Source organism: Bos indicus, chromosome 16 (assembly GCF_029378745.1).
Source record: "Bos indicus isolate NIAB-ARS_2022 breed Sahiwal x Tharparkar chromosome 16, NIAB-ARS_B.indTharparkar_mat_pri_1.0, whole genome shotgun sequence".
NCBI lineage: Eukaryota > Metazoa > Chordata > Mammalia > Artiodactyla > Bovidae > Bos > Bos indicus.
Genome location: NC_091775.1, coordinates 76251776 through 76323111, shown reverse-complemented (window position 1 = coordinate 76323111; position 71336 = coordinate 76251776). Strand labels below are relative to the sequence as shown.

General features: G+C 48.3%; 1 protein-coding gene across 1 annotated transcript; it reads right to left on the bottom strand.

Annotated features, from left to right (window-relative positions):
- Positions 1 to 28002: 28002 nt before the first annotated feature.
- CD34 (CD34 molecule) lies at positions 28003 to 51121 on the bottom strand. Its single transcript, XM_019976540.2, has 8 exons — positions 50963 to 51121; positions 40895 to 41080; positions 40030 to 40289; positions 38937 to 39017; positions 30820 to 30958; positions 30534 to 30586; positions 30077 to 30241; positions 28003 to 29423 (listed from the first exon to the last, which is right to left on the bottom strand). Exons 1-8 carry the CDS (start codon positions 51039 to 51041, stop codon positions 29238 to 29240), a joined length of 1149 nt encoding a protein of 382 aa, XP_019832099.1. The 5' UTR covers positions 51042 to 51121; the 3' UTR covers positions 28003 to 29237.
- Positions 51122 to 71336: the final 20215 nt, after the last annotated feature.

Here is a 71336-nt window from a genome sequence, read left to right as displayed (position 1 = left end):
TACAGCGGGTATATAATGCCACAAGTCAGGAGAGGGCCACAAAGAGAATCAGAAGGTGGAGAGGAGAAGCCCCGGGCCTTCTAACACTGAGAAGTCAAGGAGCAGAGATGCTGAAAGGGACGGCAGATAAGACAGGTGGAAAACCTGAAACACGGTCCCTGGAAGCCAAGCGAAAAAAGAGCTGCAAGGAAAAGGGTACGAGCAGCTGGGTCAACACTGCTGGAGCTGCTGATGCCAGGATGAAGACCGAGAAGGGACCACCGCACGTAGTAGCACGGAGGTCGCCACTGGCCGAGGCCAGAGCACTGTGGCCCAGAGTGGTTCGGACAAGCCTGACCGGGGAGATGAGAGAAGGGGAGAGAAGGAAGCAAGGACTGAAACTGTTTGGGGCAGTAGCTGGAAGAGATGGGTGGGGTCAAAGAAGCATTTTTTTTTTTTTTTTTTTAAGATGGGAAAAATAGCAGCATATCAAAACGATCCCGTTAAGAGAGGAGAAACAGTGATGCCAGGAGGAGACGGAGGTGCTGAAAGAGCGTCCTGAATACGTCTCAGGATGAAATTCAGAGCAAAGAAGAGCGGCTGCCCTCAGATAGAACTGTAAGTAGTTCACGCGGGAACACAAGGCACCCAATCATTTTCACTTTTTATTTTATAAGGTGTATGATGTATTATTAGCACAGCCTTGCTGTATATAAACATGCACACACACACAACACATAAGGAAATTTGCTTAAAAGTTTTAACCAATACCAGGGGACAATCAAAATAAAGATTAACTAGAAGGAAATAAAACCGTATCACCAAAGGCTACACTAGATAGCCTTCAGAAATACATATCTTGGCATATTCATATAATCGGTATTATCTTAAGCGTACAATAAAAGATCTAGAGAAGGTGAAAGTCTTTGTATCTGAGAATACATTAATTTTATGAACTAAGATTTTTTTTTAAAGGCGCAGATGCTATAATTCAGGAACTGCAATATACCTGTATTTGAACTTGAAAACTGCAACAAGAATCATGAAAGTGAAAGTGAAGTCGTTCAGTCGTGTCCAGCTCTTTTCGATCCCATGGACTATAGCCCACCAGGCTTCTATGTCCATGGGATTTTCCAGGCAAGAGTACAGGAGTGGGTTGCCATTTCCTTCTCCAGGGGGTCTTCCTGACCCAGGGATTGAATCCAGGTCTCCCACATTGCAGGCAGACGCTTTAGCCTCTGAGCCAACAGGGAAGCCTAAATCATGAATCATGGGCCATTCTCAAAATCAAAAGTCACAGTGTCCCAAAAAATCTGATTATTTGTCCACAGAGAATTGCAAATCAGTGAAAGGTCTTATTAGCAAGACAGGCCTGAACAGTGCTACTGAGACAACATAGCCACCCAGTACTGGGCTGCTCGACAGAGAACAGGAGGTCGAGAAAGTAGGGCTGATTAGGCAGGTGGCCTAATTGTTAAGGGCCAGAGCCGCAAGGTCCCCAGAAATCCAGAGGCACAGAAACATCCAACCTGCTCCAGGAATAGGCCCGCACCACAGTGTGTGCTGAGCCCCCTGACCGCTCCGAGCACCTTCCACATGTTTCCACTCACCCCTCTACAAGCCACCAGCCAAGCCAGCGCTCCGCATTCACTGGCTCAGCGACAAAGGCTCAGGCCCAACAGCGTCTTGCGGACCCATGCAGAGTCAGTTGGTGACACTGTCGGAATCCCCAGGCACCGCCACGGAACGGGGACCTGATGCAGCCGCCACACCCGGGGACACCACTGATCAACCACGTGTGAGGACCACATGAGAGCACCAACACCAAGCCCGGGGACGCGGTGGATCCCTCGGACCAGCAGGGACGCCTGCGGCCACCCAGTTCAGCCGGCTGGACGGGGTCGGGGACAGCCAGCAGGCCCTCAACAGCACCCACGTGGTCAGACTAGAAGCTCCTCGAGAGCAAAGCCGGCCTGTCTGTTCACCGCAGCGTGCCGGCTACGGTGTCTGGCACCGAGCAGACTCGCGAGAAATACTTATCAAAGAAAGGAAAAAATGACTAGTTACATTACACCACAAAGACAAGAGGAATAATGAAGGATGCTCAAAAATCACCAAACGGTTCACAAAACTCAGGAGAGCTGTTAACGGTAGCCGACTGGAGATGGGGCAGGGCAGCTAAGTAAATCTGAACCGCAGAATTGCACAGCACTGAGCTTTCCCGAAAGAGCATCCTCTTTCCTAACAGAGACGCTGAGATCGATCGTGAACGACATGAAACATGGGGACCTTGTGTGCAGCTTGATTCAGACAAAATACCAACTGTGTTTAAAAAAAAAAAACCAAAACTGAGACAAGCAAGGGAAATGTAACTGAATGGATAATCGGTGACGTTAAGAATGACTGCTTTTGCTGGGAGTGATACTACGGGAGTTATGTTTTTTAAAATAATACTTTTTAAAAGATTCATCATGCAGTACTTATGGATGAAATGTGGTATCTTGGATCTGCTGTAAAATCTTCCAAAAGGGGAGTGAGGGATAAGGTTGATGAACGTACAAATGAAGCAGACAGGGCCATGTGTTGATTACAGGATAAAATGGAGTGACAGAACACCAAAATCACTTATGCTCTCCTTACCTTCGCAGATACATGAAAACTTCCATAGTAACTATAACCTCAAACTGCACTTACTTTCCCTGTGCCTGCCCAGTGCAGAGAAACGTGGTATTCTGGGTCATATCTGGTTATGGTCGTATCATTGGGAGGAGGCCCGCCGGTCAGATCGGACGGCCACTGCCAGCATCTTCCCCTGGGACTTACCTGCTTCGGCTCCGTGTCCGCCCTGGGTCCGCGATGCCTCCAGGCTCCCTCCCATTCTGGTTTCTCCTCTCCTGACTCCATCCTACCTTCCCTGCCACCGGCTGGTTCTTTTTTCTTCCTTAGCCCCCCGGCTTTACCCGGTCACATGGGGATGGTGACCCACCTCTTTGTCCCAGGTCATTTTCCTCCTTCCTCACAGTCCAAAGGTCAAAGGTCAAAGGTCCCTCCTTCCCAACAGGGTCAACCCGTCTGTGTCCTTTCTCCTTAATGGCACCCACACAACCAGTCTGTCCGGTTATCATTAAAGACTCCATCTTTGCCCAGGTTTGTCACACGGACTGCTGTGAGCTCCTGTGTTGCTCCACTTACCTCCTCAGGTCCCTCCTGCTTTCCAGGACGGACACCAACAGGGCTGGGTGAGTCAGTTACAGGGCCGTGGGAGCCTGCGCAGATGGGTCAGCCAGTTTCAGGGGTGTGCACGGCCACCAAGTGCCGAGCGCAGTACCCCACACTGGGCCACTGCAGTGAACGCAACAGACACAAATGTGCTCGCCTAAAGCTTATGATCTGGGGCAGTTCAGTTCAGTCACTCAGTAGTGTCTGACTCTTTGTGACCCCCTGGACTGCAACACGCCAGGCCTCCCGTCACCAAGTCCGGGAGTTTACTCAAACTCATGTCCATTGAGTCAGTGATGCCATCCAACCATCTCATCCTCTGTCGTCCCCTTCTCCTCCCGCCTTTGATCTTTCCCAGCATCAGGGTCTTTTCAAATGATCTGGGGCAGGTCCTATTAAAATTGGTTCAACTGCCCACATACCTTCCAGACTATTCTGTGAATCCTCTAGATATCTGTATCCCCACCAAGCTTTGCACAATGCCCAACCCAGAACAGATCCTTAATAAATCTGTAGCAAATGAATGTTCCTCCAAGTCAGTGCACTTGTCTGAACATTTGTGGAAACCCGCGTAGTATGGGTTCACCCTGGACTGAAAGGTATTTAAAAAGAATTTTTGATAAAGACCTTTTCTCTTTTTTCTTCAATGAGAAGAAAATGTTCCTGGGGCCTCTGGGGGAAATGTGTGTAGAGGAGGTGAGAAGTAAGACTTCTAGAGCCAGGCTTACCATTGCCGGCTAAAAGCAGCTCTGGGTGTGCTTAGCTTCTGTCTTCTTTGCTATTCTGGGTCGTCGGCTCCTGCCTCCCCTGGCCAGCCTCCTCCCTTCCAGCTGCAAAGGGAATAAACCTCAGTCACCACCCGCCTGCCCCCCTCCTGCACGGCTCTGCACACACCGTTTCCTCTCGCCACCAAAGTGTCTCACTTCTACCTCAGCCCTGAGAAGAAGCGACCCGACTGCCCTGCGGCTGCTGTTTTGTAAAAGGAAGAATTTGAAATTCATCCTGTTCCTTGCCAGGAGTTCCCCTGAGACTCCAGTTTGAGGACTGAGTCAAAAAAAGGTGGAAACCGGGACCTGAGAGGACCCAGTACGGTTGGCAGCAAGAATCCCGAGTGCTGGGATTCCAGCCTCAAGCCACCCAGGCTCACACTCCACCAACCCCAGGCGGCGGGGCCAGGCTCCGGCAGACAGACCCCGCTGGGCTGCAGACCCTCTCTGCAGACGCATCTCCAGGGCCTCCGGCCAAAAGGGCACAGTGAGGCCAGAAGCGGCAAGGCAAAGGTATCAAGAGAAACACGCCGCGGGACGCGTCAGAACCTACGAGCCTCTTCTTCTCCTCCCAGACACCAGTTGGTCCACTGTCCTCTGCAGGGGCCTGAGAAATGAGTGGGGAGGTAGCTTGTCACGCCAGGGCCTCAAGCCATCCCTGACAAGGAATTCAGGCCTCTGGGCTCAAAGAAGTGTATGTGCTGGGGGATGCTGGGGGCTGGGGAAAGAAAGGCTTCAGGAAAAGGGATCCAAACAGAAGGGGCTTCCAGACACGGGAGCACTATCTTGGGGCTGACTGTAAGAACCTACTACATCAACTGCTGCCTCATCCTCTCATGGGATCACCAAGGAAGGCCCAAGGCACAATCTTCAAGAACCCCAGGAATCTGGCCATTGTAAGCACCCTCAGTGGTGACCCAAGCACTTTTCTGGTGTTCTAGGACAGGGGTGAACACTTTTTTTTCCTGCAGGGCAAGGCAGTAAAGACTTAGGCTTGCAGGTCACACAGCCTCTGTTGCGACAACTCGGCTGTACCAACGCAGCGTGGAAACAGCCATAGACAGACAGTGGGCCTATGTGCCAATCAAACTTTATTTACAAAAGCAGGCATCAGCCCACGGGCCACAGCTGGCCCAGTCCTGGTCACTGGGGAAAAACTATCCTTCTAGTATTTCCACGCTCCCAAGAAGAACAGGGGCAACCCGCTACTTGCAGGGCTCCTACCCACCCTGGAGACAGGGACCTGCTCTAGGGACCAAGGCTCCATTTCTCCCATGCCCCCTCCCACAGGGCACCAAAGAAATCTGGGCTGTTGGTTTCAAACACCTGGTCTTCAACAGAAACCTGGGCAAACGCAGGGAAAAAACTGGACGTCCTATCTGAAGTCTTCAGAGCTGGAAGAAACTAGACCCTTAGACTAGGCCTATAGCCTGCAAAAGGAAGTGATGTGCTCATGATCATGCTGCCAGCAAAGGCCTCTGTCGAGCCCTCTTATTCCTGCAGTGGTGACTGGAAATGAGCCAGAAAGAACAGCCTTGCTGGTGGGGGCCGAAGGCATATGGCGCATCTCTGTAGCACAGGGCAGGGCCTCTCAGGAATTTATAAGCGGATGGTAGAGCAAAGGTCAAGGAGAGAGCTCGGAGAGGTGAGCATACGTGTCTATCTTTCCAGGACATATCCTTCTGGACATAGTTACCAGGGAGAGGAAAACTCAAACAGAAACCTGAACTTCAAAAAAGGGTGTGGTCTGGTAGGAGACGTGGGCGTTCATTAGCAGAAATCTGGTCCAGCAGTCTGGGCGGGCCCTAGTAAGAAACAAGTGCCAGGCTCAGAGCCTCACCCAGCCCGAGGCCCATGTCCCGGGCCCTGGGATCTCTCTCTCCACACCTTCTCAGCAGCCTCACGCCTTCAAAGCTCCATAATAATATGGTTTCCTCCAACTCTCTTCCCAGAACGGATTTCCACCGCAAATTCTCTCTGCCTGACCATAAATATTTCTGCTCAGACACCCTGCTGTTGTCTTGGGCAGTGTGTCCAAAGGCAAATCAAACATGACTCCCCCAAGCAAGTCTGAACCTTGATTTTGCTACTTCTGTCAACCACGAAGGCTCAAAATATCAGCATCTTCTCTTGCCCGTGTCCTGTGCCCAAGCCAAGAGGGCTCTGCGAACTACCTCTTCCTCCACTTTCTCGCAGGCCCCACCTTAATCTATCACTTCCAGTCTGGAATATTGCCAGTCTCCTGCCTGGAGCCCCAGAGTCCAGGCTTGTAACCACGCCAGCTGATCCCCCCCGTATGCGTATCCCACCCTCATCTACCATGATGTCTTCGAGGTCCAATCCTACCTGTGTCTTCCGAGTTCCCAGAATCTTACCTCACACGGGAGGCCCAAAAAAAGCCCTGAATGAATGAGTCCGAGCTTTCCTCGGGAGCCACGGCCACACCAGAAACCTCAGGGCCTTCCCATTTCCTACCACCATTGCGCACCCAGACCGCCACACTCTCCAGGCCTTCCATCATCGCCCCCATCCTCCTGCCCCCAGCTCCTACCATCCCAGGCACGAGCTCCATCCAGCTAATCAATGCCTGACCCTCCTCGTGTGCCAGTCATTCCTGCATCCACATCTCTGCCCACGCGCTCTGCTCACCCTGCCCTGCAATGACGTCCATGCCCTTCCCCCTCCATCCAGTCCAACTCCTCCGCAACTGCCAATTATTGAGCTCTGGGGGAGATGGGGAACACAGGAAAGGGAAAGATGACCAAAAATGGGGAAGGAGGGGGCCTGATATGAACACACTGGGGTCTCTGATCCCTGGAGCCATCACTCTTCCGATAGGTTGCACACGATTAGAGAAGGAAGAGGCGGGAGGAGGAGCCAGATTTTTCCACTGAACGAAAGGCATGATTTTCATCACTGCTTCTGTTGCCCTGGTAACCAGGGACAGCCCAGTGGAGAGTACGGTGAAAGAACACCATGTTTATCTTTGCCGTCTGATCCACTTCCCTGTACACCCTTCCCTGACCATCCTCTAGCCCCAAGGCCGGCTCCAAATTTCTTAGAAGGCCACCATCATCCCATCCTTCCAGTCACTCTTGCTCAAAACCTCAATTTTTCGCTCTCTTTATCCAACCCTATGTACTGTATATTCTTCCACTGCAACATTCTGGGGGGTCATCTCACCATACCCATCTGCCATGCCAAGGGATCCCAGGAACAAAAAAGTGGCCTCAGGGCGCAAGAATGGAACCCACTCCACCAGAAGGTCCACGGGGCAAGGGGGACATGGAAGGGACAAGAACGGGAGGAAGGCCATCCGGCCAACCCCGCTGGGTCAGCTCCAGACAGTTGGAATGGGCTCTCCCGGGTCGCTTCCTACAGCCGGGATGAGCAGAGGGAGCCAGGGTGAGCATGAGGGTGTCAGTCCGCCCACGAGCTTCCACAGATGCGGACTCCCACACGGACACAGCGGCTGTGTGACCCGAGAGCGGAGACGCAGCGCTCGCCCCGGGAGATTATATAAGCGTTATATAACATGGTGGCACCAATCAGCACGGCGACGCTGCAGCTGTCAAGTGCCAGGGACGGGCCGAGAGCAGAACCAAACCCAAGGGGCTGGAGGCACAGCCCTCTGGCCGCCGATGCCAGAGCAAGGCCGGGCGCTGGCCGCCGCAGCCCTGTCTCTACATGCTCCTTCCACCCCAGAGGACACAGAGGGAGACTTGCCTGGCTCCGCGTTCTTCTTCCCACGCCGGGCAGCAGGGAGGTGCGGCTGCACCCTTGCACCCTGGCCCCAGGCAGCCTCTGTCCAGCTGCCCTTCTCCCCGGGGAGCGGCCAGGGGGCCCCAGGCAGGGGAGGCGCGGGGGCCAGCCGCCCCCTCCTCTCTGTCCCTGCACCACAATGTATGTGGGGAACCGGCGCTGCAGCGGCTCCGGGATTGGCTGGGCCAGCCTTCCCTCTGCCTTGTCATTTGCCGTTCCTCTAAAAAACAAAACAAACCGAAAGGGAAAGAGGAAAGAAGAAAAAAAAATTAAGCATATTTGGCAAATGCCGAATCCCAAATTTTGGTCTACGGCTACAGACAAAGCTGGAAGGGGGTGGGTGGGGGTCGGTTCTAAGGACATTACCTGCTTTCCCTGCAGCTCCCACCTCCCACCATCTCCTGGCCCATCCACCACCTAGGAACTTAGTCTGCAGGCCTGGAGACTGCCGTTCCCCTCCGGACACCACCCCCACCCCCACGTCCTTCTCCCAGCCCCCATCTCCGGAGCTGTCCCCGTGGCTGAAGCTTCCAGGAGGATGAGAGGGCATGGCCACCCGCCACCCCCACCCCCAGCCGCTGCAGAGCGCTCAGTGCATGCGGCTCCCAGACATGCAGCGGGGAGCCCGGCCGCTGCCGCAGCCAGTTCCGGGCAGTTCTGGGCCAGGTCTTCATCCAACTCCTCTACCTGCACCGCCACACCCACTTCATTAATTTGGGGGGCGGCGGGCACCGAACAGGGACATTTGCCCAGTGGCATCTCTGGCTGCGCCTGCCTCTCCCGAGCCTAAAGCCTTCCCACCTCCTCCTCCACACGCACCTCCGCGCCCCCCGCCCACACCGCGAAGAAGGGGCGAGAAAGAAATACGCATTAAGATCACAAGCCTTCCCGCACCATCGCTCGCCCCCTCAACCACCTGTCTCTGCGCTCTCCTCCCCCACGGCCTTCCTCAACTCCGGGGCGCCCCCCCGCTGCAGCAGAGGGGGGCACCACGCCCACTGCGGAGCCCAGAAGCGGAAGGTGAGAAGTGGGCAGGGGCTCCCGGGCCGGGCCCCTGGGTGGGTGCGGGGGCTGATCATTTGCCTCCCCCGCCCTGCTGGCCCCGGGACCCCGGAGCCCGGGGTGGGGGGGTGCCGGCCAGGGCAGAAGCCGGCCCCAGTCTGCTCCCACCCACGCGGCCAGGGCAGCTGCGGCTGGAGGCCGGCGCCGCAGCGGGGGTGGGGGCGACCCGATCGCGGTAGGCCCGGAGCATCGCCCCCCCAGGGCCGGGAGGGGAGCCCCCCAGCCTTGCCCGGGGCTTTGGAGACTGGCCGCAGGCCTGGCCGCCGCGCCGCTCCCACCCGATCGGCGGCCCGGCTCTTACCTCCAGCGGCCGCCCCCTCCCCGCCAGGGTCTGCACAGCCGCCTCGCCGCGCCCCGTGCACCCCGCGGCAGGCGCGAGCTGCGCAGCGGCTCCGCATTCGGGCCGGGCGGCGGCCGCCGCTGCCCGGGCGTGAGCGAGCCCGGCCCGCCCGCGCGCCCGCGCTTCCCACGCTCCGCGCGCCGCTCCGCGCCGCCCAGCGGCCGCCGCCGGCACCACAACCCCGCGGCCAGAGGGGGCTGCCGCAGCCCGGCGGGCCGCCGGCCCAGAACGCGGCTGTGGGTTCACACGGGGCTGGGGACCCCGCAGGCCGACCTCTCCGGCTCCAGCTTCAGCGCAGAGCGGCTCCTGCCCACCGCGTCTCCCAAGGAGGTCCCAGAGCCTCTGCGTGAGTCCCTGATTCTCCCGTCTGGCGCTCTGACCTTGCCTCCCTTATTGACCTCAAGGCGGTGGAGGCCGGTGAGCGTGGGGACCACTCGTAGAATGGAGGTGGGGCCGGGGGCAAGGGTGGGCAAAGGGAGAGAAGCCCGTGTGAGCTACCTTTTTTCCAGGGCCTTCTTGGGCCTGTCTAGAGATCCAAAGGGTGCACTGGACAGTTCTTGAAGGAGGTTTCTTTTTTGAAAACAACAGACATATGTAGATGCTTCGGTTCAGTTCAGTTCAGTCGCTCAGTCGTGTCTGACTCTTTGCGACCCCATGGACTGCCGCACGCCAGGCCTCCCTGTCCATCATCAACTCTCGGAGCTTACTCAAACTCATGTCCATCGAGCCATCCAACCACCTCATCCTCTGTCGTCCCCTTCTCCTCCTGCCCTCAATCTTTCCCAGCATCAGAATCTTTCCCAATGAGTCGGTTCTTCGCATCAGGTGGCCAAAGTATTGGAGCTTCAGCTTCAGCGTCAGTCCTTCCAGTGAATATTCAGGACTGATTTCCTTTAGATGCCTCAGACCCACCTGTGAAATAAAACCTTTTCTCTACTCTAGACCCTTCAGAGAATTGAAGGAGGGCTGTGGACCCTCTCTCCAGAAAAGTGCACACTCATCCCTAAACGTAATTTTTGCACCATCAGGGAATTCTCAGACTTGTCAGAGCTCCCTGTACCCCAGCTTAAGGTACCCTAAGACAGCAGGAGATGGGGCTGGTGACTGCCTGTGCCTGCTGCCATCTTTGCTAATGCTTTTTCTTCCCTCAGGAATACCTGCCTACTGCAATCCCACATTTATGCCTGTAGACATTCCACCTCTCCTTTACAACCGGCTTGAATACCACTTCCTCCCTGGTTTTCCCATTCAGAAGTGTCTACGACCACGGCCTCCTGGCAACATGTTCTCTATGCCGTTTATGACTATTAATCCTATTCATGTGGACCTGTAGTTACTTTTGTGATTAGTTGTCTTTTCACATCTTCTAGGTTATAAACTCTTATGGTTTCTCCCTCTGCATCTATGAAGGTGCTTTATACGGTATGCCCTTGACAGTGAAAAGTGAAAGTAAAGTCGCTCAGTCATGTTCGACTCTTTGCGGCCCCGTGGACTGTAGCCCACCAGGCTCCTCTGTCCATGGGATTCTCCAGGCAAGAATACTGGAGTGGGTTTCCATTTCCTTCTCCAGGGGAAGCTTCCCAACCCAGGGATCAAACCAAGGTCTCCCGCATTGCAGGCAGACAAGTTTAACCTCTGAACCACCAGGGAAGCAATAATCAAAGGGAAGCGGGGTTGAGGGAACAGGAGGTCTGCTGGAGACCCAGGGAAACCAATGCCTTTGCTCCAGAAGAACCAGATGCCCCTCATACCAGATGCTTCACCACCAACACACGTCCACACCTTGGCTGCTGGCAAGTAGAATTCTCAAGTTTGTTGTTGTTCAGTCACTCAGTCGTGTCTGACTCTTCGAAACCCTGTGGACTGCAGCACGCCAGGCTTCCCTGTCTTTCACCATCTCCCAGAGCTTGCTCAAACTTATGTCCATTGAGTCAGTGATGCCATCCAACCGTCTCATCCTCTGTCATCCCCTTCTCCTCCTGCCTTCAATCTTTCCCAGCATCAGGGTCTCTTCTAATGAGTTGGTTCTTGGCATCTGGTGGCCAAAGTATTGGAGCTTCAGCTTTAGCATCATTCCTTCCAATGAATATTCAGGGTTGATTTCCTTAAGATTAACTGGTTTGATTTCCTTGCAGTCCAAGGGACTCTCAGGAGTCTTCTCCAGCAACACAGTTCAAAAGCATCAGTTCTTAAGTGCTCAGCCTTCTCTATGGTCCAACTGTCACATCCGTACATAACTGGAACCATAGTTTTCACTACTATGGACCTTTGTTGGCGAAATAATGTCTCTGCTTTTTAATATGCTGTTTAGGTTGGTCATAGCTTTTCTTCCAAGGAGCAAGCATCTTTTAATTTCATGTCAGCAGTCACCATTCACAGTGATTTCGGAGCCCCCAAAATAAAGTCTGTCACTGTTTCCATTGTTTCACCATCTATTTGCCATGAAGTGATGGGACTGGATGCCATGATTTTCATTTTCTGAATGTTGAGTTTTAAGCCAGCTTTTTTACTCTCCTCTTTCACCTTCGTCAAGAGGCTCTTTAGTTCCTCTTTGCTTTCTTCCATATGGGTGGTGTCATCTGCATATCTGAGGTTATTGATATTGATCCATTGTGCCTTTTATTCCTTTTTCTTGGGGATGGTTTTGATCACTGCCTCCTGTACAATGTTATGAACCTCCATCCATAGTTCTTCAGGCGTTCTCAAGTTAGCAGGATCTTTTCATCCACTGCTTCTCCTCTGGGCAAGACAGACATAATTTACAGGTCCCTGGGTGAATTTGGGGTCCAGGCTCATGCAGGATACACCTGACAAATAGCAGATATTCTGCCCCAAATGCCCCCTTGTCAAATAAGGGAAATCTTCACTCACCAGTTGCACAGGCCAGATACAAGCTGGCATCATGCTTGACTCCTTCCCCTACCTTCCCTCCCTGCATTCATGTCCCCCATCAGTCACCATGCCCGCGGTCCGTTTCAGAGATTGCCCTTCTCTCCATCTCCATGGCCCCGTCTCAAGCTCAGACCACCATTATTTCTTGCTTCAGTTCCTGCGTCTGTCTCCATCCTAGCTGGCCTACCTGCCTCCAGTCTCACCAGCTCAGATCCAGTCTCCACATCCCAGCGAGAAGATCTTCCAAAAATATCATCTACTTCCCTGCTGAAAGCACTCAGGCAGCTCTACATTTATTAAGGACGAGGTCCAAAGTCCTTCCTTCACCCAGCTCTCTCAGCCTCCAGGCTCTGGCCCTTGCTAACCCTCTGGCCTCCTTTCTCTCTGCTTCTCTCTCCCCCTTTGTGCTTCACTTGTACCAGATATCAAGCTCTTTCCCACATTGAGGTGAGAACCCCCTCCCCTGGTTTGTGAGGCTACGTCCTACTGATTAGGGCGTCCCAGGCGGCGCCAGTGCTAAAGAACCTGTCTGCCAATGCAGGAGGTGTAAGAGACGCGGGTTTGGTCCCTGGGTGGGGAAGGTTGCAGAGAGTCGGGCACGAGTGAAGCACTTGAGCACGCACGCGTGTCCTCCTCATTCTTCCAAGTTTCCCTTCTGTGTCTGTCTCCACCTATGTCACCTTGTCCTCCGCACCTGGAAACATTCGTCACAGAGACTGTTCCTCACTTAGCCGACACCCACTCTCTCTGCCACGCCGGGAGCGCTGCAGTAGAGTACTCAATGCTGGGCACGGTACCTGGTGCCAGATAGGAGCACAGATGTTTACTGCTTACCTGGTGAATGAAAGCTGGGAACGGGACACCCAGCCCAGACGGGGGACTCTGGGACGGACACCTTGGGGCTGCAGGGCCTAAGAGTCAGGTGTGGTGGGGCCAGGCCCGCTGCTTTTGAATAATCACACCACTCACTGTTTACCAATGAGTTTCAATCTTTTTGAGTCTTGGATTTTTTTCTCAATTGAAAAATGGAGATAATAATGCTCTGGGTTGCTCTGAGGGTTGCCAGGTATCTATGTAGAAGCCCTTTGTAATTTTAAAGTTCTCTATGTAATAGTAATACTGGATTACTTTGCTTAATCCTCTCAGTACCATTTTGACAGAGGCGACTGACATTTCCCATTTTGCATATGAGGAAGCTGACGGTGGACAATGGAAATAACTTGCCTGAGGGCACCAGCTGGTTACCAGGAACAGAAACCTGTCCCTGGGTTCCAAGTCCAGGCTGTCTCCACCACCTTACCACTGCCCCTCCCTTCTAACATGCTGACATTCTGAGTGTCCTACAGCTAACGTATGGCCACTTAACCGTTTCCAGAAGGGGTTTTTTGGGGGGTGGGGCCCAGGTTAGGGGGAGGTGTGATGAGTTGTTGGCCAAACATGGATTATATAACTACAGGTATCCAGCAGAATTGGGTTCAGGAGGAGTTGACCTTGGAGCTGACCCTAGACCCCCTATCTCTGCCCTTTCTCCCGCCCTCGAGGGGTAGCCTCAACTGACCATTCCCTTTTATTACATAGTTGGGCCCCCCTGCAGGACCTAAAGTTCCCAGAAGCTGGTGAGCTTCTCCTGCCTCCATATTTTCAATTTTGTATGTTAGCAACTATTTACTGAGCTCATCTGAGTGCTTTGTCACTGCCTGTGGAGTCCTGGACAAACGACTAACCCTCTCCAAGCGACAGTTTCCCCATTTTTCAAAATAGGATGGCTAATCGTCTGTCAGGAGAAGGCAATGGCACCCCACTCCAGTACTCTTGCCTGGAAAATCCCATGGATGGAGGAGCCTGGTAGGCTGCAGTCCATGGGGTCGCTGAGGGTCATACACGACTGAGTGACTTCACTTTCACTTTTTACTCTCATGCATTGGAGAAGGAAATGGCAACGCACTCCAGTGTTCTTCCTGGAGAATCCCAGGGACTGGGGAGCCTGGTGGGCTGCCGTCTATGGGGTCGCACAGAGTTGGACACGACTGAAGTGACTTAGCGGTACCAATGGTCTGTCACATGCCTGATTTGAGGGTTACAATAAGACGGTGTCCTCACCCCTGCTGGTGGGCTGTTGCTGATGGAGACCCCTGCCTCCAGCCCCCTCTCTGTGTCTGCTCACCTCCATTCCAGTGCATGGGCGTGTGTGTTCGGTAACCAGGGGAGGGCAGAGGGCGGCGGAGGGGCTGGAAAGGACAGGAAAGGAGTCCGAAGGCCGCCGTGCTCCCAGGAGCATGGAGAGGGCTGCGGGACGCAGAGTCTATCTGAGCTGCTCAAGGATGACTTGTAAGTTCTTGTGCCCTTTGAGTTTGCTTGACACGGTCAGCCACTGCAGCGATGAGAGGCTTCTCTTAGCTCTTGGTGGGCAGGGGGCATGGACCACTGAGAGCCAGAACAGAAGGGGAAGCGCTGAGTGGCTGCTGTGGTGCCCACAGCTGTAAGGGCTTATAGGAGGCGCCTTTCTGGGGACTTCCAGAAATCCGCTGGGCTCCCCTGGTGGCGCAGCGGTAAAGAATCCGCCTGCCGATGCAGGAGACACAAGAGATATGGGTTCAATCCCTGGGTGGGGAAGATCCCCTGGAAGAGGGAATGGCAAGCCCCTCCAGTATTTTTGTCTGGAGAAGCCCCGTGGACAGAGGGTCACAAAGAGTCGGACATGACTGAGCAGCTGACTACACAAAAGCAACTCTAGGGCACTCTAAGAATGCCGCCGAAGTCATCGAAACATGGTTACAGACATAGAGAACAGAGGTGGTGCCTGGCGCGTAGTAGGAACTCGGCGTGTGTGAGTTCCCTAAGAAGCTCACGCGTCAGCGTCAGGGCAGAGCCCCTGCTCCGGAGCCTTCTGATAACGCTGCCTGCCTTTGCCCTAAGCATGTTTGTTTCTCACTGTGTCCGGTGCCCCAGGGAACACCCAGTGGATCTGCCCTTCACAGATCCCTGTGTGTGGTGATGGTGGTTTTTCTCTTTCAAGATGAAATCATTTTTTTTTCCCCTTTCTGTTCAACAAAGACAACAGCCTTTTGGTTTTTGATAAACGTTCCCTTCATGCTAGCAGGTGGATTTGCCCTGGGCACTAAGCGCTGTGCTTTTAACACACACGCAGGCCCAGCTGTTTGAATCTGCTGCGCACTCCAGTCTTTCTTACTTCTCTTATCTTCTGCCCCCGGGGTTTGAGTTTTCTCTGCCTTGGCAGGCTGATAACATGTGGAAGGAGGAGAACAGTTTTAATTAATAGACTAATTAAGTGGTACAAGCCTTTAATGGCTGATTATAGGAAAGTCGTTCCCCACCCCCCCCAAGTGATTGATTGATTTATTGTTCTTGTGCTGCATTATGGCAAAATAGTCAGCTTCTCATTATCTTTTGGTTGGTTCCGTGGGTCTTTTCCTTCTCTCCCTCTTCATGTGTCCGTTTGCTAACGGTGGGCACAGGCAGGATGGGAAACCTTAAACCAGGGGATGAGCAGAAGCAAGGATCAGAGTGCTGCTGCTACCCGCGTCTTGACAGCGACAGTTAGAAGGGGGAGGGGAGGTAGGAGGGAAAAGATGGCAAGAAAATCCTAGCCATAATTGTAAGCTTATCTCCCCAAGACCCTTCACTCATGATCCCTCCCCCTCGTAGGCCATCACTCACACGCGTCGGGGGCATTCAAAACCGGCGCAGTGTGGAGTTTTAAAGAATGCACTGAAATCCAACTGCCTGAGTTCAAACCTTGACCCTCCCACTGACTAGCTATGTGGTCTGGGCAAGTCCCTTAACCTCACTGTGCCTCAGCCTGCTCGTTTATAAAGTAAGAATATAATCCTAGGTTCCTCCCTAGGACTGGGCATCTTTAGTGGCTCAGATAGTAAAGTATCCACCTACAATTGCAGGATACCTGGGTTTGATCCCTGGGTCGGGAAGATTATCTGGAGAAGGAAATGGCTATCCACTCTAGTATTTTTGCCTGGAAAATTCCATGGACAGAGGAGCCTGGCAGGTTACTGTTCATGGGGTCAAAAAGAGTCAGACACGACTGAGCGACTAACACTTCCAACTTTCCCTAGGATTGTCATGAGAATTAAGTGAAACAAGCCAAGTAAAGCACTTAGCACATACTAAGCCCAAGCAGATGAGCTATGACCATCACTACTGTCTGAAGTTATTTAAATTGACTGCTACACAGAAGGGAGTTGATAAATGTTTGTAGAATAAATGAATGACTACATCATAATTTTCAAGTAGATTGTGAGTCCTTGAAGGTCAAAAGGGTGAAGAAAAGAGGAAACTGCCCATTAAATCATAATAAGAAGCTACCTGTAGTGAGTGCTGATCACGGGTTGGGCTCTGAGCTAATTGGTTTCTGTACATTCTCTCATTTAATCCTGACGTAATGTGATTTTTGCCAGCCTTCTTAGAACATGTTTTCCTTAAACAGCCCCAGCCCCCGGACCAAATTTTGTGGGCAGTCCATGTCCTCCCCAAGATTTCCAAGGATTCTTAGGGGATGGGCTGACATTTTCATGATCCTGGTTTCTTATGAATTCCTGCTCAAGCTGAATTCAAGGTTATTTCCCTGCATCCTCTTAGTCTCAGAGCAAGTCGAACTCTTCCCTTCCTTCCGTCCGGAAAGCCCCCAGAGCACAGGGCCATTTTGAGTGGAAGACTTTTACTGAAGGTCAAGAGGCAAGACAGGAAGTTGTAGCACCACCTAGAGCAAGCAGAAGCTGCAATTCACCACAGTAAAGCTCCGCACCCCCCTCGCCCCTGTGCCTTCTCCGTTGGCTGTTTTGCTACCCAGAGCCCTGCTGCAGCCATTTTTCCTTCCTCAGAGCCTTCTCCTCCATGTCTCTACTGTTCTCCACCTTGCCCTGAAAACATCAGCTTCCTGTTACTTAATCACACAAATAGATTTAGCTCTTTGAACAAAGGTCTCCAGTCCAGGCTGTTCTCAGTCCTGGGTCAGAGGAGCTAAGGAGATGGCGGGGTATAGAGCGGCTCAGCTGCTTGTCTCCGCCACGAAAGTTTACCGGAGTGTCCTCCTCAACAAATGAGCCACTGAGATGAGATGGCCTGAGATGGCCTCTGAGATGACTCCTGCCCCACTTAGAGTGAAGAAATATGGCAGTCCTATTTCTGCGTATTTTTTTCTTCCTGTTATACTTGTGGTCATGTTGCAGGAAGGGGAACCCCTTCTAGGACCCGAGAGTGGGCTTCTAACACTCAGAGACAGACTGTCCGAGACACATGCTGACAAAGCAAGAGACGCTACTGGGAAGGGGAGCCGGGGCGGAGAGTGGGAGGTGAGGGACCCAGGAGGACCGCTCTGCCACGTGGCTCACAGTCTTGGGTTTTAGGAGGTAAGGGACCCAGGAGGACCTCTCCGCCACGTGGCTCACAGTCTTGGGTTTTATGGTTGTGGGGTTAGTTTCCAGGTTGCCTCTGGCTAATCATTCTGACTCGGCCCTTCCTAGTGGTGTGTACATGGCTCAGCCAAGATGGACTCCAGCAAAGAGGATTCTGGGAGACTGGTAGGACATATGGACTGTCGTCTCCTTTTGACCTTTCCCAAATTCTTCCGGTTGGTGGTGGCTTGTTAGGTAATACCATGTTCCTTTCCGGGACCTGCTGTCAAAATAACTCATGCAAATAAATGGTTACGGGCCAGAGTGGGTGGTGTCAGTGTTTCCCCTAACAATCATGGTAGGAGGTAGATAATATTATCTCCATTTTTTTCCAGATGAGGAATCTGGAAGTGAAAGATGTTAAAAAAAAAAAGTGACCCACCCAAAGTCACACAGCTCATTCAGAGCTGGACTCCCAGGGCGGGCCTGTCTGATTCCAAAGCCAGGGAGGCAGATCACGACACCGTGTGGTCACTTAATGCAGCTCAAGCTGGTCTGAGGTGGTTCTACTTCTATGGTAAAACTTTCTCAGGAAATCTTTCTGTGAGGAAGGCAATGTGGGTCATAGGAAGGTGAATTGATTGACTGAAGACCCAAGCCATTAAAACAGATTTAGAGCTAGAAATAGCTACATATCTATAGCTTCATGTATGAGACCCAAGAGTTGTTGCTATTAATCACTGCTGAATGATTACTCTGATTGCTTCAATTTTGTTGATGCTGCAGTTGCTGAATCTGCTGTGCTTTATTCAACCTTGGGTAGGGCCTCTTCTCCAGGAAGATAAAGAAGGTTTTCTTCTGCTTATGGAGTTCTGGCTTCATATGTAAAACATCACTTTGGGAACCCCTTCTCATCTGTGAAGGCTGGCCGGTAGCTGCGGCTCTTATAAAGAGCTCAATAAATAGCTATGGAATGAATGAAAGAAAGGCTCTTCACTCTCTTTAATTTGTCAGTTCTCTTCCCAAGGCAGGAGTTAGGCAGAAACAGACAAAGGAGCATCCATCCCAGCTGGGCAGCTGGCAGGAGCACCAAAATTGTTCTGATTCAAGAACATCACTGGAAATGGGATGAGGCTACAGAATTTATCTGCTCTTTTCCCAGAAAGAGTCACGAATGCAGTTAGAATTCTTTAACAAGCTTCTGGGGCAGAGGTGTCCAGATTTTACCACATAGTAGCAATGTGACCCTGGATTTCTCATCCCTAAAATGGGGGTTTGTTACTTATCATAAGGGTTTTTTCCCCTCAATTAAGTGTGATAATGGAAACATTCTAGCTTTTATCCTTACTTACTCTTCAGTCTACTCTAATCTGGTTTCTGCCCTCCCACACCCCACTGATTGCTTTCACTGAGGTTACCGATCACCCCTTTGTTGAAAATTGCACTTCTCCATTGCTTGGTGGCATTTGACACTGAATAACAGAACTTTCTCCATGAAATAATCTCTTCCCTGGTTCCTTATGACCCCAGGGCCTCCTTATGCAAAGGGTTACCAGCTAGAGTGGGCAGTGTCAGCCTTGACATTTGCATGTCTGCTTGACCATCCTTTTAAGTCTCCATTTGAGGCATCCTTATTATTTGTTGCTGCATAATAAATTACCCCCAAATTTAGCAGCTTAGAACAGCATCGTTTCTGAGGGTTAGGAATTTGGGAGCAGTTTAACTGAGCTGTTTTGACTTGGGCTTTCTCTTGATATGCAGTCTCACTCATTATTCATTCATGAAGATTCTCTTCAGCTCTTCAAGCCCCCTTGCATGGCTCTGGGCAGGAGGCCTCAGTTCTGCACATGTGGGCCTCTGCACAGGACTGCTGGTGACTGGGAGGCGGCTTCCCCAGGAGATCTCAGGGGTGCTGTCCCATCACTTCCGCCCTTGTCACACTGCCCGACCCTGGTACAACGTCAGGGAGGACCACACACCAGTATGAAGATCAGAGACAGCACTGGGGGCCAGCCTGGATGCTGGCTACCATGGCAGCCTTCTTGGCTGACCCTGAAAAGTCAGTGCTCCCCAGAGTTCCATCCCGACACCCGCCTCCTCTCAATCTCCACACACACCCTTGACAGCATGGAACTCCCCTTCAGCTACATCTAAATTTTAAGGTCATCCAAGTCTGCGTCTCTAGCCAAGTTCCCTCTCAGAACCTTCAGCTTGTACACTCTCTGCCTGTGTGCATGCTCAGTCTTGTCTGACTCTGCGACCCCATGGACGATAACCCGCCAGGCTCCTCTGTCCATGGGATTCTCTAGGCAAGGATACCGGAGTGGGCTGCCATTCCCTTCTCCAGGGGATCTTCCTGACCCAGGGATCGCACCCGCGTCTCCTGCGCCTCCTGCATTGCAGGCTGACTCTTAACCCGCTGAGTCACTGACGAAGCCCATCTTACACTCTCTGTTGGAGCCAAAGGCACCTCAGAGTCCACAGATCTGGGCTGAACTCATCCTCAGCCCACGAGCTCGTTTCTCCTCCTGTGTTTCCGTCTCAAGAATGACAGTGTCCATTCCATTGTCCTACAAGAAACAGAAAACCATTTGTCGCTGCCTTTTCCCCTTTCTCTCATATCCAACCACCATGTTAAGGCTATTTGTTTTCTCATTGTTTTTCCCATCTTTTGTTTTGAAAAATGTCAAAATATAGCAAGAGTTAAAAGACCAGTAGAACGATCCCCTATTGACTGGATTACTTCTAGGTTCACAGTTGCTGATATTTCGTGTCGCATTTGCTTTCTCTCCCTGCTTCTCTTCCCTTAGGTTTATGTCTTTTCGTAGTAATATTCAGATGCTATTTGCCATTCTCTCACAGATATACAGTGTGTGTATGTGTGTGTGTGTTTGAAGTTTCTATGTAAATACAGTGGATTTGAAAGTAAGTTACAGGGAAAGAATCTGAAAAAGAGTGGGTGTATGTGGGTATATTCTTCGTTGCATACCTGAAACTAACACAACATTGTAAATCAACTAGACTCCAAAATAAACATTAAAAATAAATAAAATTTATTGATAGATGATAAAGAAAGAAAGTTTCAGATATTATGACACTTCATCCCTAAAGAGTTCTGCATCTGTTTCCTAAAATGTTTAGCCTTCCCAGGGGCTCAGTGGTAAGGAATCCACCTGTAATATATGAGATGCAGGTTTGATCCCTGGGTCGAACCCTGAAGTGGGAAATGGCAAGCCACTCTGGTATTCTTGCCTGGAAAATCCAATGGACAGAGGAGCCTGGTGGGCTACAGTCCACCAGGGGATACAAGGGAGTTGGACACGACCAAGTGAATAAACAACAAAACAGCTCCTAAGAACCATGATGCTCTTCCCCTATGTAACCACAATGCCATTATCATTCCTGAGACCACCTTCCCCGCTCTGCCTCCTTCAGGCCGTGCGCTTTCCTTATCATCACCAGCACAGCCATCTCCTAACTAGGTCCTCCTCTGATCATCCATGCCCCAGGCTTCTGCCAGGGTGAGCTTTCCAAAATACACATCTGATTATGTCACTTCCCTTCTCGGGACCTGTCAGTAGCTCTATATTACTTTCAAAATAAAGGCAGACTTCACAAGGCATATAAGCTTTCATCATGTAGATTCATTTACAGCCGTCTCACCCAGCACTAGAAATGTAACATGAGCTACATAAGTAACTATTCATAGAAAATTTGCTTATTTTTGGCCCTGCCAGGTCTTCACAGCTGTGTGGAGGCTTCAGTAGTAGCAGCTCTCGGGCCCCAGAGCTCGGGCTCAGCAGTCACGGTGCTGGGCTTAGTCACCCTGGGGCATGTGGAATCTTCCCTGACCAGGGATCACACCTGTGTCCCCGGCATTGGCAGGTGGGTTCTTCACCGCTGGACCAGAAGAGAAGTCTGGTAACTTTACATTTTAAATGTAGCCACATTTTTAAAAGTTCTTAAAAAACAGGTGAAATGAATTTTAAAAATACGTTTTATATAATCCGATATGTTCAAAATCTTATCATAGCAGCATAAGCCCAACATAAGAACTATTAATGAGATGTCTTACTTTTTCTCCTGTCTTCAAAATCTGACCTTTATTTCATATGTACAGCATATCTCAATTCAGATGCTCACTTTCCAAGGGTAAATGAAAAATGAATTCTTACCAAAATAACAAGATTATATTTAACAAAAAAATTTATGTTGTTCCAGCTGACTTAATTAAAATTAAATAAAATGGGAAGCTCTGTTCTTCCTTCACACTGGCCACATCTCAGGTGTTTAGTAGCCACAGGGGCTAGTGGATCCTGAAAAAGGGAATTCCTGAGCAGCAGTTCTCAAAGTGTGATCCAGGGTCTCCCTGGGGGTCCTCAAGACCTTTCCAAAGGGCTCACTAAGGTCAAAATTATTTTCATGACAATTAAATGCTATTTGCCTTCTTTCACTTTTTTTTCTCCCATCAGTATAGCACAGCGGAGTGTTCCAGAGGCCACATAACATGTAATGTGACCACAGATTGAACATAGAAACATTTAAGAGAATCAGCAGTTTGTATTAAGCAGATAGTGAAGAAATTTACCAAATTGCGAAACAAGACTTCTTCTCTCCTGACTTGCTTTTGTCTTGGAAAGTATAATTATTTTCCATTAAAATGTGTATATTTATATACTCAATGAGATGATTATTTTTAAATGAATTAATGAAAAGATTGAAATGTTCTCGGTTTTACTTTCTGATACAGTAATTATCGATGGCGAGAACTCTCACTTCTCTATGGTGTCAGAGGGCTTTGAGAAGAGCTGGCCTCCAGCAGCCTGGCTCTCCAGCTTCATCGCTAGTGATTTCCTCTCCTCTCTCATACTTTTCACATGAACATCCAGCTCCAGACAAGATGAAGCAGATCCACTTTCTCCCTCTTCCTCTGGTTAAGTGCTTCCTAAAATCCCGAACATCACAGATACAACAAACATCTGAAAGGCAAAGCAAAGGCTAGGGACCCCAGGACTCAAGGAGTGACATGGCACCGAGGTGGTATCAACAGAGCCCGAGATGGGTTGCTGAACTTCTGCTCTGGTCCAGCAATAACGAGAAGCCTGCCACCCCTCAAGTGTCGACGGCTGCATGGAGACCCTGGACTTTTACCCCCACCTGGCGGTAACCAGGAGGTCACCCTCCACCCTGCCCCACCCTGCCTGGCAGAGCAGTAGGAAAGGGGCCCTGCTGAAACAGATCAGTCTCAGAACACAATACCTGAAGTGTCCAAGATGCAATTTAAAATCACTCATGATGCCAGGAACCAGGAAAATTTCAACTTGAATGAGAAGAGATAATTAGCAGATGCCAACACGGAGATGACAGAGATGTTGGAATTATCTGACAAGGATTTAAAAACAACCATCATCAACATGCTTCACTGAGCAATGGTAACATTGCTCAATAACTTAAAGGAACGAATAGCAAGTCTCAGCGCAGAAATAAAAGGTGGAAAGAAGGCTCATATCCTTTACTTGGGCCTTAAAAGCGCCACTCGTGTTTCCGGGATGACCACCCTCACCTCGTGCCTGGGCCAAGGCGTCTGCCTCTTCTTAGAACACCCATCTCTCCTTTTTAAATCCTGCTTGTCCCGGGGGTCAGCTGAGATGTCACCTCCTCTGCGAAGCCTTCTTTGACTTCCATGCCCCTTCCTCCTGAAAGCTCCCCACGCCATAGCACTCACACTCAACTCCAATTATTCTGTCCTCTCTCCCTCCACACCTACCCAGTGTAAAAACTTGCCAGAGAGACTGTGTCTTATCCCAGGTGCCTGGTATAGCACCTGGCTTAAGCACTCAGAAAACTGTTGAATAAATGAATAAATCTGTGAATAAATGGAAACTCTGCCGTGACTCTCTCTTTTATTGAATACATCTAATTAATGCCTGTGGTCAGGCATTAAATGCCGCACACAAACTGTGATACACATCTTTTTGGTATTTGGCTTCCCTTCATAGCTCCTACTCCTCTGCCACACTGGAAAACAGTGCTTTGTTTTCCTGGAACTTCAAAACACTTATTATTTGTCACATACAATGGTTAATTTCTTTCTTTAAAAAAATTTTTTTTATTGGAGTAAAGTTGATTTACAATGTTGTTTCAGATATACAGCCAGATGAATCAGTTATACATATATATATCTCCACTCTTTTTTAAAAGATTCTTTTCCCACATAGGTCGTTACAGAGTGTTGAGTAGCGTTCCCTATTGAATAGGTCCCTAGTGAGGACCTGGTGGGCTTCCCTGGTGGTTCAGATGGTAAAGAATCTGCCTGCAGTGTGGAAGACTCAGATTCGATCCTTGGTTTGGGAAGATCCCCTGGAGAAGGAATGGTTACCCACTCCAGTATTCTTGCCTGGAAAATTCCATGGGCAGAGGAGCCTGTCAGGCTACACAGTCCATGGGGTTGCAGAGAGTCGTACACGGCTGAGTGACTAACACTTTCACTTCATTGTACACGAACTTGCTAGTCATCTATTTCATACAGGTGGCACTGGCCACCCCCCGCTCCAGTGCTCTTGCCTGGAAAATCCCATGGACGGAGGAGCCTGGTGGGCTGCAGTCCATGGGGTCCCTAAGAGTCGGACACGGCTGAGCGACTTCACTTTCACTTTTCACTTTCATGCATTGGAGAAGGAAATGGCGACCCACTCCAGTGTTCTTGCCTGGAGAATCCAGGGACGGGGGAGCCTGGTGGGCTGCCATCTATGGAGTCGCACAGAGTCAGATACGACTGAAGGGACTTAGCAGCAGCAGTGTGTATATGTCAATCCCAGTCTCCCAATTTATCCCTCCCCGCTTCTTTCCCCTCTGGTAACCGTAAGATTGAAAACACAGTATTTTGTTTTGTTTTTCCTTTTTTGGCAGCACCATGGGCCTGGTGAGATACTAGTCCCCCACCCAGGGGTAGACTCCGCAGACTCTGCAGTGGTCAAGCAGAGTCTTAACCCCTGGACTGCCAGGGAAGGCCCAGAGGACAGTGTTCTGAAAGGACCTTTTACCTCCCTATATTCCCGTCGCCACATACACGTATGTATGCGTTTCTAGCAGCCTCAGACATTCCCAGCCATTTTTACAGCCCCACTCAGACATTGCCTGGCCGTGCCCAGCCAGCCCCTACTCTCCCCTGCTGGAAGGGGTCCCACCCGCCTCTGGGTATACGGCACTTCATCGAATCTTTTCTCACTTACTTCTCCCTCTCTGCCGTACGTTTATTTTGGCTTCGCTGGGTCTTCATTGCTACCCGCGGACTTCGTTGAGGGGCAGCAGGCAGGGCCCCACTCCTTGTTATGGTGCCAGGGCTTGTCGTTGCGGTGGCTTCTCTAGTTTCCAAGCCCAGGGCTTCAGTAGTTGGGGCCTGTGGGCTCAGCAGCTGAGGCTCACGGACTCTAGAGCCCGGCTTAGCAGTTTGGGCACCTGGGCTTAGTTGCCCCGTGGCATGAGGAATCTTCCTGGGTCCGGGATTGAAGCCATGTCCCCCGGCACTGGCAGGCGGATTCTCAATCACCGGACTGCCAGGGAAGTTCTGCTTTGTTTTTATGTGCTTGTTTGAATGCACTTGTATTCACCCAAGATTTACAACTCTGTGGGTTTGGGACTCCCTGGCAGTCCAGCTGTTAAGACTCCATGCTTCCACAGCAGGCGGGGGCGTGGGATTGATCCCGGGTGGGGGACTAAGATCCCACCAGTAGGCGGCACCGCACAGCCAAGAAAGATCCGTGAGTTCAAACTCACGTCTTGTTCATCTTTGCCTCTGCCACGGAGTCCCTAGCATAGCCCCTTGTTACTCTCAGGGAGTTTCCATTTCTTTTTCTGAGATCATGGTACCTACGTCATAGGGGTTCTGTGGCTACTGAACCAAAAATACACTATTTAAATTTTGATACAGCATCTCAATTTTGATACAGTCGGTATTCAATAAATGTGAGCCATGATTATTGTTATTATCATTTGAAGGAATAAATGATGGAGCAAGTCCTACCTACTCTACCTTCAGAATGTCCTTTTGAATTCTACTTCGTCTCCCTACCGCCTCTATTATTGCCCTGCTCCCAGCTGTGACCACTCTTGATCCCATCTCTGCAGTCCAATGGGCCCCAACCTTTCCGGTTTTGCGGAAGACAGTTTTTCCACAGGCTGAGGAAGAGGAATGGTTTGGGGATGCTTCAAGCATGTCTCCTTTATTGGGCAGTTTATTTCTATATATAAGTGTTCTGCATTATTATAAAGCGTTTTCAAGGGAAAAACCAGGGGGCCACTCTGCCACCAGCACATATATCCAGACTTTGGATACAGGCTTCTTTTTTTCCATGAAATGAAAATCTAGCAGAAGATACATCTAGGTACATTTTTCCACAGTGAACTATGTAACAGTCCAGGGTTAATTCTCCAGGGCTGACTGCAGGCAGAGTAGAGGGAACCAAGGTCCGGGGACTTGCTTGGCTGCCCAGACCTGGGGAAAGCTCCCCCTGAGGAAATGCCTCAGACACGAAGTCCCAAACCTGTCCTGACCCTGCCCTCACCAGCTTCAGGGCATTGCAGGAACCCTGAGGTCCCAGCACAAGAGTGGGGAAAGCTTTGGATTCAGGACTTCTGAATTCCAGGTGATTCGGGCAAGCTACCTCCCCTCTCAGGGCCTCAGTTTGTAACTATGCCAGAGGTTTTTTGACTTGAAAATATCTTTAAAGTGCCCTCCAATCGTCACCGTCTATAATTAAATGAGCTTCAGGTGTGGAATCCTCTGGACTAGGCTGTTTGAAGGGCCGGGGCTGCAGGGGAGAGAAACCCAACATGGAGGCAATTGAACCAAACTGAGCGGTAGGAGCTCTGCATGGCCAGCAGGTGGAGCCATTGCCACACCAAGATGCTCAAACCAAAGGCGGGGGAAGTTCTGATTTCTCTAGAAAGCAATCAGTTTCTCAGGGCAAGCTGTCCAGCAACAAGAAGAACCAGTTGCTACCCCACGCTGTCTCCTAAACACACACACACACAAACACATACACACACACGGCTTGCTCCCAAAGCCTACACATTCTGACAAACTCAGGGTAATGTACTGTTACAGGTTACTGAGCCTGAGGCTGACAGCATATTGAAAAGCAGAGACATGACTTTGCCAACAAAGTCCATCTAGTCAAGGCTGTGGTTTTTCCAGTGGTCATGTATGGACGTGAGAGTTGGACTATAAAGAAAGCTGAGCACTGAAGAATTGATGCTTTTGAACTGTGGTGTTTGAGAAGACTCTTGAGAGTCCCTTGGACCGCAAGGAGATCCAACAAGTCCATCCTAAAGGAAATCAGTCCTGAATATTCATTAGAAGGATGTTGAAGCTGAAACTCCAATACTTTGGCCACCTGATGTGAAGAACTGACTCATGGGAAAAGACCCTGATGCTGAGAAAGATTGAAGGTGGGAGGAGAAGGGGACGACAGAGGATGAGATGGTTGGATGGCATCACCGATTCAATGGACATGAGTTTGAATCAACTCCGGGAGTTGGTGGTGGACAGGGAAGCCTGGCGTGCTGCAGTCCGTGGGGTCGCAAAGTTGGACACGACGACAGTGATTGAGCTGAACTGAGCCTGAGGCTGAAGGAGTTTCAAAGACCCAGCTGCCTTTTCTCCTCCTGGTTTCCCGGGAGTCTGTACCCTGAACCACCAGTCTTACTTGGCCAGACTCTCCTCCAGTCAGTCTCAGGGCAGGATGTGTGACCGGACAGAGGCCAGCCTGACTTTTTTTAATTAACATCTTCCCTTTCTCCAACCCCCAGCCGTCACCTTCTAGGGAAACCTCAAGACTTCCTCCCTTTGCCTCCCCGAGTCCTGGGGAGAAACGTCTGGTTAGAGCAGTGGGAGAAAAGCAAGGGGGAAGTAGGGTGGGGGGGATTGCTGCTGAGGGGAAAGGTCTGGCCTGGGCCAGATAAGCCTGGAAGGATCCTTTGTTTGACCCCAACCGCCACTGCCATTGTTGACACACTTGGGAACCTTTCCTGAAGGTCCTGATTGTCCGACAGCTCCCCTTCCCCCACTTCCTATGGGCTTGGGTGGAGTGGGGGTGTCTGGGCTCTGCTGGTGGGGGGGTGCTTACAGACAGTTTTGCAGTTAGGCTGCTGTCTTAATGCAGAGGTGGAAGCCACCCCCTCCAGGGGCTGGCAGCCAGATCTCTTAGAGAGACGTTCCCACACTGTCCCTCACTGTTGTGCCCGCAGCTGGCAGCAGGGATGGTGTGACAGCTGAGGGTTCACAGGCCCTGGTTCCTTCCCTCCCGTAGTCTGGCATCTTTTGCATATGTACCTCTTCTCAGAAGGTGTTCACGAAGGGTGTGGCTTCCAAGTTGTAGGCATTCTCTGCTTTTCTTTCTGCAACTAGGAGCATCAGCTTCCCTGAGAGCATTCCTGTCTTCCCCCAGAGAGGGGAGCAGTCAGTAGGCCCAGATGAAAGGCAGCATCCTGCTTGGTACCCTGAGATGGCCAGCCCCACCCTCCACGTCCCCACATGGTCCCCTTAGGTCTCGTGGGGAGACCTCTGCTCTGGTCTTCAGACACACCCAGCTGGCACAGAACACAGAACAGATGTGTTTCAGTATCACTTTAATTACATTATTTACACACAGCATGTTTTATTCAGAAAAACAAAACAAAAAATCCACCCCATCTTCCTATCTCTGGAAAGTTCTATTTCCAACCGTCATTGAAATCAGGATCCCTTTTCACCCTTCTGGAAAAAGAAAAAAAAAAAAAAAAACCCAAGGACCTGGGTCACCTGCAGAAAAGAGTCTGCTGGGAGACTGAGGCCACAGCTCAACCCAGGAGTCAGGGAGAGGCGGGAGGAGGCCCTCGAGACAGAGGTGAAGGCCAGAACCTAGCCTCAGGGCAAAAAGCTTCCTTCGAAGCTCACGGGTCAAGAGGCCTGGCTCAGAGATCTGGTCCCATGGTCCTGTCCACTCTGACCCACTGGCAGAGACAGCAGCCCCAGCAGAGGCTCTCTGTGGCCCTGCAGAGACCAGGACCAAGCTGTGTGTCCGCACCCCTCTGCCCTTTGAGTGGGAACCCGTGTGTCCACATGTATCCCTACCAGATCCTCCAAACACACAGACTCTGGACCTTGTTCTAAAACTTGGGAGTCTGGTTCCAGGCTCAGCCAGAAAAGCTGTACAGGCCTCGGTCTACAGAGGTGGTGGTGGGGGTGGGGGGTGGTTTACCTGTGGAGCTCGGGGAACTTAGAGAGCAAGAGGGGAGCTGGTGAACAAACGCTCAGGGCCTCAGAGGGGGGAATAACGGAGATGGGTTAAGACGGCATGATTTTCTGGCTGTATCATTACAAAGGGGCAAGTGAGAGGGATTGCTGTGGTGTTCCTGAAGTAGAGAAAGAAAAATACAAGGAAGAAACAGGAAAAGGTAACACCTCTTGGGATGAAATCACAGTCCAGAAAAGCCCCTGCTTTCCCCTGGGAGTTCCTATAATGAGGCAGAGAGGACGGGGAGGAAAGGGGCCCCTGCGTGGAAGCTGCAAGACCATCTGCCCCCCCCCCCCCCCACCCGAGGAGCTTCTCAGCATCTTGGCTGTATGCATCACAGCTTTCCTCAGAATAGCCCAGCGGTGGGTGCAGGGAGCTGAATGCGTTGAGGGTAGGAGGACCCCTTGCCCTGGTACAGCGGGGGGCTCCAGGGTCGGCTTCCGTGGGTGTGTGCGCTGGGAAAGGGGGGACGGTGAGGGGGCGCCGCTCCAGCGCAGAGGCCGCATGCGCTCAGACCCAGGGAGGGGCTCCTTCCCCGGATCCCTCCCGGCCTCGCCCCTCCCCAGCCACGTCACAGTTCGGTATCAGCCACCACACGTTGTCTCGCTGAATGGCCGTTTCTGGAGGTGGCCTGGCCGGTGCCATTCTCCTGAGCCCCTCGATTCACAATGGCCTTTCCCTGAGCCTCGGGGGAGGCCTCAGGGCCTGAGCTATAGCCCTGGCCTCCACCGTTCTCCACGTAATAAGGGTCTTCGCCCTGGATGGTGTATAAATAAAGGAGCATTATCTCGTAAGCATGGGAGCCAGATGAGGGGGAGGGGGGAGGCAGAGGAGGGGGAGGGGGCTGCAGCTGCGTGTGCAGACTCCTTTCTTCCTGAAGAGCGCTCAGGGTTCCAGCTCCTAGAGGAGAAAGGACAGAGGAGAGGCGCCCACAGTGCCACGGCAGTTCGAGAGCCAACTCGCGCCAGGAACTGGGCCGTCCCCAGAGGAGGCCAGGGGCCAACAGCCAAACCCTCCTCTAGACCACTTCAAGAGTCGAGTTTCCTTCCACATGTCCCCTTCTTGTGAGACACTGGGTACCCATGGGCCTTTAATATGCTTGCAAAGAAATGGCTGCTTTAGCTGTTCTGGTTTGTACCCAGCTAAACTATCCCAGGGAAAACAAAAAATAGATGACACAAACCATCTGTTACCATGTGGGGGCAGGGTCCCAGTTCACGCCCCCCTCCCCAGTCTACTATATATTGTTCTGACTCGTCCACAGATACAGTAATGTCCATGTGCACACATTCCTGTGTGAGGGCACAGAAGTACCTCTTCCGGTATTTCTCCTCCCCTTGCATGACATTCACGGACCTCCCCAGGAGACCTAGCTTCATCATTTGCTTTGCCCTGGAGCCCAGAACTGACCAGCCTTTCTCCCGTTGGGCTCCAGCTGCGGCGGTTCATCAGGAAATAGCACGTGGTGATCAAGATGGCCAGCAGGATCCCCGAGGTGACCAGTGCAATCAAGGTCTTCCGGGAATAGCTCTGGTGGCTGCTGACAGCTTCTTCAGAGATGTCCTCGATGCCCATCTTGAAGAGAAGCCATAGAAAAGTGAGCCTTCCACTTGTGGAAGGTGGGTTCTACAAGAGGAGCCCAGCCCATGCTAGACGCCTCTGTGTGACTCAACACTGAATACACCCAAGAAGACATAGACCTCGGGGATTTTCTAAACAGGACTTAAGACTGGTATCTCTTCATTAAGCTGAACTGTAAAATTTTGTTTCAAAGATAGAAGGGCAAAGACCGTTGGAGAAGGGTGGGGAGGTAGGAAGGGTAGGTAGGTACTTTCTCCCCTGAGACCCCTCATCTCTGCAAACTTACCTCTCTCAGGTCAGACCGGTGCTCTTCCAGAAGTTTGATCTTGCTGGAACTTTCTAGAATGAGAAATGGAGTTTGCTGCATCTAGAAGCTGGAACAGCTCATCCTGCGCTGTTCTAGAAGAGGCTCTGACAGTGAGGGTAGATCTCAGGAGGGTCTTTCCCAGCCTCAGCATGGCCCTGCTCCCCGGCACCTGTGCCCTCTGAGCTGCAATGCCTGGTTTCTACCCAGCATCCTCTAACCCCAGCCCGTCTCCCCCTCTAGACCTCAGCACAGACCTGTCCCTTACCTGTCCTGTTGGTCAGGACCAGCAGCAGGCACTGAGGCCTCACCTCAGACTGGGCCAGGAGCAAGGAGCACACCTCGGCCTGTTTCTTCTGACACAGGAATCCGGTCAGTTTCTCTTCATTGTTCTTCTTAAACTCCTCCTGGGACAACAGAGAAAAGTGGTGAGCAGGACATGAGGTCGCTGGTATCCTCTGCACTGTATCCAGAGTCTCAGGCAATGATTCAGATTAAAGTCCCACTGTTACCCTCAAAACAAAAAGAATCCTTTTTTTCCCCCCCTAAAATTCCAAGTGAAAAAAAAATCTTGCAAACTTCATATGTGCAAAAACACAATAAGAAAAAAAAAAAAAAAAAAAACTCCAAAATTTTCCAAGATCAAAAGGTGGTCTTAGCTGGCACTCTATTATGTCAGAGAACAAATTTAGGAACCATTACCTTATTGAAGGATTGCCCATGTAAACCTACACTATCCAAATTAAGTTCAAAAGAAATCACCAATAACACAAAATATTAACAGTGCAATACAAATGAAGATAAAACCCTCTGTTACAAGGCTATAAGAGGCCCAGATATTGAAGGAAAAGCCAAGGGAGATGAGGAGTAGAGAAGAAATTTATGACTATAGATGCAACGGGATCCTCATCCCTTCCCTCTTAGTCTCCAAGGGGTCTCACAGACAGCATGGCTCAAATTCAAGTGGGGCTCCTGTCTAGTTTTCCATTCCCTGTCCCCACTAGAGACACGGAATCCAGTTTCACATGAGGTGGACAGGTCGCTCCAGGTTGCTGACTGACTGGTCCGTGAGAGTCAGACGCTCAGACTCAGAAGACAGACTCTGACAATTCTTCAACAGTATAGCCTCAGGAAAGGGATGAATTAGAAGCCGTGGCTGTTCCCCCTCCTCGGTCTTCTAGGATTTATTCCAGCAGCCTCCGAAGGGAGTGGCCTGCTCTACCCAGAAAAGGAATCAAAACCAAGACACTCTCCTCTGTCCGGATGGCAGATGGCGGGGGAGGAAATGCCTGAGCAGCTCTGACAGCTTTCCTGTGAGGGGAAAACTGCTGGGGCGTGTGAGGGGCATCAGAGCTGAGCCTCTGTGGAGGAGAGAGCTTCCTGTTTGCAGAGCGGTGCTGCTCCGAGGGCAAGGCCACAGGGCCCTCCCAGCTTGGCAAGCAGCCTGGGTATTTTCCTATTGCTGTGGCCCAAGGCAGTAAAACCCAGGCTCCTTTGCTCCTGCACAAGGCAAGGTCAAGATTGGCCTCACGTCCCAGCTTTCTTCTGCCAGCTGGAATTCGAGGCTTTGGGGAGGCCAGACAGCAGGGCGAGCTAACCTCCGGATCACAGAAGAGAGGAATCCAGCGGGAACCTTAGAAGGGCCCCAAGAGCCAAGGTTACAGAGAGATGAGTCCTCAGGCCATGGCTCCTTCTTCCTTGGGAGAAGGACAGATGAGGCAGGTCTCCAGGGAAGTCCCAGGATAAGAGCTCCTCACAATAGCATTTGCTGTGGGGAGTCTGGGCACCACACTGGGTGTGGTCAGCAGTCTCCTTCTTCTCTGGGCTCGTGTCCCCTCGGACTTGCCTTGCTGCCCCGTGAGCAGCTTCTGGAGGAGGAGGAGGGAAGTCCCTGCCTGGATGACTCTGGGCTTGTAAGGTATCTCTGGCTGACATGTGTCTCGTTCCCGAGAGAGGCAGGGGGACGGGGCACAATCGAAACAAGCCGAACAAGGAGGCACCTCCTCCGTGTGCTGAGTCCTAAGAAGCTCCGCCTCGATCAGACTCAGCTGTTCTGATGGTGATCAGAACTGCGTGAATCCCTCTGTGCGTGTGTTGTGTGTGGTGTGTGTATGTGGAGCGGGGCTAGCAATGAATTCCACGTGGTCGGAGCTGTTGGTATGTCCACACGGCCATGAAGACAGACACAACTTCCTGTGTCTCAGGCACTGGTCCTAAGTGCTTTCTGCACATTGACTCACTTAGGTTTCACACAACTCTATGAGATGGACACTGTTACTCTCCCCATTTTATAGATGAAGAAACTGAGGCACAAAGAGACTTCAGAGTTGATAGAGTCACATGGTAAGAACCCTAAGAGAGGCACAATGGTACCGTGGGCATGTACAGGAGAGCAAGCACACGCCTGCTTCGGGGTTATCAGAAACATCTCGAAATAGGCCTCACAGAATGGACAGAATGTATGCAGGAGAAGCTGGGGAAGGGCCTCGGGAGTGCGGGTGCCACCCTGAGGAAGCCCAGGCGTGTATGAGCCTGCAGCCTTCACAGAACGGGTTGCCCCTGGGAATGAAGCACATGGCCTTTCCCCTTGGAATTTCATCCTTCAAGGCTTGATTCCACCTCCCCTCCTCCAAGAAACCAGTCCCTATCTTCCAGCAGACTGGGTATCCGTCCTTGCTCTGCTATTTACTAGATTCTTTGCAAGTCATACAGCTCATCTGAGTGTGAGGTTCCTCAGCTGAAGACTCAGTAGGGGTGGTGACTGAAGAGCTGCTCTGTGAAGAGTGTCTGACAAGGTGCTTGGAACCAAGTGGGCACGGGATAAACGGCAGCTGTTCTGAAGCAACACCTCCTAGACCATATCGTCTAGAATCCGCACGTCGATGTTTAATCACATTCTGCCTTACTGCTATTATCATTTCTCTGTGACTAGATTGTAAGGCCTCTCAGTTGGGGGCGGGGAGGGGGATGTGGGTGGACATTAAATAATTTTGAACCCAGACTGCACAAAGCATAGCACCAGAAAAACAAGAACTCTGTGAACTCTTGTTCATCTTAACATCCCAAGTGGTTTGACTTCCACACGGGGGCCCTCCGCCCTTTGCTTAGTTTCTTGGACTCAATTCAGGGGAATAACAGTGGCCGGCCAGCCTCCCTCCTACTCTGGAATCCAGCAGCATCAGTGAATTGTGTCTGAGCCTGGACAGAAGCAGGTGGATCCTGAACAAAGCACAATGCGCCTCCGGACGCTTGAAATAAACATCCTCCCCCAAGAGAGGCTGCAGGCAGGCATCATGGGACAGTGGGCAGGAGGAAGCCACAGCCTCACCATGTTGTTCGTGGGAATCAGACTGGTGGACCATCAGCTAGCACATGGTATTTTATAAAAACATTATCATCATCATAATAAAACCACCTAAGTTTTCTAAAGCAGCATTCTCAAACTTTGCAAAGACTCTCAGCATGTTAAAGAAGCACATTAAATATTGGAGTTGGGGGAGAGAGGGACAGGTATTTTTCTCAACTTTAAGATATTACTCAATCTTAAAACTCTAGAATCAGTCACCTCTCTCTCTCCCTTCCTCCCCCTCTCTCAGTATTTTATTGACTTTGGTGTAAGCTTGACAATGCAGCTAAAATCCCTCTTTTCATATAGAGACTGGAATAATTAAAGGACAAGTCACACAGGTGGGCAGCTGACCAAAAGTCAGGGTGTCCCCGATCTCAGGTTCTTTCCAGAAGACACTCTGTCTTCATCAGTCCCCCATCTGCAACTTACTTTTTCTGCATGGAAACTAACCTGTAGTGTTTGAGCGGAGGGCAAGGAAGACACGGGCTGGGGGACATTACCTGGAGGCAGCCTGCCCAGTGAAGTAAGTGGGACAGCACAAGGGGGTGTGAGCTAGCTGAGCAAGTACCACCTCTGCTTATAAACATAGGTGGTTCTGAAGAAAGGCAGTTCCGAAAGACAAATTGGAGGGCAAAGGACTTGAATAGAGATTTCTCCAGAGAAGATACACAAACGGTTAGTAAGCACATGAAAGAAAACCCAGCATCGTTAATCATTAGGAAATGGCAATCAGAGGCACCTCACATCCAATCACACGGCTGCCATCAAAAAACCGAAAATAATGAGTGCTGGTGAGGATGAGGAGAAACTGGAACGTCTGTGTCCCATTGGTGAGAAATAAGGTGGTGCAACTATTATGGAAAACAGTATGGTGATTCCTCAAAATTTTAAAAATAGAGTTACCATATGATCCAGCAATTCCATTTCTGGATATATACCAAAAGAAATAAGAGTGTTGAGATATCTGAGCAAACATGTTCATAACAGCATTATTAACCATAAGCCAAAAGGGGGAAGCGACCCAAGTGTTCATAGGTGAATGAATGAGTAAAATTGGACATGAACATACAATGGAATATTATTCAGCCTTAAAAAAGAAAATTCTGACACATGCTACATCATGGATGAGCCTTGAGGACATTAGACTAAGTGATTATGTATCAGTCACAAAAAGATAAATACTACATGATTCCACTCATACGGGGTACCTAGAATAACCAAATTCTTAGAGATAGAAAGAACAGTGGTTATCAGGGAGAAGGAGGAGGCGGGGGTAAAGGGAAGTTGTTTAATGGGTGGAGAGTTTCAGTTCTGGAAGATGAAATGAGTTCCTAACATTGATCATACAACAGGGTGAATGTACGCAACAGTACTGAACTGCACACTTAAAATGGTAAATTTCACGTTATGTATATTTTACCACCATTAAAATGACTCCTTGGTAGATTCCCCTGGATCAATAGATATGAAATAAGAGAATAAGGGCTTCCCTGGCAGCTCAGCTGGTAAAGAAGACGGTAAAGAGTCTATCTGCAATGTGGGAGACCTAGGTTCGATCCCTGGCTGGGGAAGATCCCCTGAAGAGGGGAATGGCAACCCACTCCAGTATTCTTGCCTGGAAAATCCCATGGATGGAGGAGCCTGGCAAGCCCCAGTCCATGGGGCCGCAGAGAGTCGGACAGGACTGAGCAACTCACACACGCATAAGAGAATAAAGTAAGCTTACATTCTGAAAACCATGTGGGAAATCACAACCACCAAGAAGTAAATTAACCTGAGGTTGCAGCACAGAGAATGAACATCAGGCGTGGGTGACACGTTCTGCTAATGAGGCTCCTGGGATGTAGTACCAGCTGCTTGACAAGAGTATGGGATTACCGTCCTCTGGCTGACATAGGTGACCACTATCTAGAGGTGAAGCACAGGAGCAAAAGGAGAGTAGCTGGGATAGAAATGTCTACAGAACGCATGTACAGAAGACAGGCCCAGTGATCCCCATAGCAAGAGCCAGCAGACTGGATCCTTACTGTCTACCAGTGTAAAATGAGTGTCTGGAGAGCTGAGAACAATGCTTATTTCTGTTATGGGAGCATATTAGATGGAAGAGCATGACAGCATTACATAAGTACTCGAGGGTGTGATGTTAGGGGGACCCACGTCCTTCATGCTTCTCATTAGGCCTGAGTTTTCCCTCGATGAGAACCAGGGCCATAAGGCTCTCTGACGGCCAAGGTACGAAAGCCTTGGAAATTTAAGGAAAATTAGGAGGCACCGCACCACTGTCGGGGAGAGGCTGATTATCAGAGAAGCATGCAGTAGGACTCATGGAAAAGGAATCTGGGGAACAGGAGCTGTGGCCCAAAACTCTGGAAGAAGGATTGCTGACTGAGGGAAACAGGAGGCAATGCTGCCTGAGGGCTGGGGAAGAGGAAGCCCCCAGGAAGACAGGGATCAACAGAGGTGGAAGGAAAAGGAAAAAAAAAACCCAAAACAGCACTGCATAGGTGCTGCTATGAGTTGATTCATCATGGGCAGCGCAGAAGCCTTCTTTAGGATATTGGAGGAATTACTGTCTTTCCATATCCCCACTGGCAGATTCTCCCCGAATTACAGTAGAGTGCAGATCTTTTCAGCTGTGGCACAAAGTAGATTAGACAGTAAAGGCCTCAGAGAGAGAGAGAGACTGTAGCACAGTAAAAGCAGTTATTTCTGGAGTAGCAGTAAGTTTCTGGCACTTATCTGGTACGATGACCCTCGTTAAACGTGAACTTTGAAGAGCAGTGGACAGACATTTAGAATAAATCGTCTGCGATTAGCTCTAAATCGTTTGTACGAAGAATTAGTATTCTGGCACAGACCACTGCAACGCACAGGAAAATAAGTGCTCAGCCAAGATAATACAGAGAGAGAGAAGATGATCATTTTTCTTGGCTATAATTAGCAAACTGTTGGGCAAAAAAAAAAAAAAAAAAAATGTTTTTTAAATGAGTAGAGTTGAAAATCAGCATCAGAAACACACAGAATCTTAACATGTACACACTGTATATTCATGCTTAACTGTTTTACAAGTTGCACTTAGCTATTCCCATTGCGTGAACCTATGTCTTCCAAATTTCTGTTGTTTTTTTAAAATTGTAAGTTAAATAATTTTCTTAGGTATTATTTTGGAAGACCTGTGAGTTAGAATGACCCAACTGATAATCACAAGATACCAACAGTCAAAATGGACAAAAATAAGTAACGTAACACCCTCTACAAACTACAGTATTTACCCAGACTCTTTCCCATACATGTATGTCACATGTCATATATATGTGGTTCCCTGAAATGGATTCCCAACTTGTAAGAACATGCTTTTTATCTGTAAGTAAATAGTACTCTTCCTATCATCCTTTCTTTCATCCAGGAAATTGTTACTGGCAGGAAACTGGATTTACTGAAACAAAGCAAGGAGATCTGCTATCATCATTAAAAATTAATACAATACTGTACAGTTTGCCATGGAATAAGACATGAAACTGAAAGAGGCATAACTACTAAAAAGAAAAACAAAACCAACATATTATAAGAAATGACAAGATGGTTTACCTTAAAAATGAAAAATAATCATTAAAAAAAATCTCCTGGAATTAATAAGCATGTTAAAGAAAACGGCTAGACCCAAGGTAAATATGATAAACTCAATGAACTTTCTAATATACAAGAAACAATCAACTGGACTATATCGTGGAAAATCTATATAATAAATCTTAAGAAATCCATAAAACCTATGGGAAAAAACATTTTAAAAATTAAAAAAATAAAAAGACACAGAACAATACCAGAGGAAAATCAGAAAAAAATGGTGAGGTTTTAGAGCGGTTCCAATTAAAATTTTAATGGTTTTGTGGGTTTTTACTTGTTGTTTCTAAAATTTTTCTAAAAACAGATGAAAAATGCCTTATACACAGGTCTTTGTATAGCAAAGATCCGCTTGGCTAGATATTGAAAGTGTTGATGTATAAAAGTGTAAGGGCTTCCCTGGTAGTTCAGCTGGTAAAGAATCCACCTCCAGTGCAGGAGACCCCGGTCCAATTCCTGGGTCGGGAAGATGCCCTGGAGAAGGGATAGGCTACCTACTCCAGTATTCTTGGGCTTCCCTGCTGGTTCAGGCAGTAAAGAATCCTGCAATGTGGGAGACCTGGGTTCGATCCCTGGGTTGGGAAGATCCCCTGAAGAAGGGTATGCAACCCACTGCAGTATTCTTGCCTGGAGAATCCCCATGAACAGAGGAGCCTGGCGGGCTACAGTCCATGGGGTCGCAAAGAGTCGGACATGACTGAGCAACTAAGCACAGCACAGGGCACATAAAAACTGAATACAAACTAAAGGAAGAATTCCAGTCAATAAAGGAGAGAGTCATTGACTAAATAATGCTAGGGGAACTGGTTATACGGAGAATGAAGCATTTACAGCAAAAAATTCTCTCTATATTAAAGAGCTATATGAAAATAATAATAAATTGATTTTTTAGGTGACTAGTTTATATTTCCTGAAGGACTTTCTTAACATAAAAGCAAACCTAAATCGGACTATATATTGTAATATGCATGTGTGTGTGCTCAGTCATATCTAACTATTTGCAACCCTATGGACTGTAGCCTACCAGGCTCCTCTGTCCATGGGATTTTCCAGACAAGAATACTGGAGTGGGCTGCCATTTCCTCCTCCAGGGGAATCTTCCCAACTCAGGGATGGAACCCATGTCACCTGCATGGGCAAGCAGATTCTTAAGCACTGAGTCACCTGAGAAGCCTATATAGTACAATAGAGGAGGGGGAAGTAAATTTAAATAAAATCACCTTTGCCTTCTTTGTCCACCAGATGGGGCCTCTCACTCCCTAAATCTAAAGCTCAATATTCAAAGCAGCCTGTCCATGTTAAACTGCCCCTGCCTCCACCCAACTCGGTCCTTCCAAGACTCACCTTAAGGAGGTTCAGAAGTAATTTCGGGAGGAGAGGGAGGGGGGCGGAATGGGCAGAGGGGTTTGACTTACACAGCTGGAGGTCTCATTTAGCTTCAGGCAGATGCTGTGGGCCAATTTCACTTCTTTGACTCTGGAACATTTTATTTCACTCTGTATTAAAAAAAAAAAAAAGTAAATAAGTCAGCATCATTTCTTCCCCACCTCTTTTCTGGTTTGATTTCTATGACATCGTTTTTAAAGAGGCTTTAAAAAAAGGAAATTTAAACATGTTGTTAGGAGACTAGAAAGTTATAAGACATACTCTTCCTTCACCTCACTTCTTAACACATCGGATAGTCAAAACTTTAGTTACTAGCCTGGGCTTGCAGGCAAGTAGCTATCTGCAATCTTGGTAAACACTGGCTTGGATGCTGCTGAAATGGAAGAGGGTAGGATCTTTCCCCTTAGAGCTGTTTTCCCTCCAGCGAGTTACACACTTGCAGGGGAGCAGGTAATGAGGTGGCCAGGCAGACTCTGGTGATGCTCATTTTCCTCCTGGGCCCTGGGACTCTCCAGATTTCTATTCTGGCTCCCTTAAAAACAGAAACCAGGTCTCCCATGCCTGCTGACAGGCTCCACGCCCTCATATTTTCTACTCTTCCTGCTGAAAGCTGTTGATAGTCACTAGTCCCAAGACTGAACAAGGCAGATTGAGCTCAACACCCCTAGTCTTCTTAGCTCCTCACTGCCTCTCTACACCTGGCATACCACCAAACCCTCTCGCAGAAAGGAAATAGTATTCACCCTAAACATTTTGGGGAAAGCAGCACCATTAAGTGCAAGATAGTTTCCAAATATGCCCAAAGGCGAGTGGTACCTTGGTCCATGACTAGACCAAGGGGTATAAGAAAGAACCACCAAGGATTGGATGGATTTCTGAGAATCCTCTTCACTCTCTACTCTCTAGAAACATTATACCCATGGCACAGATCGGTCTTGCCACCAAACCCTACCCTTTTCCTCCCCTTTCAGCAATATTTAAGCTGCATAATTCTCATGTGAACTCCTATATGATCAAAATTCATTGGTTTGGATAAGCAGAGGTTAAGGGGAAGGGAGAGAGCTTGCATACATATGAAGTAAGGGGGTAGGTAATCTGTCATTTTTAGCCCAATTCACCCACCTTGAGGATACTTTGGGTAGGAGAAAATGATGGAGAGGTAATAATGGAAGAAGTCACAGGGCTGGTACTATTGTACAGGGAATCCGAAATATTTCCAGGAAAAGTGCTGGGCTGCAGAGTCGCCTCTGAAGTCGCAAAGCTGATGAGGGTAGAAGACACCGTGGTGGCTAAAGAGGTCTGTGACTGGACAGAAGAGTTCACGGCCCCAGAGGCTGGGAGGGTCTCAGAGGTAGACGTGAAACTGTCTGTAGACGCTGGAACTGACCAATACACAAGTGTGAACACGTGCACAATGGCATAAACACACAGACACAGACACACACACACACACACACACACACACATCTCAGTTCATTCACATAGGCTCGGACTTCAACCCAGAAAAGGGAATCTGGGGAGTTAAAAGTTACTTCATGTCCTAACCCTTGGCAACTCATTTCCAGCCAGCTGTTGAAACCAGAGCTATAATCTAGAATGTGTTAGAAATGCCCTCCAAGACGCTGAAACTGAACGCTGAAACTGGTACCTTAGAGACACCAAAGACCCCCAATTTGTACATGGTTTGCTTTACTTAGAAAAGATCATAGATTCTTCTTTTCTCACTAAGCTGGACTCAGGAGTACAAGGAGAGTTACTGATCAGAACGAGCAGCCCAGACATTGACTGGAGAAAGCTGTCACTACAGGAAGAATTGTCTAGAACATACTTCAGGGTTCCCTAAGCATGATACTCAAGCCATTATTAAAAGGAGCTTGTATGTTTCCATCTGTGGGGGAACATGGAGGACAGAGGTGGTTTGCAAATATCCTAATGCTTTACCCAAGTGCCAGCAGCATCCTTCTGGGGTGAGATGAGAAATCTTTACCTAAGGTGACTGCTGTGGTCCCATTGCTGTCCTGAGAGACATCGTAGAGGCTGGTGCTTCTAAAAGTACTTGAGTTCATGCTTCTCCAGTCGAATGTAGTTGTAGGGACAGGTGAAGATATTTCTGGGCTGGCTGACACTGTGGCAGTAGTAGCTGCCATGGGTGTCTGTGTGAATTCCATAGAAGCTATAGGGAAACAAAGAAGAAATATCAGAGCGCAGATCATCCTGAAGCCTCATGGCATCACCTGATTCAGTTTCTTGACATTAGGGAGAATCCACCTAGAACGTCCCCTGGTAACAGAGCAGAACAACGACACCCTCCTGGACAGTTGACTAATTTCCCACTAGATTTTTTCCCAAGGAAACAGAGAAAGAAAAGTTTGCATGCCCAAACATCTGTAGTATTATTTATAGGAGGGAAAAGTTGCAAGCAACTAAATGAATTACAATAGGGTAAATGTTATATGCACTCAGCATACCATAATCACTACAAACAAAAATATGCCACAATTATAGCAGCATGAGAATATGAGGCAATGCTCATAATAGGCTAAGTAAAATATAAAAATTTCAAATTACACCTGAATAAGTATTGCCAAGATCTAAAATGTGGGAAAAGATGCGCTTCTATTTCCTTTTGAATGTATCCGTCTCTCCATTCAATTTATTAACTTGGAATACCCACTAGATTCACACCATCTCTATGCAATCCTTTAAAAAAATCTTTTTTCCTTTGTAGATTGCCCCATTACCCAAATCCTTTCATTCTCTCCCTCAGGGCCTTAAAACCTTTTTTTTTTTTTTTTTTAAATTGAGGAACTGTGGCTCACAAGCCCAAGATTCCTTTTGGGAAGCTCTGACCTAGGAATCTAGCTGATGGACTGGAGAGCATATGACTTGGTTTCTCATCAAATGCCGTGGGGACAGATAGCTGGGTTCTGGTTCTGCCAAGAATTTGATCATTTAATGTGTGTGTGTATTAATTTTTAAATGAGGGTCTTTTATTATTTGGATTGTTGGGGAAATCAACAAGATAACAAATGCTATAGTATAATGTTTCTAGAAGTAGTTATTCTCTGAAACTTTTCCTGCAGGTTCTTAACCCTCCCACATTCCCTGTGGTGCCCAGCAGTGCCATCCTTAGGTCCAGGAAGGAAAAGCTACCTGTATGGACCCTGTGCTTAAGAGCCTACACACTGTTCCTTCTCCTGCCCTCCCTGTTCCCAAAATGTGAGGAGTCCATGGGGCCAACAGAGGGCTACACTCTCTTCTAGATCATGTGTTGGGACCAGAAGTCCTAGAACTTCTTGCCCAAATGGCTCTTTGCTTACTGGAGGATCTGCATGGGTCTCTTCTCCATCCTTCCAAGGGTGAACTGCAGCTCCAGGGAATATTCTCCAAGCTCAAGGGTGGCCAGTGTGCAGGGAAAAGGTGAGAGCTCAAGCGTGTGGGTGGGGTGTCCCTTGCCTGCACGCAGGGTCCCTTACAGTGTGGACCAGAGCCTTGGGTAAGAGGAAGAGAAGAGGGTGGGCAAAGGCCGAGGACCATCTCTTCCTGCTAAGCCCCACTGTGACACTGAACCCCAAGGCTCTGAGAGTCTTAAATTCAAATCTGGCCTTCCAGGTTGCCATGAAGGTACATTTTTAAGACAGGAGATATTTTATCTACCAGTTAGTTGGCCTGATTTATAACTTGAAGTATTCAGACATATAATATATGGGATATGGGCCTCTACTATATTCTTGGCTTGAGCCCTAGAAACAATTAGAGGTAGACTTGGCATCCAGAGCTCACACCCAGCAATACTATCCTCAAGGAAAGGCCCCCCGGGGTCCCAGGGCACCCTAAAGCTTATCTCTAACTTTTCTGATTGAGATCTGAGTCTGTGCTTTTCAGAGGTTTCCAGGTAAATGCAGTGCAGAAGAACACCTCTTCTTTTCCACAGCCTCAAGGCAGCAGTGAGGTAATGGTTTCAAGACAATGAATTTTCCCCCAAAGGTGGTGTCAAGTCTCACTCTCCGTCATCCACCTCTCTTCCCAGCCTGCTGCAGGCAGGCTGGTACTCCTGCTGAGTACAAAGCACCTATCTGAAAATGATGGGGCAAAAGAGGAGGAGAACACGTGGTATTACTATTTCCATTTCAGAGATAAGAACCTGGATCACCGAGGTTTCAGCCAAGGGGGAACGCTGTCATTAATGCAGGGCAAGGAGCCATGGGACGCCCGAGGTTTAGCTGACCCTTGAGTATAAGCAGCAAGAGGGTCAGGGGGTCCAAACTGCTAAGGATCAGGATGCATCTTCCACACTTCGGGGAGAAAAATCTGGGCTTCTGGCTGGCTGGCCCTGGGGGTGGGAGGAATGAATCTCTCAAAATAAAATAGATGGGGAAGCAGACCTAGTGGTTTTGTTCTTAAATCAGTCCCTCTCGTCCTCTGTCATCCCCTTCTGCTGCTGCTTTCTATCTTTCCCAGGGGACCATAGAGGAGGGGACAGTTGGATGGCATCCCCGACTCAATGGACATGAGTTTGAGCAAGCTCCGGGAGACGGTGAAGGACAGGGAAGCCTGGCGTGCTGCAGTCCATGGGGTCGCAAAGAGTCGGCCACGACTGAGCGACCGAACAAGTGCCTCTCAGCAATCTGACCCGAAGGTCTAAGTTCAGTGCAGGGGGAAGGTGGTGGGAACATTTGGACACTGAACTGAAGGACCATCCCCCAAGGTTACCATTCCAAAGCACCACTGGCGTTCCCCCTCGACATCCTTCCTGCCCACCCTGTTTTTCTTCTTCCCTCCAGGACACCGATTCTTGGGAATCCCATCTGGCCCGGCCTGGCCAAGCCCTCTCCTCTCCCCAACAAAATCTGGGCCTGGCTGAGGTTACGTCATGCTTTTGAACCCCTCCCCCGGGGCCTCCTTCACCCAGACAAACAGTTTTGAACTTTTCCAGATGTGAAGAGAGACCCGCTGCCCATTCTGAGCGCAGAGGTGGCTGTTCCAGAGGAGTGAGGCAACCCTGCACCCCGGCCAGCTCCTGAGCCACCGGGGTCAGGCTCCTGGCTGGGGCTGCCTCCTCCCACACCACCCCCCTGCACCGCCCCTCTACTAAGAACGGACGAACAGGTTGCAGGATCTGTCTGCAAATGAGGAGGAACCCCAACCGCAGATTCACATCCCCAAGCATAGGCGGAGTGGGGAAGCCCATGAGACCCTTGAGAGACAGGACAAAGAGGGAAGGCAGGAAGGCAAGGCTGAGCAATGGGGTATGTACAAGCTGGTGCAGGGCAAGGCGACACCTTGGCAGAGCCCTGGGGGCCTATCCTGACCTAGGCACTGCGCCTGGAGACTGTCAGTGAGGAGCGCTCTTGTTTTCACAGCCTCTAGGGCTCCCTCTCTAGTGCTCCCATGAAGAGATGGGTCTTGGAGGAAAGCAATGAAAAGAATCAAGACGACCACAGGTCTGCGTTTATCCTGTCTTCCCCCACGTGCTGATGGCGTAAGACCATCCAAGGCGGATCTTTCTTTATCTGAGCTTCTCATCTCCAACTGCATATGGAACTCATAGCAGCCTCTCAGCCAGATCCAAGAGATGGTCAATGAAGCCTCCACCTTGTTCTACTCTAGAAACTGGAGGAACGGCCCTTACCCCCAACCCAACAGAGCATTATGCCACAAGTTAAACATGAAAGAACGCCTATCTTCTGCTGTTTACCTCTCACTCCATCTGTATTAACTGTGTCTCCTGAAGCACACTATTTGCCCCTACCTACCCTACTTGATCTCAGCCCATGAACTCGGGATAAAAGGAGACAAGGGATCGGGCAGTTAGAGACATGAGGATTCCAAGAAGCCAAAGAGATGTCATAAAATTAATGTTGTAAACGTCATGCATTTAACTTACAGGTACTTATTTCAGAGGCAATTACTCTTGTTTGACACAGAATTCTAACAAACATCTTCATCTGCTATCCTAGTCAAAGCTAAAAATTAGAGACTACTAGAGGCAAACAACGAGGCAAAGCAACAGCTGAAAATGAATAAACAGCAATAAATTAAAACCAGACATGAGTATTAAAACCCACACTAGTCTGGAACCATTTGTGGTCAGAGTAAATAAAAAATACACACTTTCATAAGTATTCACACTCAATGGACATGAATCTGAGCAAACCCCAGGAGATAGTGAAGGACAGGCAAGCCTGGCATGCTGCAGTCCATGGGGTTGCAGAGTCAGACATGACTTATGGACTGAAGAACAACGAGAATTAACAATGGCACTGAGTTGCACCATAACCAAATTATTTTCCTGATACTTCTAAGACTGAAGGTTAAAGCCCTTTTTTCCCCTAATACACCGAGAAAGCAGAAACATATGTAATAGGTTTTTAAAAGATTTATACCTACAATTAATATATTGAAAATTCTTTTAAACTTTAAAGGGTGTTTACAAATCTTCAGAGATCCAGAAAGCTCTGCTACCTAAATTACTAAATTCCTGTACTTTAAGAGATGTTTTTTCCCCATTATTTGGTCTTGTTTTTCACAGCCCTCTGAGTTGTAGTGGTGCCGTTTTTTCTTTTTTGCTGGTTCTGTTTTCTCATCTCCTAGGCAGTCAGCCCCATCCTGCCCACCCTTTCGGGTTCTAGCACCCGGCCTGAGAGCAGTTTCCTGGAGATCTGGGATATCTTAGATGCAGGGCTGGGAAGAAGGAGCAAGCTGGCCTCTGCCGGGAGCCCACCGCCTGCGTTGATGGCTGATGAGCAGACAGGAGAGTCCCAGGACAGAGCGCTCAGACTCTGTGATTGGACTGTGTTAAAGGTTCCTCTACCAAGTTCTAGCTTCATGACCATAGGAAGCTTCTTCCCCTTTCTATACCTTATCTGTAAAATGGAGATAAAAATAGCCCCTTCCTCCTTGCTCTTTGGAGGAATAAAGGAGATAGGGGGTGTAAAGCAGTTGCCTATCTGTTAAGTGCTCCAGAGACAGTGATTATCTTTAGGGCAAAGGACAGGTCCCTTTTCTCCTGCTTCTAGGAGACGTTAAGACATGTATCTGCACGACTTATCTGGCAGAAGATCATATACACTGTTTCCTGAGTGTAGGTCTTGTCACCTCAGTTACATCGCAGATTTCCTGAGTGCTGGAACCCTCTCTTAGACTTGTTTAACTCAAGGCGCTGAACACAATCCCTTCTGAGTTCACAATAGGCACTTGCGTTGAATGGCAACTGCATCAGGCATGTTCACACTGACCACTTCTCTGTATTGATAGAACCACCTCACTCAATGCTATAAGAGGAAATTAATTTAATTAAGGGAATGCCCTTGAGAGGATAAGCAGAATTAGGAAAGTTCTAGAGACTAAGTCATATGGCTGAGGGCTTAGTGTTGTTTCATCTAGATGGATGGTTGGTGCTTGGTGCTGGTGGACCAAATCTGATCCATGGGTTGTGTGTTGTTTGGCCAGTGAGCTGAGAATGGCTTCTACAGGTTTAGAGTGCTGTAAAGAAAAACAATGCAGAATATGTGTCAGAGACCACATATGGACTCCAGAGCCTGAGATATTTACTATCTGGCCCTTTACAGGGAAAAAAAAAAAAAAATTCACTGATCTTTGATCCAGACAGGAAGAATTTGAGGAGAGAGAATAAACAATCTTCTTCAAGATTCATTTCACTTATTCATTCATTCTTAATTTTCCAAAGCACCAGTGAGGTGCAGAGGACCAGACTCAGCACTGTGGGGAGCACAAATTAACACCTTTCTACTGTTACCTGTTAGTGTCACTAGAATTTAAATAAATCCCTGTCCTCAAGGAATTTGTAATCTCGTGGGGCAGACTAGAAAGGTTGTTAAGGATTGTCCTGAAGAAAGATCAGATTTAATCCTATGAGAGTTCAAGGAATAGAATTACAATCAATGACTAGAAGTTACAGAAAGGCTAATTCCACTGCAATACCAAAAAAAAAAAAAGCTAATAATCATAAGATTTTTCTTTAATAGAATAAACGACTCTAGGAGATAACAAGGTACCCATGTTCCTGGGAGCTTTCAGGAAGCCTCCATGCTATGGGTCTTGGCGGGTTTGGGTCATGTGCGACTGGATCAAAGTTTTAGGCTGATGCCTTCCTATGTTACAGAGGCTAAGTTGAGGTGTGAGCATAAACCGAGAGTCTGTGGCCTGAGTGTTCCCAGGGTTCTGACACTCCCCTTTTATATTCAAATAGCACATCTTGGACCCCCATCCACTTCCTGGGGAACCCTAATATCGTGAGCTCTCTCAGTGGGCCTACGTTTCTCCCGGTCACCTCTTCCTCCACTTTCATCATTTCCAGGAACCTCTGTTTTATAGCTCTGTGCTCAGGCTGCAGGAGTTCTCCTTCTACACTGCTGTACCATGGGCTTGCCAAATACCCATTCCTTTATTCCCCCTACCCAGAGCAGCACTAACAGGGCTGCAAGGCCAGTGTGAACTGACTGAAGATTTAAGATCATGCAGGAAGATTACAGCACAACCCAGAAGAGACAGCAGCTAATCTTGAAATACCAGGCATTCCCATGCTAAACAGCCGGGCCACACCATCAGGAGTTTTCCCAGCCAGGTCTTTTCCACCCTCCACTCACTACCGTTTCCCTATTGCTCCAAGCGCTTCCCTCCTCTCTCTATGCTTTCCTGGGCTCGGAGTCCTTCAGCCTTTTGTCTCTTGGTTCATCAAACACAAAGTTTCACTTTATTTTATCATGCTCAGCACTTCAACTTCCTGTCTGCCACTGCCCAGCAACGGTTTGTGCCAGGGTCCAGGTTTTCTCAACCAAAGACTCGTTAAGGCATTTTCTTAAACAATGGAGCGGGCTACCTAGAGATGGTGCTCTCCAGGAAGGTAGCAGGGGTGGATTCTTTGTGGGTTTTTTCCCTCTTAAATCAGGAGCAGACTTCCGAATGAAGCCAGAGGCCTTTTCCTTTATGTCCAAAGGGAAGTGATTCATTCTAGCAGGCTCCAGGGTGTATGTCCTGGGACACATGCCCTGGTATATATCCCTCCTCATTTCTACCACATTCTCCCAAGATGCATGCACCTTTCTCCTTAGCAAAGTCGAGGGCCCTTGAGACTAAAAAGTGTAGACACTGTGTTTTTATTTCTTAGCTGAGGAAGGAAGAGAGTGTTCTCATTAGGAAAGTCAAAGCCCAGAAAAATACGGAAATTCTGCCCTGGCAACTCTGAGCATTTTCTTTTGGAGGGTGGCGTTTTATTCCTTTTCCATACCTTCAGATTTTCAGTTCGCCACACTTGGGGCCATTTAGTGACATCCAGCAAAGTCATTGGGAGAAGGAGACCCAGGCACCCTCAGGGTGGAGCTGGGTGACCACCCCGCCATGAGCGCAGGCCTGCGCCCTCCTGCCCAAGGAGCTAAAGGAAATCGGGCAGCAAGGTGGTAAGAAGTGGAATTGTTGCTCCTTTTGATTTGCTTTCGTAAGAACGCTAGGCCTGAGTTTATTTGCTGCAGTGTGGTCCTTCTGGCCCTGAGCTTTGGAAGACAAAGACTCTTCCAAAGGAGATGAGAACTAGTGAGCACAGAGGCCCAGGAGGTGGAGCCAAAGGGATGAGAAAAAGTTGCCCAGGCTCCTTTTATCAGTCAAACAGGAATGCTTAGGGAAACCTGCGTTTGCAAAGGCAGTGCCAGCTGGGCCGGCCCTAGTAGGGGGAGCACTGGGGACCACGGAATTAGTCAGAGGTCCCAAGGCTGTTCCGTCTTGGTCTCCATGTGGCAGCGAGTCAAGGGTGGAGTCTCTCCCCTCCGGAAAATATCTGATAAAATTCTTTTCCCTTTTCTTTTTCCCCCTCTTACACACAGCCCCAGACAGGATATGGGTGTGGGGTCAGCAGGCACGAAGGACGCAGAGGAAGAAGAGGAATGTGAAGGGGTGGGACGCGCTGGACAAAGAGGAAAGACAGGCCTGGAGGGCTTGGAGGAAACAGATACCCTGGGCCTGACAAGTGGGTTTCCCTAATTACCTGCAAGGTTTCTCCTCCCAGCTGGAGGTGTGATTCTGGTCACACACACACTCAGGTCAGACCCCACCCTGCCTCTGGTCACCCCACAGAGTGACCCCGTCTCCAACAGAGAAAGTCCGCTCTGGTTCAAGCCCGGAACAGCTTCTCACGGGGACGGAAAACTGACCTTCCCAGAACAAAGCTCCGGGAGAGGAGAAAACTCCAGGCCTCCCTTCTGTGGGTGCCCTAAAGTTCATGGTAACCATACCACAGAATTTCTGCAATGTCCCTTCGTTAACATTTCAGGTATACTCACTCATTTCATCTACCCCACAATATACCAGAAAATGACTCCTGGTATTAAATAAAAACAAACCCCAGAAAGCTCTTGGGGAAAGCATAAAGCTACAAACTGGCCTGAGCAGTGGGGCCAGACTGAGCGGAGGCACCCAGGCCCCACTGCTCATCCCCAAAGCGGACACGCGGAAATTCTCTGCGTGTCTGCCCAGGGTTCTGCAGAGGTTAAATCACTTTCGCGTCCCTTCCACTGCAGGCCAAGGCGAGACTGAGACTGGCCAGCTGAGGAAATAAGAAAAGGGTGGGCCTCACTCGGCCCGGGACCAGGTCATCATGAGCTGTGAAGCCAAAGGAGCATGGAGCATCGGATAGGAATCCGAGCTGCCGGTCAACTCAGCCCGTTGTGAGGTGCAGACAGCCCCCAAGGCCGTGCCCCATTCTAGGGCTTCAACATCTTAGAGACAGCTTTTTTCCCGGCCCCAAACACCACATCTGGGTCCACCGAACAAGTCAACCCAGAGCCTAACAGAGCTTCCCCTGGCCTGGAGTCTCTCTCCAACTGGGTGGGCCCAAAGGGAGAGAGCATAAGAGGCCTGGCTGGCTGACCCAGGTCACTCAGAGGGGCCGTGGTGGGTGGCTTTTAGGATGCAGTTAAGACTAGGGAAATTGGAGGCCTGGAAGCAGAACCTGGAGCTAACAAGAGAATAACTTATAATATTTAAATCCTTCTGAGCTCCATGAGATGAGACGGAGAATGTTATCCCCAAATGAAAGCAATTACGAATATTGATTGTGTGCCTACCAATATTGTTCTTTTCAACAGAAATGACAGCAAGAGCTTAAGAAGTATGCAGGCCTGCCTGGATAAGCAAAGGAGTGCCCCCCAATCTGCAGGTCTGTCCACTAGTTAGAACTTGGAGAACAGGGCAAGGAAAGAAAACCCCCCAAATGCAACGAGCTTGAATTTGTGCCAGGGTGAGCGGTTGTGGTGGGGCGAAGAAGGCAGAGTACAGAACAAATTCCATTCACCCGTCCCTTCTCTCCAGGGAAGCAGGTGTGGATGCCCAGAGAAGGAGTCTTAACCTAGCTTTCCCATCTTAAATTCACTCTCACGGACTCTTCTTCACTGCAAACTCCCCATGTCACCTAACTCAGCCTACCTCCCTGGCCTCTGGACCTCGGACCCGAGCCTCGTCCCAGGTGGGCTTCGCTCCCATTGCTTGAAGGTCCAGTTCTGGCTCCCCGTGTCCCGGTGGTACGTGGGCGCCAGCGCTCCCTTCCCAGCAACCGGCTCAGGCAGCCGCTTGCTTTCTGAACCAACCATCAGCTACAAACTTCTTTCCTTTCCTTTCCTTTCCTTCTCTCCACCCCTCTCCCCGGGTTCTGGCTCCAGCTCTGCGCTCCGCGCGCACCTTTGGCATCTCCAGAGCGCTTTATTTCAGAGAAGAGTCTCCTGGCCTGACTCCTGGAGGCCTGGGGCGCGCCGCCCGGTTTACAACTGGGCTACACTCAGGGGGTCCCCTTCCCGTCGCGTCCCACCCCCACCGACTCCCAGGTGAGGGGCCGGTCCCCACTGGGTTCTGCTGGAGCGGCCTCAGTCCCACCAAGCCAGGAGCTGCGGCAGTGGGCGTGGGCGCGGGGGGGTGGGGCGGGGGGGTCCCCGGGGCGGGGGTCCCCCTGGTTCCGTGGTCGCCTCGACCCGGCGCGCTCTGCCCCCGGGAGAGCGCCGACCCTCCCCGCCGCCCAGCCGGGCGGGCCGGGCGCGCGGCGCGTACTCACGCAGCAGACTCAGCAGGCAGAGCGCGGTCCAGCCCCGCACCATCCCGCGCCCCGCGCGCGCGCCCCTGCGGCCCAGCATCGTTCCCGCGGCGACCCCAGAGAGATGCGCAGAGAGCGAGACACTGCCTGGCCCGGCCGGGACGCGCGGCTCCCCGCCCCTCCGCCCGAGCGTGGGGTGGGCGAAACTCGCTTTTTCCCCTCCCCTCCCTCTTCGGTCCTGGCACGGCCAGCCCCTCTCCTTGGCTGCCACTAACGTGAGCTTCCCGCTTAGTCCCAAAGGCGGAGGACGTTAGGAGGGAGGCCGGGGTTGCCGCTGTCGAGGCCAAAAAAGGTTTTGTAAGGGCCCCCAGAAGCCCTGTTCAACGTAATAAAGCGACCCCAGCTTCTTCAAGCTCACTTCCACTGAACTTTTAACCCCTTGGTGTCAGCCTTACAGGTATCCAGGGCAGGTTTCCTCTGATTTTTTTTTTTTTTTCTTTTTCCTCATTTCCTTTCCTTTTTGTTTTTCTTGGTTTTTAAGTTTTAAGCTGAGAACAGTCTTGCAGAAGGAATCTACTGGTAAGGACCTGAGTTTACAAGTGTGAGCATTTTTGCTAATCAGGTAAAAACAGAGAAGCCAGGTAAAACGTACCCCGTGTTAAACCTGATGCAGACTGCAATGTGTGGTAACGATGCAGAAAGCCTGAGCAGGACACGTAAATGACCGTAACTGTCCACTTTTTTTTCCCCTTACAAGATTTGTTTATTTTAATTTGGAGGGTTTTAATTTTTCTCCCTGTGACCGGCCCTACTTTCTCACATAGTTTGATCCTGTCACCAGCATCATAAAGACAAAGAACTCCACTAGCATCTGGGATGCTTTCTCCCCAGTCACCCCCCCCCCCCCACACACACACACACCCTGCCCCGTCTCCAGTCCTGGGGCTGAGACTCTAGGGGCTCCATCCTGATCTTCTGTCAGAAAAAAATACTTCTCCTGACTCCACCACCTTTTACCTAGTTGATCCTGGAGCTGCCGTGCTCCTCAGGAGTTGTTTTGGGTGTTGGGAGCTGGGAGGTCAGCCTAGTTACAGACCGGATTGTGGGGGTGGAGACTGAGGGATAGAGGAGCCTGGAGGAGCAGATGATGGCACCGGGAGCGGGAGCGGTGGGGAGAAGGCACAGTCTTGGAGACCATGCTCTGAGATCCTGAGTGGGCTCGCAGGATTACAGATACCCAGTCCAGTCTCCTCCACGATGACTGCCGCACCGAGCCCACAGGGGCAGAAAGCCCAGCACCCTCAGCTCCTCTCTGATTTCCTTCTCTGCAGAGACCCCCTGGCATTATGAGAGTGGAAGTGCACCGGGGTCTAAAAGCAAAACCCAGAACTTCCACTGTGGTCTTGTTGCCTGACTTTCCTTGACAGAGGAAATGAAGCCTTGCATCACAGAACGAAGGCAAAGCCTCCTGAAGCAGACTTGGTAGCGCACGTGGCGGTATGCTATGACTGATGGAAAGTGCAGATGGGAATTCACATCTGACAACACTGACCACACCATGATCTCAAGGGCCTGCAGATGGGGACAGAAAGCGTTACAAGACACATTTTTAAAATCAGGCTTTTGTCCTTGGAACTCCCAAGTGGACAGAGAAAAAGAGCTGCCCTCCCCAACCCCAACTCTCTCAGCTCCAGGAAACGGGACTGCTTTACCCCCAGTGAGAAGTGGTGAGCAGAATGGGAGGTTGGAAACCCCATATGAAAACAGATTTGTCTCTCTTGGCTCTTCCTTCATCCTCAGTACATTCTTCGGGTTACTTTGAATGCCCTTTGTCTGCCCTAGCTGGAGCACAGGAAACAGGAAAGAACTTGTCCCTAGCACCTGAGTTTCTTAATTCGTCTTGGGGGCAGAGGAGAGAATGATCCTGTGGAGCAGAGCTTCTCAAAGCATGGTGCACAGAGAATCGAGGGTAAGGTCTGGGACACTACGCTTTTGATAGGCACTCTTTTTTATACATGCTAAAGTTTAGGAAGCCCTGGTATAGAACAAAGACAGGCTAGGCACAAAGTGGATGACAGACTTCAGGGAGGGGAATAGGAATAGGGGGCATTGGAGGCTGACTGATCACTTACTCTGGGAAGCTGTTCTCTGGCTTAAAGGACTATGGGTGACACCGGAACCATGCCACCAGGGGATAACTGACCATTCTTCCTATTTTCCAGGGTCCCTGAGACTCATACTCCGAGCACACGTAGCCTTACCCTGATCACCCACAAACTCAGGTTCTAGCCACTGGATACACATCCACCCTGGGACCACAGCCTTGTGTTCCGCCACAGGCCACACAGAGTTGAGCTAGTAAGTGCCTTCAAAGCTCTAGCCTTTCTTGGCTGCTCCTTCATGTCTCTCCTCCCCAACTTTGTCACATGAGCTGTTGCCGAAAGAGGATGTTAATGACACCGCACATCGTGGAGGATGTAACTGTCATCTGTAGAGTGAGAGGCTCTGCTGGACCCTTTATAGACCACTGGGGCATGGCTGCCCTTACCAATGAACATCCACCACCCCAGGCCCCAAACACATACATGTCATATCAATCCATTTAGAATAGACCCTCATCCTGTGTTAAATGCAATTTCTTTGATGTATTAAAAAAAAGTAAGGAAAATTAGTAAAAAAATTTTTGAGTCTTATGGTTTATTCTTCATTTTGCTCTTGTGATTTAAAATTGAATCAGTTCAATTCACTCGCTCAGTTGTGTCCGACTCTTTGCAACCCCGTGGACCGTAGCATGCCAGGCTTTCCTGTCCATCACCAACTCCCCGAGTTTGCTCAAACTCATGTCCATCAAGTTGGTGATGCCATCCAACCATCTCATCAAAAGAGTGAGTTGCAGCTTCTAAGTTGGTTGAGTTTACCTTTTTTTTGTTTTTCTAAGTCGCTTCAGTCGTGTCCGACTCTGTGTGACCCCATAGACGGCAGCCACCAGGCTCCCCTGTCCCTGGGATTCTCCAGGCAAGAATACGAGGCACTTAATAAAACACTTGTTCATTTTGATTTACCATTTTCTTATTTTGGAACCAAGACTTCCCCCCCCCCCCCACATTGCTTTCTTATCTTGGGTCTTTGAAAGTTTTCAAGATTTGGAGCCCAGTTTGGCAAGGAGGGATCCTTGGTGGTGGAAGTGTCCAGATATTAATATTAGAAGGAGGCGATGAGCACCTGCAGTCAGATGTGAGCCCATTCTTTCCTCTTCCCACCTGCCGATCTCTCCAGTACTTCCTCTTGGCAGAACAAAACCAGAAACCAGCTGACAAGGGAGTCTGGGAAATGTGGCATGTAGCGTCTTTTGGGAGATTGGTTCCATGCAGTGGAAACCTCCACGTGTGCTCAAGGCAGGCTATAGAGGCCCCAGACCAAGAAGGCTCAAACCAAATTATGGTGATCAAATCACAAAGGTTATGTATTTAGAGGCTGTCTATTTAAACCATACAGTTAGAAACAATAGGAAAGAATCAGATAGGTTAACACACTTGGGGGATTCCCTGGTAGCTCAGCTGGTAAAGAAATCTGCCCACAGTGTGGGAGACCTGAGTTCGATTCCTGGATTGGGAAGATCCTCTGGAGAAGGGATAGGCTACCCACTCCAGTATTCTTGGGCTTCCCTGGTGGCTCAGATGGTAAAGAATCTGCCTGCAATGCGGGAGACTTGCAGAATATCTGGGTTCAATTCCTGGGTGAGACGATCCCCTGGAGGAGGACATGGCAACTCACTCCAGTATTCTTTCCTGGAGAATCCCCATGAATAGAGGAGCCTGTCGGGCTACAGTCCATGGAGTCGCAAAGAGTCAGACGTGACTGAGCGACTAAGCACAGCGCAGCACAGCAACCCACTTGGGATGGGGTGCAACAGCGTGAAAGGACTGAGCTCTCTGAATCTTGTGTTTTGCTCCGTTAGTGTAGTTGCAAGTATCAGAATTGAGGTTAAGGAGTCAGTAGGTGGAAGATGCTTGGAAGTAACACACACTTGTTCTACGGGGAGACGCAAGGGCAAGCAGGTCTGGCGTCAGGTTTACTGATACAACTCACACGTTCTGGGCAGCCACCACTGTTTCTGCAGCAGAGCATACAGGGCCCAGGGCGATGCTACCAACAGGAAGAGAGCTTAAAGATGTCAGCCCTGAGGGGGCATGCTCTACACCTGCTGACTTATGACTTGACTTTTCTATTCCTTTCTACACATACGTAACACTCTTGTTTGTTCCCTTCTTTTTTATATAATACATTCCATTTATTCTATGTTTTTATGTCTTACAGATTACAAACTTGCTCCTATTTTTAGTCATCTGAATTCCGCTTATGTCTCACAAACTGCTTGCTTACTTATCATCTATAGTTAATATTGATGACTTTCACCTATCCTGTTTGCTTTCCTTGTCCTCCGTAGTAGAAGTGAATATTCTCCCATAATAGAGCAAACATACATTATACTCTGCATTATAGAGAAGATTATAGAAGTGTGGGGTTGGGACTGAGAGATGCAGGGTGAATACTTGGCATGAATCCAGGTTCATGTGTTTTTTATACAGAGAAACCCTTGCCCAGCTCTGTTTGCTGTGTGGTCTCTCCCTGTTAATCTGAAATGCCATTTCTGTTACATATCTACACTTCATGTGTATGTGGGCCTCTTTCTGGGCTCGCTATCCATTGGTCACGATGTATGCAGCTTTGGATAAGTCCTGATATGGTTAGGTCAAGTGAAGACTCAATTTTTTTCTCAGAAAAGTGACCTGGCTATTCTAGGCTCTTTGAAAAGTGAAGGTTAAAGTCGCTCAGTGTGTCTGACTTTGCAACCCCATGGCCCATACAGGAATTCTCTAGGCCAGATAATTGGAGTGGGTAGCCTTTCCCTTCTCCAAGAGATCTTCCCAACCCAGGGATCCAACCCAGGTCTCCCATATTGCCAGCAGATTCTTGACCAGCTGAGCTACAAGGGAAGCCCAAGAATACTGGAGTGGATAGCCTATCCCTCCTCCAGCAGATCTTCCTCACCCAGGAATCGAACTGGGGTCTCCTGCATTGCAGGGGGATTCTTTACCAACTGAGCTATCAGGGACTCTCCCATATAAGATCAGAATTCACTTATCAGATTCCTCCCCAAAATAACCTTTTGGATTTTGATCAAAATTTCCCTGTAGATTAATTTGGAGAGAACAGAATCTTCTGTTCAGTGAAGCTGGCATAGCTCTTTATTACTTGGGTCTTCTTTAAAGTTTATGTTTTTCCCTGTAGTGGTTTTAATTCATCTTTTGTTAGATTTATTCCTAGGTAATAGATGTCCTCTAATACTGCTGTAAATAGTATCTTCTATTTAATTATTTTTGTTTCTGGTGTATGAAATGACTGCTCATTGTTTTATATTAATCCTCCACTGAGCTACCTTGTTAAATTCTATCATTTCTAAGTATTTGTAGATTCTTTTGGGTTTTCTATGTAAATGATCATATCGACCGCAAATAGTGATATTTTTAGTTTTTCTTTCCAGTCCTCCCTTTGAATTCTTTTTTCTTTTTTTAAAGTTAATGTACTTGGAGAACATCTGCAACAAGAATGAAAGATGGGTGATCTTAAACATTCTTGACGCATTTCAGATTTTAAAGGGTAACGTTCTAATGTTTCCCCACTTAGGATGACATTTGCTTAATTTTTAAAATGTGCTTTTTATATCATGCTAAAGAAATTCCCTTCTATTTTAATTTATTAAAAGATTTCTTTAATAGTGAACGTGTGATGATTTTTTAAAAATATCTGTATCTATTGAAGAGATTCTCTTTCAATATGGGAGTGTAGTGAATTACATTTATAGACTTTCTAACATTAAACCGACTTTGCATTAAACCCAACCTTGTCATGGTTTATTATCTTTTTTATATACTGTAGAATTTAATTTGCTAATGCAGTCTTCTATTTATGGCTTGTGTTTCTATATTTATAAATGAAATGGGTCTATATTGTCTGATTTTGGTATTGGGGTTATTAAGTTCTTATAAACTAACTTGGAGAATATTTCTTTTTTTTTTAAATAGTCCCAGGAAGAGTTTTCATAAGATTGTGATGATCACTTTTTTAAAGATTTTTTAGAACTTTTTCCTACAAAATCACTTGGGCCTGATATTTAGTTTGGGACTATTTAAAAATACTATTTTCCATTTGCTTATGAGTTCTCAGTTTTAAAACATTTCCTCTTGAGTAAATTTTGTTATTTTTCTAGGAAATCATTTATTTATGAACGTTTCAATGATTTTTGGTAAAATTCCTTTTATGTTATTTATATTTTTCCTAGAAGATATCTTCATTTTCACCCATATTATTACTGCTGCTGCTGCTAAGTCACTTCAGTCGTGTCCGACTCTGTGCGACCCCATAGATGGCAGCCCACCAGGCTCCCCTATCCCTAGGATTCTCCAGGCAAGAACACTGGAGTGGGTCGCCATTTCCTTCTCCAATGCATGAAAGTGAAAAGTGAAAGTGAAGTCGCTCAGTCATGTCTGACTCTTAGCGACCCCATGGACTGCAGCCCACCAGGCTCCTCCGTCCATGGGATTTTCCAGGCAAGAGTACTGGAATGGGGTGTCATTGCCTTCTCCCATATTATTACTTGCTTGTAAATAATTTGTGTCTTAATTTATTATAAATATTTAAGTTACAAAAGTGTTCAAGTTGCATGTATATGTTATGTTGGGACGACGTCCCTCTCTTGCACTTGAGTTGGGGCGGGGAGGGGTCTGTTCCTTAGAAGGGAGTGAGCTTGGGCCCATCATCCAGGGCAGGTGCCTGTGATAATATGTTAGCATCTTTCATAGGCCCCTTGGGATATCCTTAAAGCCCAAAAATGTAATGATGTTCAGAAAAGAGTCATCAAATGCAATGTTTCGTTTCTCCCTCCCTTCAATATTGGCTCAGATCTGCCATCTGAGTTTTGCTTCCTAAGGGACAGGTTTCTCAGTAAGAGAGAAGGACGTGGCGTTTCATCTGGACTTGCGTGTAATCCATAGCTTTTCTGTGCATGGCTATAACTATAGCTATTAAGAGCTAGTGATAAGACACGCATGTGGGAACAAAGCACATCGCGGTGTGGTGATATTTTGCGGTGGGAAGGGAGAAAAGGTCAGTGTATGAAAGGCTATAAGCTGTCACATGGTTATCTCTGGCTGGCAGAGTTAGGGGCAAATGCTGCCTTCTTCACTTCTGTGTACAGCATGGCCCTTTTTTATTTTATTTTTTACAATAATGATGTGTTACTTTCACAAACAAAAAATGACAAATAAAGCTATTTGCATCGTGAAAAGGAAAATAAATGTGCTGATTTTTACTGTAGTCCTCTTAAGATTTGTTAGGACCTAGGTTGTCTGAAGGAGCAGCCACGTGATAACAGAAAACAGCTTGGCTTAAGAGTGAATATATATGTCAGCAATGAGGGCACTTGGAGAAAACATTTCTAAGCCGCGGGAAGCAGCCCTCTGAGAATGGGGCAGAAATCCGTGCCCTGTGAATGTGAGTGTGTCTCTACCTCTGCTGTTGGCTCTGCTTATGTCCCTTGTGTCTCTTCTAGGTTTCCAATAAATCTTCCTGCCAGGGCAGGCCTATCTCAGCATCCCTCTTGAGTGCGACCAGATAACATTTGTATTTCCAGTAAAGCCAGAGTACAGGAAGGGTCAAGGCTACCCTGGGGGCTGGAGTGTAATGGATTCAAGAAAATGCCAATGTGAAGGATTTATTTGGAGTAACAGAAGTGGAGCTACTTGGCAAACTGCACTTCCTCACTTGGAAACTCTGTGGTGCTACCTAAAGGTAGGAGCAGGGAAGTGATGTCTGGGACCCAAGAATCACCTCGGGGGGCTAGAGTCATCTTGCACCCAATACTGCATGTAGCACATGGCCCAACAGGCTGGGAAATCCAGGAATCCATCAGTCTTTGTCTCTGGAAACCCAAACGGACAACTTTAATGACACACATTTGATGGAAGCCAAAGCACAGAGGGTGGTTATTTTTAGCTTGGGGCAGGAAAAGGTGGCTGGAAAGGAAACATCTGTCCCAAACTATTGATTGTTGCACTTTCCATGGAGGTCTTTTCTTTCTTAAAACCATCACATAAAATAAGGTGGTTGGTTGGGGCCTGGCTCTGGGAACATTTCTCCCTTCACCCCTCTCCTACTGCTTATCTTCTGAGTTAGGGCTACGCCTAAAAGAGACCACCTCAGAGGCGGCGGGTCGGGGGAATGGGTCAAGGACAGCCCAATTCCTATGAATTTTTCGGACTCCTCCTAGTTCACCATCTTCATCCAAGATGGCCCCACCCTTTAGGGTACAAATTTTGCAGACTTCCCAGCTGGGAATCACCAGAGGTCTCAGGCTGTGAGAATCAGACCTCTGAGAGCCAGAACACTCTCCTCGGCTGTGCTGGTGTCAGACCTTTGAGCAGAGTTGTTCTTTCTTCCATAACAGCGAGAAACTTCCCTTTCCTTCAAAACATGGCAGCCTCCTGTATGCCGTCTGAGGGGGAGGATAGGGGCAGGTGTGCCCGCAAGGAGGCAGGGAGCTCTTTTCGCCTCAGCAGAAGCATTTTCCATTTCTGAGCACACACAGCAAGGCTGAATGGAGCCACAGAGGCTCAGGATGGATAACGTGAAGGAAGTAGAGAGGCAGAACACTGTGCTCGGGCTGAGCATGGCCGGGACTCAGCAGCTCTGTTCCTGTGGACAACGGCATGAAAATGGCTCCTCCGGAAGTGGCCGCAGTGCAGAAGGGGAGGAGCAAGACCCAGTGTGTCGGTGGTTGAGGGGTTTCCAGCCTTGTCTTGGAAAACTAACCAAAATAGTGCTGCTGTGTTCTTTCTTTCCCTCCTTTCTTTCTCTCTCTCTCAATTCCTTCCTGTTTTCGGCCCAAGACTGGACTCGAGGACAAACAATCGCCTTCCTGATTGAGCAGACTCTTGCCAGGAGCAATGACAAAGGATGAAGAAGAAGAAAAGAGCCTCCATGGGTCCACTCCTTCCCTCTCCTGGGGCAGTCCCGGCAGAACAGTGTCTGAGCAGGAGGGCTTGGAGGGTGTGAAACGGGATTGCTAAATTGCCTAAGTCTCTAAAAAGATCCATATGTCTGGGCGGCATCAGGCTTCTGAGCTCAGGGAGGGGCCGAAAACGTCATCTGCTGGACGGGCGTCCGGTTCTCTTCCTTTGGGGAGGATTCCATGTCAGTATGACTAGAAGTTGTTAGACTTCATGATGACCCAGGTTGGGAACTCGGGGTGCAAGTGTTTGGGGTGTGGAGGAAGGGAGAGGGACAGAGAGTAAATGGGAGTAAATAAACCGGAAAGGTGAAGTTTCTAAGCTCGGGTCTGTGAAATATTTAGTAGGGAAAGAGTTTGGAAACCCCAGCATATTGACTTTTTTCTTTGAAATTTTTTCTCATGCCAGGAGAGTTTTGAGGGGAGCCACTGTGCAGTTGGATGTTGGGCCATTTGCCTACTACGTGGGAAGTCTAGATGCCTATTCCCATAACTAACCCTCCAGAGCCAACAAAGAGTCACTCTCTTCCCCCTCACATCTTTAACCTCCAAACTGCAGCTTCCTTCAGGGTAGGGGGTGGCAGATGGCACACAGCTGTGGGACGCATCTGGTCTTGCAGGGATCAGAGGGAGGCGCAAAGACCAGTTGGAATCCCAGTGGCTACCCCAGAGGCATGGCTCCGAAGATTTGGGGTGGTGCCCCTGACACTCTACCTAGATCCCATCTTGGACAGATTTTCTGCGTTTCCTTAGTCCCCCACACCTCTTCTCTGCTCTGACTTCAACTGGATCAGACAGAGAAGATTTTGTGAGAGTGGGGAGGCAGCTGCTTCCCAGATGTGTGTCTTCAGAAATGGCCATATCCAAACACGGGAGCTTTGAGAGGATTGGTTGGGGTGGGACTTGGGAGATTCCTCTGAGGATGTCCTAACCTGGGAGAGCTAGCACAGCAGTCGTCTGAAGACCCCAGAGTGAAGCTGGAGGACTGGAACTGGAGAAAGAATGGCAAGGCCCTGGAGTGTTCTCAGCTCTTCTCTCCAAAACTCTGTGTCCAAACATATGACTTTAGTCATTTGCCAGCTAATCTGACTCACTGTGTGTGTGTTTGCTTCACAACTAGAACATAGTCTTCTCCAAGGAGGTCTTGAGTCTGCCACACAGCTTGTCAGTAACTCCCCTGTTCCTGCATTTCTCACTTGGAACACGAGTAGCTTCTAGTCTGGTCTCCTGATAACCATTTTTTTGTTGTTGGTGGTGGTGGTGGTGTTTCTTCTTCTCTTTATTCAGACATCAGGCAGAGATACTGTATGAAGAATTAAAACGGAGGCATTTCATTCTCTTGTTGAAAACTCTTCAGTGATTGTCCTTTGCTCTAAAATAAGATCCAAACTCCTCACTGTGATCTGGAGACCTGGCTGGGCTGGACTCTTACTTGTCTCTCAGTCTCCTCTCTTGATCTCACCTCCTTGCCCTGTCTCCCCACCATTCTGGCCGTTTGGGGTTCCTAAAACCTCCCAAGGTCTTTTCCCACCTTAACTCTTGATGCAAGCTGTTTCTTTGTCTGACTGCTCCTCTTTCTGTAACCCGGCTCATCGTCCCATCCTCCCTGACCACCCCATGGAAATAAGCACCCCCACCCCCAGTCACTTTTCTCTCTCACAGCCTACCCCACCTTGAAACATGCATTCATGCTGCATATCACAGTCTACAACCACACACTTACTTGTTGGCTCCTTGTCTTTCTCTTCTGACTGTAAGCGACACAGTAGCAGACATCATGTGTCTGTTGTGCCTGGGAACAGTGCAGATGGGTAACAGACCCTCTCAATATTTACTGGGTGAATGAATGCACTACCTCTTTATTTTCCTTTGAGGAGTCTCCACTTGCCCAGACATTAGTAAAAGAAAACGTTTTAATGCTAGGGACAAACATAGGATTATCACATGCTATTATCGTTGTTTCAGAAAAACAAGGTCATTTTTACAACCTCAAGGTGAGTGGAGCCTAAACTCAAAAGAAAGCCCTTTCTACAGAGGCACAGTTGGTGATCTTATCCTAATTTCTTCAGTTTCCTGTGAAAAATGTTGTCACAGATAAGCCCACGTCTTCTGACTGCGTTTGGAAACCTTAGCCCCATCTCACAGTTCCTACAACCCATGACAGCGCCCAACGTCGGTTAGGTGTTCAGACTCTGAACATCCGAGTGGACCCGAGTGAATCCTTGCCCCTCCGTGGGGCCCAGTCCTGGCATCTGCCGTGTGATAGGGCTCAGAGAGATGGTTGCCAAGGTGACTCCGGCTCCAACCGTACCCACCCACCGGCTTCCCTCTAAGAGGCAGGCTGAGCCATGCCTGCTGCCGAGGGGACTAAGAGGGGTGGGCGGCTGGTGTCTGAGCCGTAAGCTACTGCCAGACGCGGGAGTGTGGGGGTCGTCTCCTTGTGTGCCGGGCAGCCAAGGGCGAGAGGGGAAGCAGCCAGAGTGGGTGGCCAGTTCCTGTCTCTGACCCTTGGGGCAGTGCCTGCAGCTCCTGCCAGGCTCCCACACCTTGGCTAAGAATAGCTCAGCTCCTTCCTGCCGGCCTGCAGGCCGCCGGAGCCCAGAGGAAAGAGAGCGGACTATATAACCTCAGGCTGGGCTGACCCTTCCGGCGATTCTCTCCTCCGCCCTGCGGATCAAAGGACTGCCGGATGGAAGCTCTAGTTCTGACGCTACCGCCTAATAATAGTGTTCTGCTGTCGGGGGCGGGGTCGGGGGGAGTGGGAGTCAGGCCACTGCTGAAGGCTGGTGGGAAGCTGGAGGTCTGGAAACTGAAAACTAACAACTCTGGGTACCCAGGGCTGGGAGGATGTGTGCTTGGAAGAGAAGCAGGTTGCCAGGGGTCTTCAAGGTAAGCTGAGGTTATAGCCGAGAGCATCAGACTAAGGCCTTGCGGGGAAAGGCGCTCCTGGTTCCAAGCGACGGGGACCAGAGTGGATCCTGAGCACCCCGCACGGGCACACAGCTCTAAAGCTGGCTGAAGCAGTTGCCCTGAAGACCACACTTTGAGAAGCAACCAACAACGGATGGCTTAGCAGTCCAGAAAGCACCTCCCCGAGTGAAGGGCTGGCCGTATTCTGCACCAAGGCCATGAGGGTAACTTTGTGTCCATCACGAAGCTCCCGTGACTAGGGGAGCATTCATTTGGACAGTGAATGAGGATGTTATTAATAGCTACGCCAGCAGAGCAAGCCTGATGGAAACTATCCTGGAAGACCAGACATCTGGTTGTTCTAACCACCAAACATGGCTGCACGTCCCTGCTCACCTCTCCCTGAATTTCTCAATAGGAAGAGATGAGACGGAATACATAAAATAGAGCATTGGAAATCGAGGGGCCACAGAAATCTGGGGCTTATGATCAAGCTTCTCTGTGCTTCACAGGTCCTGTCCTTCATAAATCAAGTGGAAGTTAATTATAGCCTCCAGGAAGCTGGGAAAGAAAGGAGAACTTTCTCAGGAAGTCCATTGCTTGGCTGGGGTGGGGGACTGCCTGGACGGAGAGATAAGCTTCATTGACAAGCCAAGGGCAGAAGATTTAGGCAGCTGAAATCCTGGGCTGTAGCAAACCCAAGAGAGAACCCCTACATCCTCTTTTACAGCAAAATAACCTCAGCTCCCCAGTTAACTGTCCACAATCTATATCGTTCACTTGAATAGACAGTCCATTGTTGATTCATTAATGCGCATGTAAGGGACAGATCATATGTTACATGCCAGCTTCTGTGTTAGTTTCTAGAGATGTGAAAACAAACAGATTCTTCCCATCACTTAAGGAACTCTCAATCTAGCAGGGAAGCAGGGCTAAATAATTTGCAGAGTGGTGGAGAAATACTGCTTTGGTGGAGAAACCTGTTTCCCCAGTCCCTTTCTCAGAATTACTGAGGACTTTCACAGTCTTTCTTTAGACAGATAGCAAAGTCCTTGCTAATGTGACGATGAAATTTACTTTGGGGTGTTTCAGAGCATTTGTTAGGAGGATAGGCTTTGGAGCTGATTAAATCTAGATTTGGATTCTGCTAACTCACAAATTACACACTCTTCAGCAAGGTTCTCCAGGAAGATAGCAGTGCTACTTTGTCAAGCAGTGGGTCTAAAATTTTAACATGTACACAGATCACCTCAGGGAAGTGTTAAATGCACATTCACACTCAAGAGGTCTGGGCTAGGGCCCGAGAGTCCACATTTTTAATAAGCTCCCAGGTGATATTGATGCTGCTCATCTGAGGACCACACTCTGAGTGGCAAGAGCATGGAATACTAAAAGAGCAAATGAGTGCTGAGCATGGTGCTGACAAGTGGAAAGTGTTCAAGAAATGTGCCTTGAAAATGAAAGTCACTCAGTCATGTCTGACTCTTTGTGACCCCATGGACCATACAGTCCGTGGAATTCTCCAAGCCAGAGTACTGGAGTGGGTAGTCTTTCCCTTCTCCAGGGGATCTTTCCAACCCAGGGATGGAATCCAGGTCTCCTGCATTGCAGGTGGATTCTTTACCAGCTGAGCCACAAGGGAAGTGCAAGAATACTGGCGTGGGTAGCCTATCCCTTCCCCAGGGGATCTTCCCGACCCAGGAGTTGAACCGGGGTCTCCTGCATTACAGACGAATTCTTTGCCAACTGAGCTATCAGGGAAGCCTAAACTGTGCCTTGCTACTATTCAAATGAAATACTAAAATGTTCATTGATCTTCATCTAGATCTCTCCCCATATATTACTTATTACCATAGTCTAAAAGCAAATTTCTTAAGTCAAAGAAATACTCCCTGTTCTATCTCTTGGAACCCAATCAAGGCCAGTCCTTTATGCAGTCCATGGCAATGGGGTAATTCCAGAAGAGAGGAGTGGAAGAATAGGACTTTGTTTTTAACATCTCCCCAGATCCTCATGATGGAAAGAGCAACGGGAACTCATGCTGGGCCGTCATCTCTCCTGCAGAGTGTATCTACCTGTGGGTACTGAGAAGGCGTCACTCTCAGACCCCATACTAACAGGAAAGAGGGAAGCAAGCATGCAGATAGCAAAAACACGATTAAAGTCTAGAAAGTTTTATAAACGGTGGTGGTTTTAAGGTATGGCTCCACGCGTGTTGACACTCCTACCATTGAGAGGCAGGCTGCATGTCCTCTCCTCTTAAAGCTGAGCTTACTCTCGACTCCTTCCGCCAGGAGGGTATGATGGAAGGGCTGCTGCATGACTTCTGAGACTGGATGGGAAAGGGCCCTGTGGCCTCCTCCTGCTTCTTTGGGATGCTTGCTCTCCTGACATGCTCCCTCTTTTGGAAGCGAGGTGCCGCAGGCCATGAGGAGAGACCCCATCTAGGCTCTCTGGTTGACAGCCTCAGTGGGGTGCCAGATACTCCAATCTTCCCGCTGAGGCCCTGGACCTCCTGATAGAGCTGAGTCAACCCCTTCCGGCTGGGCACTGACCCACAGAATTCACGAATATAATAAAACACTTGTTTTATGTTGACACATTCCCGGGGCAATAAATAATTTAAACTATATTTTTATTTAGAATAAGAAAGTATAGATATGATAGCTAAAATAGAAAGCCGATGTTAAACCCTTATTTACAGGTAGTAAATATTGTTTCTATGAAGTTAATAATTCATTAGGTTTTTAGAAAGTAAACATCAAATCTCTAACCAATTAAATTTAAATTCCGTGATTAAGTATTATGTCATTAGAAGAGGAGGAGTAAATAATGAAAAAAAAAATCATACTTTGGAATCTGGATTTGAATTCCAAATTTAAAACTTGCCAGTTGCATGAAAGACAGATAAGTTTACTTTTCTATGCCTCATGTTAATAATATATTAAATATTTATATCATTTCATGATATAGTAAATGGGATAGTAATAAAATGAGAAGCTAAGCAAACTGTGTTGAGGAAGAGAAAAAGGTTTCTGATGAAACTGCCCTCTAAGTTAACCCTTAAAATGAGTGGGAATAACTGTGTTAGATATTCTTAGATCGTAGAATTTCAAAAATTTCCCAAAAAAATTTAGGGTAGATTTAGGTGGGGGAAGACTACAAAAAAAAAAAAGCAACTTTCTAAAATATGTACGAAAATTTGAAGAGCCAGTAATAACCGAGCCAGTCTTCAGCCAAACAAGCTGAATATCTTAGTCTAGATCAAGATGTAGTATAAAGATACAGCAATGAAGATAGCATGGTTTGGGAACAAGGATAGACAAAGTGATGGATGGAACAGATGGTTCAGATATACGCCCACATGCATTTGGTCTGATTTACAACAAAGGTAGCAGCTCAGAGGTTGTGAAGAATACAGCTGCGGAACAGAGATGTGAGAACCAGGGAAGTAGAGCATCCCAGAATCAAGGGAGGAAAGAGCTTCAGGGAGAAGGACAGAGCCAAGGACAGTAGAGGTCTATTAAACTGGAAAGCTCTTCTGAATTTGACTTTCCAGCAGTTGTTAAGAGTGAGCTCTTCCGCCAGCGTGGACAGCAACCAGACTGTAGTGGTTTGCAGAGTGAGTGGAAGTGATGGGTTAAAGAAAGAAAGTACAGGCTGCTCTTCCAAAAATTCTGATAAGAGGAGAGGGGAGGAACTCACAGCAGGTATCCATGACAGGAATTCTTTCTGAGGTTTATTAAGGACAGTACAGGCTTGAGGATGTTTATAAGTTAAGAAGATGGTGAAAGTTGAGAGAAAAAGTAGAACATACATCCCACTGAAGATATATTGATAGAGGAAATTCAGTGTATTTCTGGGGAGAAAAGAAGATTAAGAGTTAAGAATAACACATGGATAAACTATATTTTATGAGTCTTTAAATGTCTCCAGAAACTATTAACATTTCAGTTTAAAATACCCCAATTCTCAGACATCCTCAGTTATATCTCAAAGGCCTTTTAGCGGCTTAAAAATGCATTTTGAAATATATTAGACGTAAAAAAGTCCGTAAAGAGTACTGCAAGGAACTTGTGAGCCCTCACTCACCTTAGAAAATAGAACATTATTAATACGATTGAAGATCCCTTTTTGCACCATTTGTGTATGTGTATGTGTGAATGTAACTGTGAGCTTTTGTTTGCTATCATTTTGCCTCAGATAAAGAAATGTCAAAAGTTAAAGAATGAAGAAAAGTCTTGCACCTTGCCTAGCGATAGGTTGCATGTGTGAATGCTAAGTTGCTTCAGTCATGTTCCCCTCTATGCAACTCCATGGACTGTAGCTTGCCAGGTTCCTTTGTCCATGGGATTCTCCAGGCAAGAACACTGGAGTGGGCTGCCATGCCCTGCTCGGCAATAGCTTAGTATGTTATTATTATTTCTATTACTGTCCTAGTATAGTTTTGCTTTCAGTTCAGTTCAATCGATCAGTTGTGTCTGACTCTTTGTGACCCCGTGGACTGCAGCATGCCAGGCTCCCCTGTCCATCACCAGCTCCCGGAGCTTACTCAGATTCATGTCCCTTGAGTTGGTGATGCCATCCAACCATCTCATCCTCTGTCGTCCCCTTCTCCTCCTGCCCCCAATCCCTCCCAGCATCAGAGTCTTTTCCAATGAGTCAACTCTTCACATGAGGTGGCCAAAATACTGGAGTTTCAGCTTTAGCATCATTCCTTCCAAAGAAATCCCAGGGCTGATCTCCTTCAGAATGGACTGGTTGGATCTCCTTGCAGTCCAAGGGATTCTCAAGAGTCTTCTCCAACACCACAGTTCAAAAGCATCAATTCTTCAGCACTCAGCTTTCTTTATGGTCCAACCCTCACATCCATACATGACTACTGGGAAAACCATAGCCTTGACTAGACGGACCTTTTTCAATAATGTCTTTGCTTTTTAATATGCTATCTAGGTTTGTCATAACTTTTCTTCCAAGGAGCAAGTGTCTTTTAATTTCATGGCCGCAGTCACCATCTGCAGTGATTTTGGAGCCGCCGAAAATGAAGTCTGTCACTGTTTCCATTGTTTCCCCATCTATTTGCCATGAAGTGATGGGACTGGATGCCATGATCTTCATTTTCTGAGTGTTGAGTTTTAAGCCAACTTTTTCACTCTCCTCTTTCGCTTTTATCAAGAGGCTCTTTAGTTTTTCTTTGCTTCCTGTCATATGGGTGGTGTCATCTCCATATCTGAGGTTATTGGAATTTCTCCTGGCATTCTTGATTCTAGCTTGTGCTTCCTCCAGCCTGGTATTTCACATGATGTACTTTACATATAAGTTAAATAGGCAGGGGGACAATATACAGCCTTGACATACTCCTTTCCCGATTTGGAACCAGCCTCTTGTTCCATGTCCAGTTCTAACTGTTGCTCCTTGACCTTTTGCTTTAAAGTTTGTTAAAAATATATAGTAAGTTGGTGACTATTGTTGCCTCTTTATTATGGGGAAGTGTTTGTATAAAATCAGAATTATTTGCTTTTTGACTGTTTTATAGAACTCACTTCTAAAATATCTGAGTGAGACTGAGTATGTGTGAGAGTGTGGGTGTCAAGTTTTAATGATTCATTCAATTTCAGTTCAGTTCAGTCACTCAGTCGTGTCCGACTCTTTGCAAACCCATGAATCTCAGTACACCAGGCCTCCCTGTCCATCACCAACTCCTGGAGTTCAGTCAAACTCACGTCCATCGAGTCGGTGACGCCATCTAGCCATCTCATCCTCTGTCGTCCCCTTCTCCTCCTGCCCCCAGTCCCTCCCAGCATCAGAGTCTTTTCCAATGAGTCAACTCTTCACATGAGGTGGCCAAAATACTGGAGTTTCAGCTTTAGCATCATTCCTTCCAAAGAAATCCCAGGGCTGATCTCCTTCAGAATGGACTGGTTGGATCTCCTTGCAGTCCAAGGGACTCTCAAGAGTCTTCTCCAACACCACAGTTCAAAAGCATCAATTCTTTGGTGCTCAGCTTTCTTCACAGTCCAACTCTCACATCCATACATGACTACTGGAAAAACCATAGCCTTGACTAGATGGACCTTTGTTGGCAAAGTAATGTCTCTGCTTTTGAATATGCTATCTAGGTTGGTCATAACTTTCCAAGGAGTAAGCGTCTTTTAATTTCATGGCTGCAATCACCATCTGCAGTGATTTTGGAGCCCCCCAAAATAAAGTCTGACACTGTTTCCACTGTTTCCCCACTATTTCCCATGAAGTGATGGGACCAGATGCCATGATCTTAGTTTTCTGAATGTTGAGCTTTAAACCAACTTTTTCACTCTCCTCTTTCACTTTCATCAAGAGGCTTTTTAGTTCCTCTTCACTTTCTGCCATAAGGGTGGTGTCATCTGCATACCTGAGGTTATTGATATTTCTTCCAGCAATCTTGAGTCCAGCTTGTGCTTCATTCAGCCCAGCGTTTCTCATGATGTACTCTGCATATAAGTTAAATAAGCAGGGTGACAATATACAGCCTTGACATACTCCTTTTCCTATTTGGAACCAGTCTGTTGTTCCATGTCCAGTGCTAACTGTTGCTTCCTGACCTGCATATAGGTTTCTCAGGAGGATAGTAATATGCATTTTTTCTGTTTTTTTTTAGTCAGTTTTGGTATATAATATTTTCCTTTTCATCTGTTTTTTAACTTAAAGGATATAATTGTTCATACTATTCTCTTAATATTTTAATTATCTCTTACATCTATAGTTATGAATTATTTTAAAATTCTAATATTATTTTCCTTCTTTCTTTTTTAAAACTCAATCTAGTCAAAGGATATCAATTTTAAGGTTTTTAAAGATATCAACTTTTGGCTTTGTGTGCGTTCTGCTGGGTTTTTTGTAATTTTTTAAGACTCATCTCACTAATTTCCATTCTTTCTTATTTTCTAAACAAACATGAAAATTTGTAAAATTCCCAGTAATAACAACTTTTCTCCTTACATATATCTTGATGTGTTTCATTTTATTATCCTTTGAATTTAGCATTTTCCTAGTTATACCTTGGTTTGTTCTTTGATCCAAGGAATTTTTAGAAGCTTGTTTAGAATTTTTCAAACATATTGAGTTTGTTACGTTATTTAAAAAAAAATACACTTAAGTCCATCTTGGTCAGAAAACGTAATGTCAGTGACATGACAGCTTTCCCACTTACAGAGACTTGCTTACCAGCTTGTTGATAAAGTTTCATTTTCATAAATGTCCCGCGTGTGCTTGACCGCCATGCGTATTTGCCAATTGTTGGATTCAGAGTTCTATGTACAGTCTTTGGAATAAATGTGTTAATTGTGTCTATGAATTTTTTTACTTCTAGCTAATTTTCCTACTGCTTGATTTGTTATTTTCGGAGGGAATTGTACTAAAATTTCTGCTGAGCAGGTGAATTTTGCTCTTTAGGTCGTTCTACCCTTTTTTGCTGTGTATATTTGAAACTATATCATTAGATATAGAAAAGAATAGAACGTTTACATTTTCATGGTGAATGAAACATTTAATCTATTTAACCTTTAGATTAACATTTAATCTAAAGGGTTTTGCATTAAAGTGTGTTTTGCCTCTGGAGAAGGCAATGGCACCCCACTCCAGTACTCTTGCCTGGAAAATCCCATGGACGGAGGAGCCTGCTGGGCTGCAGTCCATGGGGTCGCTAGGAGTCAGACACGACTGAGCGACTTCCCTTTGATTTTCACTTTCACGCACTGGAGGAGGAAATGGCAACCCACTCCAGTGTTCTTGCCTGGAGAATCCCATGGACAGAGGAGCCTGGTGGACTGCTGTCTATGGGGTCGCACAGAGTCGGACACGACTGAAGCGACTTAGCAGCAGCAGCAGTGTTTTGCCTCATATTGATGTAGCTACATAGGCTTTCTTTTTATTAATATTTGCCAGAAAGATTTTTCTTCATCCTTTTATTTTTGACATTTCTGTGTCCTCACTGCAAGGTCTGTCTTTTGTAAACAGTATAAAGTTGTATTTCCCAGGACCGTTTTAATAATCTCTGCCTTTTAGGTGGTAAGTTTTCAGTCCACTTACATTTATTATCATTACTTATCCATTTAGATTTATTTCTACCATCTTACTTTATGTTTTCTATTTGTCCCACTTCTTATTTTTCCTCTTTATTTTCTCATCTTTTTAAATTGGTCATTTTTAAACTCAATTTTTTAGCAGTCTATTTGTTATTTTAGAAGTTAAGCTTTTATTAATAACAAACATATTAATTTTAATGAAGTCTACATACAGGGATTTCCTTTTTGTGTTACATGTTATTGTATTCCAGTAATTCAATTCTGTTTTCATACATTATCAGTTCATTCAGCAAATATTTATTGAGTGCTTGCTGTGTGCCAACACTGCTAGCAGCATGGGGTACATAAGGAAGCA

Excerpts from the sequence above, each read along its gene's own strand:
- CD34 (XM_019976540.2), bottom strand. The coding sequence starts at position 51,041 with ATGCTGGGCCGCAGGGGCGCGCGCGCGGGGCGCGGGATGGTGCGGGGC. Across the intron at positions 40,290-40,894 it reads GACCACAGCAGTCACCTTAG|TTCCAGCGTCTACAGACAGT; the intron begins GTAAAGATTTCT and ends TGTATTGGTCAG. Across the intron at positions 39,018-40,029 it reads CTACCCAAAGTATCCTCAAG|AGTGAAATAAAATGTTCCAG; the intron begins GTGGGTGAATTG and ends TTTTTAATACAG.